Below are 72,089 nucleotides of genomic sequence, written 5' to 3' on the forward strand. Positions count from 1 at the left end.
TCTCTTCCAGCACACAGATAAACACATGCTTAGTCCCTAATATCCCATCATTAATGCCTTGATTATATTGCTGCTAGTCACTCAGTCACGTCGGACTCTTTGCAACATTATGAACTGTAGACTGCCAGACTCCTCTGTCCGTGAAATTCTGCAGGCAAGAATACTGGAATGGGTTGAGATTTCTTTCTGTAGGGGATCTTCCTGATCCAGGGATCAAACCTGTGTCTCCTGAATTGGCAGGCAGATTCTTTACCACTGAGCCACTTGGGAAGCCCTTGATTATGTTATTCTTATGTTTACTCCTGTCCCCTAATTTTAGGCACATGCCACCTGGCATCTGTAGCAGAAGTCAGACCCTACCCTTATCTGTAAACCACCACTTTGCTGCTGCTAAGTTGCTTCAGTCATGTCCAACTCTTTGTGACCCCATGGACTCTAGCCAGCAGGCTCCTCTGTCCATGGAATTCTCTAGGCAAGAACACTGGAGTGGGTTGCCATGCCCTTCTCTAGGCATTGAACCCTTCCTGACCCAGGATTGAACCTGAGTCTCCTGTGGCTCCTGTATCAAACACGGATTCTGAGCCACAGGGGAAGCCCAAACCAGCACTTTATACTCCTCCTAGTAGTAAAATTTATAGTTTTCTATAAAACGAATACCTTCAGCAAACTCTAAGCCACTATCCAACTGAACATAGGACTTCAAGAGAAATTTAACAGTTGGGCATTCATTTCATATTCCCCATTTTAGTTAATATGCCAGAGACAGCAAGCTGAAGAAAAATTTGTACAATATAGAAATGAATCATTCACGTATTAAGTTCCCATTTTCCCCAGAGTAATGGAAACCACAATCTCAAATGATTGTGTTCAGAACATTAATACACTTAGAAAAGAGTTGCCAAGATCACAGCCTGATTCTTTGCTGACTTTGCATAGCACCATTTCCTCAGAGCAAAGCTTCCTTTGTCTTTAATCTCAATCTGGGGACATTTGATAACACAGAGTTCTTGAAACTTTGCAAGTTCCTTGGTAATTTATTGGGGAAGATTACTACTTTTCTCTTTGTAATTAAAAGTGCATTGTGGGGAGATATTTTGAGACTATGAAGTGTGATGTTCCCTTTCAATCTTTCACACCCTAGTTTTAAGATCCATTGATGGTGCTTGCCTGATTCTATTACTCTGATGGTTGTAAAATGGAGATCTTCTAACTCCATCAAACTTTTGTTATTTGTTTCCAACTCCATCAAATTTTTGTAGTTTTGTCAGGAAGAACCCTTATTTCTTCTATATTCGTTCATTCATTCATTCATTTATATCATTATGGACTCATACATTCTAATTTTGTCTGAGTTATGATTCATTATCATCATTATTTCCTTTGATGCTCAATTTGTCCCTGGTTTGTCCAGTGCAACCCTCCTCACGCTGGATCTTATGACCTTTCAATATATCTACATTAGAGTTTGAGCACCTTATTATTTTCTGGCAAAACAATCCGGCTTATCCTGTTCTTTCCCAGCCCAAGCACTGGTTTTATGTGGAGACAAATGGTGTTTAAAACTGAAATATGAGTGTTAGGTGAAATGAGCTTTATTTAGTGTGATTCTGCAAGCAGCTGTTTAATGGGAGAACACTTGTCTCTGTAGTCATTTATGTTTGCTCTTTGAGGACGCCTTGTATGTGTAAGTGAGACTTGCTTTCTGCAAAGAGGCCAATGCTCTGTGTCCCAAACATGGTGGTTCCTTAGTGTTGTTTCTCACCATGTTTCACTTGCACACACAATAGTTTCCCAGTTCAATCAGTGACTAATGAGACCACAGAAAAGGAAGAGCCAGGCCTGGAGTGGGAGAAAAAACACCCTGAGACACTTGACCCCACAATTTGGTTGTAGATGCCATTCAGTCTGGCCTCCTCAAGGATATGACTCCTTCTCTCTCTTCCTCCTTCTTCACCCATCTTGCAATGACTGTGATTTGAGAATGAAGGTGGGCAAGAGTCTCACAAGATTCATGGGACCACGTTCCTCAAACACAAACAATAACATTTTATACAAGTTCTCATTTAGACTTCCTATATGTTGATATGAGATGATTCTCTCTGCTTTATACATGGGCAAACTGAGGCTTAAAGATGTTAAGAACTTACCTGAAATAGATGGTACAGATAGTAAGTGGTGAAGGAAAGAACTGAATTTAGACTGGCTGACTCTGGCGTTCACACTCCTGCCACTCGCTGCCTTCCAGAGGCTCAGTCTGCATGTGCAAGAAACTGTGATGCATGCATATGCACGTTGTGCCAAGTCCAAGGTCTTGCTGCCTCAGGGCTGGACTTGTCCACGCATTCCCTCTCACTTGTAACAATTTGCCAAAAAGAGATGTCAAGGAAGAGTGCCAAAGACTTTTCTCCTTATCCAATGCACTGATTTGATAGGGTCAGTAATACAAGCATATGTGAGACCTGCTGGACTATGGTGATACGGATTGTGAAGTCAAATATCCAGAAAATGTTTGAGGTTATAGTCTCAACCTTGGTTAGGTGATCTAACACATGCAGACAGCTTAATGCCTGGGCAGATACAGAAGGTGCTAGATAAATGCTGAACAAATCCTGAGTGAGATCTTAAAATGCTAAATTATGCAGTGTTTTGTTTTTAATTTTTTAAAAATAATTTTTCTTAAATTTGCAGAAGCAATGCTTGAGTGTTGTAAGAATACGTAAAAGTATCGGTAAGCAAAAGATTAAAAAATCTGTGATCCTACCACCAAGAGATAACTAGTTACTCTTAGGATTTGGGTGTTCATTCTTTCAGAAATTTGTGTTGTGTACCTATGATGACTTAAATTGGTTTGCAAAAACAACAAACACATATATATCCACAAACACAACAACAAATGTGGTCAAACGGTTTGATTTTATAACTTTTTTTTCTCATTCTGTAACACAATGTAAACAGCTCTCCATGTGACTAAATACATTTGAAAATCATGATTTTTAAAAATGGCTATACTCATTATATTAGGAGTTGTAAGATCAGTGGAATGATGTAAAATGTTTCTGTTGGCTGCACAGGACAACATTGTTTCCTTCTTTACAAAGAGTTTTTTTTTTTTTTTTTTTTAACAGTGATGTGTTCATCTGAGGATTCTAAATTTCCTTTTCTAAAATTCTAAGATCAGCTTTCTCTTTGACTCTTTCTCATGCGTGACATTTTGCACTTTCCTCCCACCACCTGAGTTCAGGTTTCCCTGGTCTCCAGCCCCATCCTTCTCCTACTCTCTTTACCAAAAGTCAGAATCAAGTTTGGAGATGTCAGCTCTCCCCTTTTGCTCACCATCAACTACAAACTCTGGTGCTAACCAGTTTCCACCCCAAATGTGATTCTAGCTTCTTTGAGGCTTCACCTTCCTAGTAGGGAGAAGACTCTCTGTCCTATACAGGTAAATGAAGAAGCAACCCTTTCTCTTCCTCCTTATTTGCCCCTACTTCACTCCAAGGAAGTGAATGGTTTACAGGACTGATCAGAAATTAGGAAAATTAACTTATAATGTGGTTCAGGGTGGCCCAGCCCCCTTTGTAAGGCCTTTCTCATTTCTAGTTAAGACATGCACATTCTCAGAATCTCTGTTCATCTCCTCCATCTGCAACCCTTCTCCTTTGTTGAGAACACCAACTGTTGTCCAGCTCAGTTTAGACCTGGATTCATAAATTTAGTCTCTGATGTGCAGTGAGGGAGTTATAAGGTCCTACTGTAGATGTACATCCAAGCTCGGTCTTCTAATTAACTTTATCAGGAATAAAACTGGCATTTTTTCGCCCCCTGACTTCTGTGTCTAACTTCTCAATTGATTCTCGAGTCAGAGAGGGAAGCAGGATTTAATGTACCACCATCATTAATCTACCCCAACTACATCTCACCCCTCTCTGCCATGTATGCAATGATTCAAGTCTCAATGTCATTTTCCATTTCCCAAATTTGCAATGCTTTTTTTTTCTTTCCCTCCATATGACTTTTAATATTTCCTTTTGTGGTTCTCTTTGCCCAGAACATCCTCCTGATTTTCTCTCTTGATTAAGTTCTACTTATCAGTCGAGACTAATAGAAATGCATTTCTAAAACCACATCATAAAGCAGATTGTGCATCTTCATGCATGTGTGTGAGGTAAGTTGCTTCAGTCATGTCTGACTCTGTGACCCCATGGACTGTAGCCTGCCAGTCTCCTCTGTCCATGGGATTCTCCAGGCAAGAATACAGGAATGGGTTGCCAAGCCCTCCTCCAGGGGATCTTCCCGACCCAGGGGTTGAACCCAAGTCTGTGTCTCCTGCATTGGCAGGTGGGTTCTTTACCACTAATGCCACCTGGGAAGCCTGTATTTCCATAATTACATGTAATGACTGGAAGTTGTTTTTGAATAAAGATCTGCTGCCAAACCAAATACACACTTTCAATAATACTCTATAAGTGATTTTTTTTCAATCTCATTTTATTTATTTATTTATTTTACAATATTGTATTGTTTTTGCCATACATCAACATGCATCCACCATGGGTGTACACGTGTTCCCCATCCTGAATCCCCCTCCCACCTCCCTCCCCATCCCATCCCTCTGGGTCATGCCAGTGCACCAGCCCGGAGCACCCTGTATCATGCATCAAAACTGGACTGGCGATTCATTTCACATGTGATAATTTACATGTTTCAATGCCATTCTCCCAAATCATCCTGCCCTCACCCTCCCCCACAGAGTCCAAAAGACTGTTCTATACATCTGTGTCTCTTTTGCTGTCTCGCATACAGGGTTATCATTACCATCTTTCTAAATTCCATATATATGCATTAGTATACTGTACTGGTGTTTTTCTTTCTGGCTTACTTCACTCTGTATAATAGGCTCCAGTTTCATCCACCTCATTAGAACTGATTCAAATGCAATTTTTAAGAGTAAATTATTTTCTGAGTTTTACAAGGTACACAAAAAGCTATTCCAAAGCTATTCTGTACTGATTTTACACAGAATCACAAAGGCAAATAAGTGAACATAGAAACCATGAAAAATAGAACCTTATAAAAATAATGACCAATTTAAACACATACTAGCAGTTTAATCACTAATAAAAATAATTTTTGCACCATTACCTTCCTTAGATGTTAAACATAATCCTTATTATTATTATTTGCTATTGCTTTTATGGTCCACAAAACATTAAAAAAGCTGGTCAGACAATCAAATGCATTTCTGTCTGCCTAGAAAAGGAGCTTATTATTCATTATTAGAGAAAAGAGGAGTCCTTGGACAATTGAAGGTTTAAAAAACTTTATGTAGGATTATGAAGCATGGTCTCTGAAATCTGCAAAGTTTGTTCATTTTATCCTTTAAACTGCATCCACACAACAGTTCCCTGGAAGGGGAAACATCATTCAAAATAGAGAAAAACACTGAGGGAGACTTTGTTATGCCCTTTTAAAAGGTGATTTTGGCAGGTGTGTCTGCCTTAATCACAGGGATATGAGAAAGTTGTCCCACAGCTTGGAATGGTTTCCCTACCTCCAGTCCCTGCCACCCCCCTCCTTAATCTCCAGTCACTTTTCTGTCAGCCAGCATTCTTAACTACAAACGGAACACTGATTCTGGTTAACTTCTTCCAAAAAAAGGGAGTTGTCAGGAAATGAGGTGGTTCACAGAAACTCACAGCAGTTTTTGGAGACAGGTAGCATCTAGGAGAAGCCAGGTGGTAGAAGCCCAGCCAAGTCACACCTCAGAACTGTCTGGTTAGGCTGAGCTGGCTGCTCCTGTTGGCCACCAACACCTGACATTTGTTACCGATTGACTGATTTTTGTCTTTTTTTGTGTGTGTGTGCCAAAAAAGAATATAAATTGTTTCTCTTTTTTGTGTCACAGAAAGAGCATGGGAATATCTGAGCTGAGCTCAGGTCTTATGTTCTCAAGATTTCACAGAAAAAGGCCAAGTTCTGACTCCATCCAAGGCTTACACAAGGGAGGGTTTCCAAATGCAGGAGTGCCAATGCTGGACAGTCACGAACAACTAGTTTCATCACTATTTACTTTTTGAGTTTTAAACCTGAATTTCACTTCCTCAGGGAGGACATCCCTGACCTTCCAGATTCAGGAGAGCACCACCACCCCCCCCCCCCCATTAAATGGTTTCATAGCAACCCATAACTTCTTTCTGGCACACTTACTGTATTTCCAATTAATTATTAAAGTTAATTAATTATTAGACTCAATTAGAAGCAGCTGTTTATTTTCTCCATCTAAATTACCTATTTGAAAGAAAAGGGACTACGTGTTTCCACTATTGCTTTACTTTTAGTGACAAACACAGGGTCTAGAATGTGGTAGATGTGCTCTATATATCTACATGTCTTATGTTTTATTTGTTGCTATTGCTACTGCTAAGTCACTTCAGTCGTGCCTGACTCTGTGCGACCCCATAGACACCAGCCCACCAGGCTCCCCCGTCCCTGGGATTCTCCAGGCAAGAACACTGGAGTGGGTTGCCATTTCCTTCTCCAATGCATGAAAGTGAAAAGTGAAAGTGAAGTCGCTCAGTCATGTCCGACTCTTAGCGACCCCATGGACTGCAGTGCACCAGGCTCCTCCATCCATGGGATTTTCCAGGCAAGAGTACTGGAGTGGGGTGCCATTGCCTTCTCCAATCTTTTATTTCTAAATGATAGCTATTCCCTCCTTCTCCCTAGTTGAGGCTGACTTCTGGATAATTTTTACTATCCAAGTTACTTACTTTTTCTTCACCTGTGTCTAACAGGCTGTTTAACATATTCAAAGGATTCCTCATTTCAACAATCATGTTTTATTTCTAAAAGCTCTGCTGGAGGGAATTCCCTGGTTGGAGAACTAAAATCCCACAAGCTGCACAGTGTAGTCAATAAATAAAGTTTAAAGTCTTTAAAAATATGTGATTTTTCCTTTATATGTTATACTTTCATTTTTTCCCCTTTGAATACATCAAATATATTTATTTTGTGTTCTGCCCCTGATAAACATAATAATTTTGCAGATCTGGCTCGATAGATTGTGATTTTTCATTTATGGTGATTATCAAGCTGGTGGCTTATTTTGTGTTTGTTTAGTAATTTTCACTAAGAGTTTATGATCCTTGGGTATTTATCATGGGAAATCCTTTGATATTTTGATTTAAATTGTTTTTTCCCAAGAAAGATTTTTTTTTTTTTGGTTATATATGTAATATGGATTTTCTGCCTAAAACAGAGGTGGTTAGAACTTTTCAGGGGATATTTTCTCTTTTTCTGTCCTTTTAGAGCCAAGGCCAGGACAGATACATATCTCTGCCCTCTTCCTATGTGAATTTTTTTCTTTCTCTAATTAAGCCATGGGAGATGTTTCCCTATGGGATCCAGTATTATGAGTCAATAATGACACCAAACTCCCAACCTGGCAACCCAATTAAACTCCAAATCTGGGCCACAGGGAATCGACTAGCTCCCCAAGGACAAACCCCAGGTCCAGTGCCTGTGCACCCCTTTGGATTATTCTCTTTGCTCTCACATGAATTCACTTAGTATCTGCCCCCTCAAATATCAACAAATAGATGACTTTTATATTTTATTCTGAATTCTTAGTTTGCCACAGTAGAGATTTTTCTGAATATAAAGTTTGCAAGATTGCTAGAAATAGCTAGTCTTAATAAAAATAAAAAAGTGAATACACTGACTTCTATTCTGATGAACAGAGATGATTCTTCCTTATTCGTTCATTGCTGAGCCATTGCCACATATCTGCAAAACTGTTATTTAAGAGGGAGAAATGCAGTGGGTAAGAAATTATGTACTAAAGAGAAATATCTATTTTCTTCATAAAAATAAACCTCAGAAACCTCATTTAAATATGGAACTGGAAAAAAGTTTCTCTGAGTAGTGAAGGGGAAACAGAATCCAGTCCTGCGAAACTGTCCTGGCAATTTCCCTTGAGTATGCATCCTGATGCAGCATGCGATCTCTAGATGGCTTCTGGGAAAAAAAAGTGAGCATTAGTTGCCCAGTCATGTCTGGCTCTTTGTGATCCCATGGATTGTAGCTGGCCAGGTTCCTTTGTTCATATAATTCTCCAGGCAAGAATACTGAAGTGAATAGTCTTTCCCTTCTCCAGGGGACCTTCTCAATTCAGGGGTTGAACCCAGGTCTCCCACACTGCGGGCAGATTCTTTACCATCTGAGCCACCAGGGAAGTCCAGAGGGCTTCTGCTCCTCCTTAGCATTGGATAAATGACCATAAACTTTCTGCTTTGTGGTTTATCTGGAGACAAAGCCAGATGGTCCAATGTAAGTGAGAGGCTGGGGATGACAAAAGAGGAATAAGAGTAAGGGGAGAGGAAGAGGGAAGGGGGAAGAAGGAAGAAGGACGGAGGAAGGAAGAAGGAGGAAGGAGAGAGAGGGACAGACAGTGAAGTGAAAGCTGTATTCTTCCATGGCTGAGTCACATAGCATCACTTCTGCCATATTCTTTGTCTGAGAAATCCCAAGTCCCTGCCTAGATGCAAGGGTAGAAAGCATAGACACCATCTCTTTATTGGAGGACAGCTTTCCTTCCATTGTATTAAGAGCATGTGGGATGTAAGATGTACGTATACGAGTGTGTGTGCACGTGTGCGCATGTGTGCATGTGCTAGAATGCCATCTTTGGAAAGAATAACCTGCCACTCATGCACACTGTATAGTTGTTATAAACCCAGTATTACATAGGAAACACCCAGCATAAGGCTAGGACTCTGAAGTTGCTTTATATGTATTAATTCTTTTTCTTCTTGATTTACTAAGCAAAATGGCTGTCTGGGGAGGCCTTACAAATAGATGTGAAAAGAAAAGAAGTGAAAAGCAAAGCAGAAAAGGAAAGATATAAGCATCTGAAGGCAGATTTCCAAAGAATAGCAAGAAGAGATAAGAAAGCCTTCCTCAGTGATCAATGCAAAGAAATAGAGGAAAACAACAGACTGGGAAAGACTAGAGATCTCTTCAAGAAAATTAGAGATACCAAGGCAACATTTCATGCAAAGATGGGCTCGATAAAGGACAGAAATGGTATGGACCTAATAGAAGCAGAAGATATTAAGAAGAGGTGGCAAGAATATACAGAACTGTACAAAAAAGATCTTCACGACCCAGATAATCACGATGGTGTGATCACTGACCTAGAGCCAGACATCCTGGAATGTGAGGTCAAGTAGGCCTTAGAAAGTATCACTATGAACAAAGCTAGTGGAGGTGATGGAATTCCAGTTGAGCTATTTCAAATCCTGAAAGAGGATGCTGTGAAAGTGCTGCACTCAATATGCCAGCAAATTTGGAGAACTCAGCAGTGGCCACAGGACTGGAAAAGGTCCGTTTTCATTCCAATCCCAAAGAAAGGCAATGCCAAAGAATGCTCAAACTACCACACAATTGCACTCTTCTCACACGCTAGTAAAGTAATGCTCAAAATTCTCCAAGCCAGGCTTCAGCAATATGTGAACCGTGAACTTCCTGATGTTCAAGCCGGTTTTAGAAAAGGCAGAGGAACCAGATATCAACTTGCCAACATCCGCTGGATCATCAAAAAAGCAAGAGAGTTCCAGAAAGGCATCTATTTCTGCTTTATTGACTATGCCAAAGCCTTTGACTGTGTGGATCACAATCAACTGTGGAAAATTCTGAAAGAGATGGGAATACCAGACCACCTGACCTGCCTCTTGAGAAACCTGTATGCAGGTCAGGAAGCAACAGTTAGAACTGGACATGGAACAACAGACTCGTTCCAAAATAGGAAAAGGAGTACAACAAGGCTGTATATTGTTACCCTGCTTATTTAACTTATATGCAGAGTACATCATGAGAAACGCTGGACTGGAAGAAGCACAGCTGGAATCGAGATTGCTGGGAGAAATATCAATTACCTCAGATATGCAGATGATACCACCCTTATGGCAGAAAGTGAAGAGGAACTCAAAAGCCTCTTGATGAAAGTGAAAATGGAGAGTGAAAAAGTTGGCTTAAAGCTCAACATTCAGAAAACAAAGATCATGGCACCCGTTCCCATCACTGCATGGGAAATAGTTGGGGAAACAATGGAAACAGTGTCAGACTTTATTTTTTTGGGCTCCAAAATCACTGCAGATGGTGACTGCAGCCATAAAATTAAAAGACGCTTACTCCCTGGAAGGAAAGTTATGACCAACCTAGATAGCATATTCAAAAGCAGAGACATTACTTTGCCAACAAAGGTCTGTCTAGTCAAGGCTATGGTTTTTCCTGTGGTCATGTATGGATGTGAGAGTTGGACTGTGAAGAAGGCTGAGGGCCAAAGAATTGATACTTTTGAACTGTGGTGTTGGAGAAGACTCTTGAGAGTCTCTTGGACTGCAAGGAGATCCAACCAGTCCATTCTGAAGGAGATCAGCCCTGGGATTACTTTGGAGGGAATGATGCTAAAGCTGAAACTCCAGTACTTTGGCCACCTCATGCGAAGAGTTGACTCATTGGAAAAGACTCTGATGCTGGGAGGGATTGGGGGCAGGAGGAGAAGGGGACAACAGAGGATGAGATGGCTTGATGGCATCACTGACTCGATGGACTTGAGTCTGGGTGAACTCTGGGAGTTGGTGATGGACAGGGAGGCCTGGTGTGCTGGGATTCGTGGGGTCACGAAGAGTCGGACACGACTGAGTGACTGAACTGAACTGATAGAAGATCAGTTTTCATGCTTTTGGACTTCATGTGAATCAAATCTTAAAGTATACACTCTTTTGTCTTGGCGTCTTTTGCTCCATAATTGGTTTGTGACATTTATTTAACTTTCATGAACATTCTTGGCATATTGTTAGGTATACATATACACTTTTTAAAATTTGGTATATATCTAAGTGTATAATTTCTGGGTAAAATATATGTTCAAATTTGTTAAATACTACTCATCAGTTTATTGCATCATGTATAGCAATATACAATGTTCTACTATTGTACCAATGATTATAATGTAGAATTCTGCCAATGTTTTATTCCTTGTTCCCAAATAATTCTTCACTCCCTGTTCCTCTTTCACCTATGTTAGGTGGGTAGGTGCAGTGTAAATTTATTTGCTTTAGGTTTTTTGGGCTAGGTATAAATTGGAACTAGCTTGCAGTTAATGCCCTTCCCATATTTAAGCCAAAATCTACTGACAAGAAGGTACTGGTTGGCCAGGAAGAGCAGGTTCAGTGAAAGAGAACTCTTAGGGTAAGAGAGAGCGAAAGACAGAGACTGTCTTAGTCAGAAAGTGGAGAGAAGTCAGTAGGAGACAGCAGGAGCAGGAGGATTTGAATAGTTGCTTATGCTCTTTTTAGTAGGGTGACCATATAATTTGTTACCCAAATCCAGACACTTTTAAGAGTGAGAAGGTTTGCTATTAATAATTATACAGGGATAATGGATGTAAATCAGGAATGTTCCAAGCAATCTAGGATTATTTTAGGCATCCTCAGTGGAAACTTACAAATGCAGTTGCTCACATATCTTTGAAAATTTCTTAGAATATTCATGTAGCAGATGACATGGAGAACAATTTTGCCATCTGAAAGATGACAGAATTAAAACCTTTAGGTACATCTCCTGTTAATACCTTGGCCTGCACACATCCATAGAGTAAGTTTGTGAAGGTGTGTGTGTGTGTATGCGGGTGTGAGCGCATGTGTGAGTGTTTCTTTGCATAAGTGGTACCTTAGTCTCATTTATAGTGAAAGCCAGTCTATAGCGCTTGGTAGAGCTGAGGGTAGGTGGTGTTTGTGACTGTGGTGCTGGTGGAATGTCTCCAGTGTTCTGAGCAGCTCATGGTGCTAGAAACATTTTGTCAGAGGTGCTTTTCATACCACCTACAAGTCTGACCTAACTTTTTTTTGGTCCTATTCTCAAATCTCCCTTTACAAATTTGGAAATAGTGGTTAAAATAAGTATCGGATCATCCTCCCTTAATGTCAAGTGTAAGTGCCAAGATTTAACAAAGGATAGAAAATCTGAGCCCCACCCCCCCACCTCAATTCAGCACTAAACATGAAATCCTCAGAGTTTAGGAGAAGTTTGAGTGAACACCTGAGTCCCAAGATGCTAGGTAAACATCATCATCCAGGTTGTAAACAAAGACAGTCCAATTTCTTCCCTGTAGGGACATAACTCTGAGAAATTACCTAGGGATTGAGACTGTATCTAATCAGATCCCTGAGATCAAGTAGCCCAAAGTTCTCCATGATATACCAGCTGGGGTTCTGGTGAAAATGAGGGTTGCTTTTTTTTTTTCTCCTAAAGTTGATATTTACCATCTGGGAAAATCCACCAACAGAAATCTTGGTCTATTCCTAGAGCACCTTGGAGACTGGGGTCTGTAAAAAGCTCTGATTCTCAGCACCTAGGGAATCAGAAGAGTTAAAACATGAAGCTGTCTGCTTTATGCACTAACACCATTTTATCCTTTGAGCTAATGGAAAGAGATTGCTTAATGCCCAGGACTGAAGGGCTGGGAGGAGGAAGGTGAATGTCTGACTCCCATTTTTCCTTATGGCTTTCTTTTAAATTCACAATCAAGGGGTCTGAGAAGTACTGATCCCTTCTTTACTCTTGAAACTGATTCTGGTGTCAAATTCAGTGAAGGGACTAAAAGGAGGAAGGCAGGAGGTGCAGAAAGAGGGGACAACTTTTGGCTTCCTCTCAGGTGGGGACCTCTTATGTGGTTGGGAGGGGGCGGCAGGGTGAAGGGAGACAGTATGGGAGAGGAGAGCCTGTCTCTCAGAGTCTGAGGCACAGTGGGTTCAGGTTGTACTCCTGGCTCTTGCAAGGTCTTTCTGAGAGTCGCTGGGCAGCCAGTTCAGGTGCTCCATCTCCTGATCTCCTGAGTGCAGACAGAATTCTTGCTGCCCATGCTAACAGACTCTAGCCTGGATTCATGATCAGCCCAGGGGAGCTAAGATGTAGTCACAGACACATTGTCAATAGCTTGGCAGGGCCGGGGTGGGGAGAGGGCATATAGATGAGAGAAGAAAGGCAAAAAGGAGGGCATTCATGCACTGGCTTATCTTCTAGACTTTTTTCCATCAGCTATGCTTGTGACTATAATCATTTGAAACATTTTGTCCCTTGTTTCTACAGACAGCTCCCCAGAAGAGAATGGCTCTGGTAAACAGCTCCTCGTTGACTGAGTTCATCCTCATGGGATTATCAGAACGATCAGAGCTTCAGCTCCCCCTCTTCCTCCTGTTTTTAGGGATCTATGTGTCCACGGTGGTGGGCAACTTGGGCTTGATCACCTTAATTGCGGTGAATTCTAGCCTTCACACTCCAATGTACTTTTTCCTCTTCAACTTGTCTTTTATAGATTTCTGTTATTCTTGTGTGTTTACCCCCAAAATGCTAGTTGATTTCATATCAGAAAATATAATTTCTTATGTGGGATGCATGACACAACTATTTTTCTTCTGTTTCTTTGTCAATTCTGAGTGCTATGTGTTGGTATCGATGGCTTATGATCGCTTTGTGGCTATTTGCCATCCTCTGCTGTACACGGTCACCATGTCCCCTCAGGTCTGTTCGCTGATGATGCTTGGTTCGTACATGATAGGGTTTGCTGGGGCCATGGCCCACACCGGAAGCATGCTGAGACTGAGCTTCTGTGATTCCAACATCGTCCACCACTATCTGTGTGAAGTTCTCCCCCTCTTGCAGCTCTCCTGCACCAGCACTCACATCAATGAGCTGGTGTTTTTTATTGTTGTTGGAGGGGTCATCACAATATCCAGTATCAGTATCTTCACCTCATATGCTCTGATTCTCTCCAGTATCCTCCGTATTCCTTCCGCTGAGGGCAGGTCCAAAGCCTTCAGCACATGTGGCTCCCATGTAGTTGCTGTGGCTCTGTTCTTTGGGTCGGGGGCATTCACCTATTTAACAACCTCTTTTCCTGGATCAAAGGACCAGGGTAAATTTGCCTCAGTCTTCTATACCAATGTGGTTCCCATGCTTAACCCTTTGATCTACAGTCTGAGGAATAAGGATGTTAAACTTGCTCTGAGAAAAACCCTGAAGACAGTTCTCTTCTGAAATGGTTCTGTTTGCATCAGTCACTTATTGGTAAGCATCATGCTCAAGAATATTGTATCTACATGTGGAGGACTCTTAGTCTTTCTTTTTTAAGTGAGGTCTTCTCTCTACTTAAAAAAATTGCAAATATCTTACTTGTACTCTTTTTGTTTATACTATTTCAACTGGTTCACTGCATGCAAGTTAGCATCTATTAGGTGCCTATTGTTTATTGGACTCTATATTAGGTCCAAGAGATGAGTAAGATGAGACTGTATGCCTTCCATCCTTTTCTTGGTAGGGTAAATGGGTTTGTTCAAGCAACTTTTCTGGCTGGGAGATGGGGAAGGTGGTTGTATAAAAATCCTGGAGAATGAATTTATTTTTCTTCAGTTATGAGAACAGGCTTACCAAAGATGAAAGGTAGCTATAACTTGGGTGATAAGTAAGATAGCCTTCCAACTCCTAGAAAGGTTTGCTTGGCTACTAGAAATGTAAATCATCTCTTTCATATACATCCACATCCATATAAGAGAAAGCCTCATCTAAGAGCTGTTTATATGGCCTGAAATGTAAGATAAATCAAACCTAAATCTTTCTTTTCAAAGTTTCAAAACTCTTAGGCCATGGATTAGTAACCATAGGGTAGGTGGTTTATAACTGGGCCAAATCCTTGGGCTCTGGGGTCTAAGTCTGAAAGCAAAATAATAAGAGAGAAATTCCATGGATGTACAACATGTTGTTAACTGCTAACCTCTACCCTGCCCTGGAGGTACTGTGCATATTATAGACATTTAGGACAATTCTTTTATTCTTTACAGTAGATTTAGATTATATTGCCTCTGAGGCTGTGTGTGTGTGTGTGTGTGTGTGTACATGTGTTACAGTTAATTACTAGAGAATCAGGAAGAAAGAGGAGATACATTACATTTTCCACTTGCAGGAGGACTTGAAAGGGACCCCAGTTTTGAGTGCCAAAGAGTGCTCTGTACTACTCTGTTGAAGACTCCCCTATTCTACAATGGATAGCTCAGATTGTGAAGAGTACAACCTCATGAAGTTTCTTGTGTGCTGGAATGAAGCTGAACTTAGGGTCAAACTAACCCATATGGGAGGCTGGAGGACCGAGACTTGTGGCAGGGTCAGAAGAATGGGATCCTCTCTGTGTAGTCTGGAACTTGGGGTGTCCATGAGGAGACTATCTGCAAAGAGCACTTAGTACTTTTGGAAGTGGGGAGCGTCATATAAAGTACTCAGTCTATATATTTTACTTTGCTCATAATTTTCCAACTCATCCATAAAACTGGATAGTTGCACAGTGTACAGCAGCATGAGAAATGAGTAAACAAAGAGAAATAAGACCTTCTTCACATTTACCTCTCTGCTGACATCTGCTCCAGTGGCAGCATCATACTAAGAGGAAAGGTAGTTCAAGTGTTCCAGGTCATGGCCAGAAGCAAGGCTCTGAGATGGAGCCAAGAACAGCAAAGAGAAGCATCTTCAGCATGAAACTAAGGAAGAGGTGTGAAATAAAACTTATTTTCTCCATGTCTGGGCACTGTTTAAGGTACTTTACACATATTGTGCACATGGAGATAACCAGATGGTCAATACCAAAATCAGATTGATTATATTCTCTGCAGCCAAAGATGGAGAAGCTACATACAGTCAGCAAGAACAGGACTGGGAGCTGACTGCAGCTCACATCATGAACTCCTTACTGCAATTATCCGACTTAAATTGAAGAAAGTAGGGAAAATCACAAGACTATTTAGGTATGACCTAAATCAAATCCCTTACCATTATACACTGGAAGAGACAAATAGATTCAAGGGATTAGATCTGATAGAAAGAGTGCCTGAAGAACTATGGATGGAGGTTTATGACATTGTATAGGAGGCAGTGATCAAGACCATCCCCAAGAAAAGAAATGCAAAAAGGCAAAATGGTTGTTTGAGGAAGCCTTACAAATAGCTGAGAGAAGAAGAGAAGCTAAAGGCAAAGGAGGAAAGGATAGATATACTCATTTGAATGCAGAGTTCCAAAGAATAGCAAGGAGAGATAAGAAAGCCTTCCTCAGCGATCAATGCAAAGAAATAGAGGAAAACAATAGAGTGGGAAAGACTAGAGATCTCTTTAAGAGAATTAGAGATACCAAGGGAACATTTCATGCAAAGATGGACACAACAAAGGACAAAATGGAATGGACCTAACAGAAGCAGAAGATATTAAGAAAAGGTGGCAAGAATACACAGAACTATACAAAAAAGATCTTCATGTCCCAGATAACCACAATGGTGTGATCATTCACCTAGGGCCAGACATCCTGGAATGTGAAGTCAAGTGGGCCTTAGAAAGCATCACTACAAACAAAGCTAGTGGAGGTGGTGGAATTCCAGTTGAGCTATTTCAAATCCTAAAAGATGATGCTGTGAAAGTGCTGCACTCAATATGTCAGCAAATTTGGAAAACTCAGCAGTGGCTGCAGGACTAGAAAAGGTCAGTCTTCATTCCAGTTCTAAAGAAAGGAAATGCCAAAGAATGTTCAAACTACCACACAATTGCACTCATTTCACACACTAGCAAAGTAATGCTCAAAATTTTCCAAGCCAGACTTCAATAGTATGTGAACTGTGAACTTCCAGATGTTCAAGCTAGATTTAGAAAAGGGAGAGGAACAAGAGATCAAATTGCCAACATCTGTTGGATCATCGAAAAAGCAAGAGAGTTCCAGAAAAAATATCTACTTCTGCTTTACTGACTATGCCAAAGCTTTTGACTGTGTGGATCACAACAAACTGGAAAATTCTTCAAGAGATGGGCATACCAGACCACCTGACCTGCCTCCTGAGAAATCTGTATGCAGTCAATAAGCAATAGTTAGAACTGGACATGGAACAACATACTGGTTCCAAATTGGGAAAGGAGTACATCAAGGCTGTATATTGTCATGCTGCTTATTTAAATTCTGTGCAGAGTACATCATGTGAAATGCTGGGTTGGAGGAAGCACAAGCTGGAATCAAGATTTCAGGAAGAAATATCAGTAAGATCAGATAGGCAGATGACACCACCCTTATGGCAGAAAGTGCAGAAGAACTAAAGAGCCTCTTGATGAAAGTGAAAGAGGAGAGTGAAAAAGTTGGCTTAAAATTCAACATTCAGAAAACTAAGATCATGGCATCCGGTCCCATAACTTCATGGCAAATAGATGGGGAAACAGTGAAAACAGTGACATAGTTTATTTTTTTTGGGCTCCAAAATCACTGCAGATGGTGACTGCAGCCATGAAATTAAAACGCTTGCTCCTTGGAAGAAAAGCTATGACAAACCTAGACAGCTTTAAGAAGCAGAGACATTACTTTGCCAACAAAAGTCCATTTAGTCAAAGCTATGGTTTTTCTAGTAGTCATGTATGGATGTGAGAGTTGGACCATAAAGAAAGCTTAGTGCCAAAGAATTGATGCTTTTGAACTGTGGTGTTGGAGAAGACTCTTGAGAGTCCCCTGGACTGCAAGGAGGTCCAACTAGTCCATCCTAAAGGAAATCAGTCTTGAATATTCACTGGAAGGACTGATGCTGAAGTTGAAACTCCAATACTTTGGCCACCTGATGCAAAGAACTGACTTATTTGTAAAGACCCTGATGCTGGGAAACATTGAAGGCAGGGGGATAAGGGGACAACAGAGGATGAGATAGTTGGATGGCATCACTGACTCAATGGACATGAGTTTGAGCAAGCTCTGGCAGTTGGCTATGGACAGTTAAGCCTGGCGTGCTGCAGTCCATGGTGTCACAAAGAGTCAGACGTTACTGAGCAACTGAACTGAACTGAACTAGTTGCTTAGTCACGTCCAACTCTTTGAGACCCCATGGACTGTAGCCCACCAGGATCCTGTGTCCATGGGGATTCTCCAGGACAAGATTACTGGAGTGGATTGCCATGCCCTCCTCCAGTGGATCTTCCTAACCCAGGGATTGAACACATGTCTCCTGCATTGCTGGCAGATTCTCTAGCATTGCAGGCAGATTCTTTACCATCTGAACCACCAGGAAAGCCCTCACACATATTACTACTGGAGAAACCACAGCTTTGACTATACAGACATTTGTTGGCAAAGTGATGTCTCTTTAATATGCTGTCTAGATTTGTCATAGCTTTCCTCCCAAGGAGAAAAAGTTTTAATTTCATGGCTGCAGTCACCATTTCAGTTATTTTGGAGCCCAAGAAAATAAAGTCTGTCACTGGTTCCAATTTTTCCTCTTCTATTTGCCATGGAGTGATGGGATCAGATGCCAGATCTTAGTTTTTTGAATGCTGAGTTTCAAGTCAGCTTTTTCATTCTCTTCTTTCACCCTTATCAAGAGATTTTTTAGTTCCTGTTTACTTTCTGTCAATAGGATGGTATCATCTGCATATCTGAGATTGTTGATATTTCTCCATGCAATCTTGATTCCAGCTTGAGCTTCATCCAGCCCAGCATTTCACATGATGTACTCTGCATATATGTTAAATAAGCAGGATGACAATGTACAGCCTTGATGTACTCCTTTTCCAATTTTGAGCCAGTTCCATGTTTGGTTCTAACCGTTGCTTCTTGCTCTGCATACAGGTTTCTAAGGAGACAGGTAAGGTGGTCTGGTACTCCCATCTTTTTAAGAATTGTCCATAGTTTGTTGTGATCCACACAGTCAAAGGCTTTAACAGAGTCAATGAAGCAGAAAAAGATGTTTTTCTGCAACTCCTTTCTCTATGACCTAACAAATATTGGCAATTTGATTTCTGCTTCCTCTGCCTTTTCTCAACCCAATTTTTACATCTGAAAGTTCTTGGTTCATGTACTACTCAAGCCTAGCTTGAAGGATTCTGAGCATAACTATGCTGTCATGTGAAATCCGCACAGTTGTAGAGTAGTTTGAACACTCTTTGGTATTGCTATTCTTTGGACTGTGAGGAGATCAAGACAGTCAGCCCTGACAGAAATCAACCCTAAATATTCATTGGAAGGATGATCACTGAAGCTCCAATTCTTTTGCCAACTGATTTGAAGAGCTGACTCACTGGAAAATATCCTGATGCTAGGAGAGATTGAAGGCAAAAGGAGAGGGTTGTGGCAGAGGATAAGATGCTTATATATCATCACCGAATCAATGGACATGAATTTGAACAAACTGGGAGATAGTGGAGGAAAGAGAAGCCTGGTGCACTTTAGTCCATGGGGTGGTAAAGAGTTGAACACGACTTAGTGATTGAACAACAACGTATATTAACTCACTGAAATTGTGTTAATGCTCAGGACTGACTTTTAGTCAGTCTTCTGGACTTAGCTGAGGACTGTCTACATCTAGGCATGTGGAGACCTGGGGATATATTAGTAAGAGTCAAGAATAAGGAAGGGTAAGAATAAATAAAATTTGATATGCATTAAGGAAAAAAATTACCATTGGTATAAATGAGTGGAAATAAGGAATGTATCAGAACTATAAAGATGTGAGTGGAAAGGGATATTTAGGAGATAAGTTCATTAAAGCCTAAGAATAATTTTCTTTACATGCATCCCATATTTGCACTGAGGTGACTGGAGGTGAAGGTATAAGTACTTAATGAGACACTGGCTTGGATTCCTTTGTCACTGAAGATCTGAAATGACAAAAAACTCAGAGGCACTTTTCCTGGTTTCTGTAACAGCCAGTAGGAGCAATTTTTGCTCCCCCAGAAAAGACAACATTTTATAAATTATGAAGATCTTCACCTCTGTCACAAGCTAAGGATAGGCCATCTTGCATACCCTTTTAGGCTGGTGATGAGGAAATGTTGGTTCTTAAATGGTCAACAAATAGGAACAAGCTTGGGGACTTGCATTTAAGAGTAAGTGAAAAATATGATGTGATGCTCTGACAGGTGTCCTAAACGATGTCCCTCTGCCACAATACCCAAATTCTGTCACCTCATGACATCATGCCAATTTGACTTTCAGCAAGTAAAAGTTTCTCTTTAGGAAACATTATTAAAGTCAGGATTCCTCTGGGTTCACTCTTTGGTCTACTCTTTTGGGTTCTTCCTTGAACATCTCTCCAGCTCCCATGGGTCCAACAATCACATGCTTGATCTTAAATCCATAACGCTGGTTTAGATATATGTTTATAACCTATAATTAATTGTAGTTGGCAATATAAAAGTATTGTCAGATACCAAACAGAATTAGGTAACAATTAGGTAGTGACTCTGCATTCAGATGCTTATATCTTTCCTTTTCTCCTTTGCTTTTTGCTTCTCTTCTTTTCACAGCTATTTGTAAGGCCTCCCCAGACAGCCATTTTGCTTTTTTGCGTTTCTTTTCCATGGGGATGGTCTTGATCCCTGTCTCCTGTACAATGTCATGAACCTCATTCCATAGTTCATCAGGCACTCTATCTATCGGATCTAGGCCCTTAAGTCTATTTCTCACTTTCACTGTATAATCATAAGGGATTTGATTTAGGTCATACCTGAATGGTCTAGTGGTTTTCCCTACTTTCTTCAATTTAAGTCTGAATTTGGCAATAAGGAGTTCGTAAGAGCCTGAGCCACAATCAGCTCCTGGTCTTGTTTTTGTTGACTGTATAGAGCTTCTCCATCTTTGGCTGCAAAAAATATAATCAATCTGATTTTGGTGTTGACCGTCTGGTGATGTCCATGTGTAGAGTCTTCTCTTGTGTTGTTGGAAGAGGGTGTTTGTTATGACCAGTGCATTTTCTTGGCAAAACTCTATTAGTCTTTGCCCTGCTTCATTCAGTATTCCAAAGCCAAATGTTCCTGTTACTCCAGGTGCTTCTTCACTTCCTACTTTCACATTCCAGTCCCCTATAATGAAAAGGACATCTTTTTTGGGTGTTGGTTCTAAAAGGTCTTGTAGGTCTTCATAAAACCATTCAACTTCAGCTCCTTCAGCATTAGTGGTTGGGGCATAGACTTGGATTACTGTGATATTGAATGGTTTGCCTTGCAAACAAACAGAGATCATTCTGTCGTTTTTGAGATTGCATCCAAGTACTGCATTTCGGACTCTTTTGTTGGCCATGATGGCTACTCCATTTCTTCTGAGGGATTTCTGCCCACAGTAGTAGATATAATGGTCATCTGAGTTAAATTCACCCATTCCAGTCCATTTTAGTTCGCTGATTCCTAGAATGTCGACATTCACTCTTGCCATCTCTTGTTTGACCACTTCCAATTTGCCTTGATTCATGGACCTGACACTCCAGGTTCCTATGCAATATTGCTCTTTACAGCACTGGACCTTGCTTCTATCACCAGTCACATCCACAGATGGGTATTGTTTTTGCTTTGGCTCTGTCCCTTCATTCTTTCTGGAGTTATTTCTCCACTCATCTCCAGTAGCATATTGGGCACCTACTGACCTGGGGAGTTCCTCTTTCAGTATCCTATCATTTTGCCTTTTCATACTGTTCATGAGTTCTCAAGGCAAGAATACTGAAGTGGTTTGCCATTCCCTTCTCCAGTGGACCACATTCTGTCAGATGCAAAAAGCAAATGAGAAAAGGAAAGATATAAGCATCTGAAGGCAGAGTTCCAAAGAATAGCAAGAAGAGATAAGAAAGCCTTCCTCAGCGATCAATGCAAAGAAATAGAGGAAAACAACAGAATGGGAAAGACTAGAGATCTCTTCAGGAAAATTAGAGATACCAAGGGAACATTTCATGCAAAGATGGACACAGTAAAGGACAGAAATGGTATGGACCTAACAGAAGCAGAAGATATTAAGAAGAGGTGGCAAGAATACACAGAACTGTACAAAAAAGATCTTCACGACCCAGATAATCACGATGGTGTGATCACTGACCTAGAACCAGACATCCTGGAATGTGAAGTCAAGTGGGCCTTAGAAAGTATCACTATGAACAAAGCTAGTGGAGGTGATGGAATTCCAGTTGAGCTATTTCAAATCCTGAAAGATGATGCTGTGAAAGTGCTGCACTCAATATGCCAGCAAATTTGGAGAACTCAGCAGTGGCCACAGGACTGGAAAAGGTCAGTTTTCATTCCAATCCCAAAGAAAGGCAATGCCAAAGAATGCTCAAACTACTGCACAATTGCACTCATCTCACACGCTAGTAAAGTAATGCTCAAAATTCTCCAAGCCAGGCTTCAGTAATATGTGAACCGTGAAATTCCTGATGTTCAAGCTGGTTTTAGAAAAGGCAGAGGAACCAGAGATCAAATTGCCAACATCCGCTGGATCATGGAAAAAGCAAGAGAGTTCCAGAAAGACATCTATTTCTGCTTTATTGACTATGCCAAAGCCTTTGACTGTGTGGATCACAATAAACTGTGGAAAATTCTGAAAGAGATGGGAATACCAGACTACCTGATCTGCCTCTTGAGAAATTTGTATGCAGGTCAGGAAGCAACAGTTAGAACTGGACATGGAACAACAGACTGGTTCCAAATAGGAAAAGGAGTTCGTCAAGGCTGTATATTGTCACCCTGCTTATTTAACTTATATGCAGAGTACATCATGAGAAATGCTGGACTGGAAGAAACACAAGCTGGAATCAAGATTGCCGGGAGAAATGTCAGTCACCTCAGATATGCTGATGACACCACCCTTATGGCAGAAAGTGAAGAGGAACTCAAAAGCCTCTTGATGAAAGTGAAAGTGGAGAGGGAAAAAGTTGGCCTAACACTCAACATTCAGAAAATGAAGATTATGGCACCTGGTCCCACAACTTCATGGGAAATAGATGGGGAAACAGTGGAAACAGTGTCAGCCTTTATTTTTTTTGGCTCCAAAATCACTGCAGATGGTGACTGCAGCCATGAAATTAAAAGACGCTTACTCCTTGGAAGGAAAATTGTGACCAACCTAGACAGCATATTCGGAGAAGGCAATGGCATCCCACTCCAGTACTTTTGCCTGGAAAATCCCATAGATGGAGGAGCCTGGTAGGCTGCAGTCCATGGGGTCACTAGAGTCGGACACGACTGAGCTACTTCACTTTCACTTTTCACTTTCATGCATTGGAGAAGGAAATGGCAACCCATTCCAGTGTTTTGCCTGGAGAATCCCAGGGATGGGGAAGCCTGGTGGGCTGCTATTGGGTTGCACAGAGTCGGACACGACTGAAGCGACTTAGCAGTAGCAGACAGCATATTAAAAAGCAGAGACATTACTTTGCCAACAAAGGTCCGTGTAGTCAAGGCTATGGTTTTTCCTGTGGTCATGTATGGATGTGAGAGTTGGACTGTGAAGAAGGCTGAGCGCCGTAGAATTGATGCTTTTGGACTGTGGTGTTGGAGAAGACTCTTGAGAGTCCCTTGGACTGACAGGAGATCCAACCAGTCCATTGTGAAGGAGATCAGCCCTGGGATTTCTTTGGAAGGAATGATGCTAAAGCTGAAACTCCAGTAGTTTGGCCACCTCATGGGAAGAGTTGACTCATTGGAAAAGACTCTGATGCTGGGAGGGATTGGGGGCAGGAGGAGAAGGGGATGACAGGATGGTATCATTGACTCCATGGATGTGAGTCTGGGTGAACTCTGGGAGTTGGTGATGGACAGGAAGCCCTGGTGTGCTGCGATTCATGGGGTTTCAAAGTGTCGGACACGACTGAGCGACTGAACTGAACTAACTGACTAGGTTGTGACAGTTCTGGAGAACAGAGAAGAATAAACTGTTCTTGATATCTACACATTCTCCTACATTCTAAACAGGTAGGAAAATACAGAGATGAGTGACAGACGCCAAGTCCAGGAAGAACTTTCAGGTGGAGATTGGGAATGAAAGGCACTGATCGACTCTGTGGGGCAGTGATGACAAGATAGTGCTAAGCCCCAGCCCATGTATTAGAAAAACATTGCCGTCTCTCCTCTCATATGTCTGTAAATGAAATCCATCATTTACTAACTGCTTCAGCTACTGATAACATGTCTGACTGCAGTGGTTTAAGCATATGAGGGTTTATTTTTCTCTAACATAAAAGGCATCTTGAAGTAGGCAGTCCAGGGCAGATAGGTGGAGTGAGTCCTCAAGGACTTAGTGTCTCTTTCTCTCTTCTCAGTAGTGACTTCATTCTAGTGGATACATCATGGTTTCCACATGGCTGCTAGCCTCATATGGTTTGTCCACAGCCCAAGCAGCAAGAAGACAAGGGGGCAAAGGAGGGCAAAAGGTGCTTTTACTGACATCTCACAAACCACACCTACTTACACGGGAAAATGGGAAACTTGGCATTCATTTCAGAAAATTGTCACCCAGGGAAAAAAATTAGGATTTTGTTATTAATTAAGAGAGAAAATGGCTGCTGGGTAGGCAGTCAGCAATCTCTACCACTTGCCAATACGGAGCAGGTCAGAAGTGAGCACTTTCCATTCCTATTATTGTTTCCTTACTTAGTTCACTCTATGAGAAAACGACAGATTAACTTGACAGATAAGACTGAAAAAGACTGGTGAGTTGGTCATTGATGGAACTGTACCCATTATCTCTTCATCACTGTCTTGTTTGTATTTAATTAAGGCAAATGCTTAGAAAGTACAAGCCAGATGTGTGATATTGCATTTCTACCTTCTTCTCCTGTCCTTTACTGGGTGAAGCTAGGGTCCAGGTTCTGAGAGGCAGGTGCAAGTCCTGACACTGATTTCCTTAATCAGTTTTGCTATTAATAAACATGTAATGGTATTTTGATCCTCCTTTGACTCCTTGTACTTGACCTCAATAGTAAGATTTCATATGGGAAGATATTGAGTTATTAATATTGCTAATCTCTTACATTATGATTATCTTTGTGCTTTTGGTATAAAGTGACCTCTGGTAACTGAAGCTCTTATTTTCTTACGCTCTGAGACACTCCCTCGTGACTTGCATGGTTATTAGAAACTGTAGGGGAGGAATATAAACTTTCTTCTATCCATCTCAAGTTCATTGACTAGCGCACTAAAATTAGAATGATGAAAGAGAGATTAACAAGAGAAAAATGAACAGAAATGAATTAACATGTGTGCTGGGCACACACACAGGGGTACTCGAGGATGAGTAACTGACTCCAAGGGGTGGTTAGAACTTGGGCTTAAATAGCATTTTCACAAAGAACAATAAATTTGTAGAGAAGTTACAAGGTAAAGGAAAAGGGCTTTGAGCTTCTGGGGTGGCAAACTGTGGGAAGGTACTGATAAATATATGAGGAAAACTAATGGAAGACCAGGTCTACTGAGTAATGTTTTTAATGTAGGTTCTTCTGGTGAGGTCTTTGGGCTTAGAAGAGTCTAGAGTTTTTGCCAGTGATTAACTTCTGTCTCTTCTGGGAAAGAAGGGAAAGGAACACATTTACACATTTATGTCCTGATTTTAGGTAAAGAGGGAAAGATTTTTTTACATCTACTTTTTCTCAATAGTCTTGTTTAAAATAATCCTTAATACCAGCATGGTATATTTGGGTAGGATATATTCTGCTGCCATTCAAATCCATACTAAGAACAAAGTTACTGAGAGTACATGAAAATGCAACTCAAATAGGGGCATGGTCAGAAGGACTCATTGACAGCTAATAGGGAAATATGACCAGTTTCCCTGGTAGCTCAGCTGGTAAAGAATCCACCTGCAATGCAAGAGGCCCCCGGTTCGATTCCTGGGTTGGGAAGATGCCCTGGAGGAGGGAACAGCTACCCACTCCAGTATTCTTGCTTGGAAAATCCCACGGATAGAGGAGCCTGGCAGGTATAGTCTATGGGGTCGCAAAGAGTTGGACACAACTAAGTGACCAAGCACAGCACAGGGAAATATGACAAGAAAAATTAGGCTAGGAAATCTGTAATTTCACAGAAAAGCAAGATGACTTGCTTACCTTTTAATATTCATCCAAACAGTTACAGGTTCAACATACATCCACTAAATTCTCACTAAGTTACAGGTGGAGAATTCAAGTTTCACTTGAATGGGATCATTAGGACTTGAAATGGTCTTTTTTCCCCCATTAATATGCACAACTGCATGCCCTAACTAATAAATAAGCTAAGGAGGGTTTGATTGATACTACTTTCTGAAAACTGAGAATCCTAATTAGAACATATCCCTAATTAGAACACTCTGACATCTCCTTGGAGGCAGGACAAGAGTACTTAACAAGCTGACAATCAGTAAAGAATAAATATATTTAATAGTGTAAAACAGACATTAAAGAATATTTATTTTTGGCTAAAACTTGATGGTGGAGAAAAAGGAGCAGAGGGAAAAAGAAGAGGAAATGTATTAGTTGCATCATTGATTATAATGGGGAATTAATAGACACAGTAAGGGAATTTTATAGTTATTATAAAAGCATGTATCATCACAAAAATACAAGCTTTTCTAAGTATCAGCATTTCATACATATAAGGAAGAAGGCAAATCATATAGTTAATGTAAATAAAAAATGAGGTATCATAACATAAAATATTATGACAAAACTAAAGCGAACATTACATAAATGTAATTGTCCTAACTTCTTTATTATTTAAAAAAGTATTAGGCTGGATCATAAAGTAAAATACAAATCCATGTTACATACAAAAACCTAGCTAAAACCAAGTGATTCAGAAAGATGAAAAATAAGACAGTGGCCAAAGATATATTAAGTCAATGCAAACAAATGAACAAATAGTGTGAGTATCAGTTAGAATGGAAGTTAGGCCAAAACTAGTAAGCACCCTTAATAATGTTAAGGGTAAAGTTTACAATGTATATGTGAGAGTTGTGACTCTCTATGTCCTAAGTAAAAAAACAGCAGGACTGCTGCTGCTGCTGCTAAGTCGCTTCAGTCGTGTCCGACTCTGTGCGACCCCATAGACGGCAGCCCACCAGGCGCCCCCGTCCCTGGGATTCTCCAGGCAAGAACACTGGAGTGGGTTGTCATTTCCTTCTCCAATGCATGAAAGTGAAAAGTGAAAGTGAAGTCGCTCAGTAGTGTCCGATTCCTAGCGACCCCATGGACTGCAGCCTACCAGACTCCTCCGTCCATGGGATTTAAAGAAATAAATACACTAATGGAGGAAAACTTTAAGTTACCTTTCTCAGTTCATGATAAAACAAACTTACTGAAAAACAGAAAAAAATTTGCATGATAAATATATAAAACATGTGTATGTGTACAGGTATACATGTAGTTCTGTTTCCAAGAAACTAGAACCACACCTTCTTATTAAGAAGTCAAGACAGCCACATAAATGAATAGGTGTTTGGTCACAAAAGCAAACCTCAATAAACGTTATGTGTTAGAAAGAGTCCAGATAACGTTCTCTAGTGAAGTGAAGGCACTCAGTTGTGTCCGACTCTTTCATGGACTGTAGCCTACAAGGTTCCTCCGTCCATGGGATTCTTCAGGCAAGAATACTGGAGTGGGTTGCCATTTCCTTCTCCAACTGTGTAATTAAACTTAATTACTTAAGTAATTAAGAAAACAAAGGTTCTCTATTACTTGAATATTAAAAGCTATCTGTATTTTTTTTTACTTTTTAATTTATTTTATTTTTTAACTTTACAATATTGTATTGGTTTTACCATATATCAAAAGGTACTTATAGGTAAGAGAAAAATGCAAAATGATAAAGCATCTAGAAAATGGATATGAAACTTTGCAACATTTCACAACTCATGGGATATGTGTACTGTTAAAACAGGAATATAAAGTGTAACTTTAAATACTGTATAATAAATGAAACAATGAAAATAAACTAAGCACTTAATCAGGAAAAATCATAAAATTAATAAAAATAGAGGGTAGGAAAATAGTTTAACATATTGAATTATTAATAGAAAATGAATCAATAAATAGTTTTTCTTTGCAAAACTGATACATTTATTACTATATTTTCTAAATTTAGAAAAAAAAGGGAGGGCAAATACTAAATTTAACAAATATTGGAGAAATAGAAATAGAGGAAATAAAAAAAAATCCAAACTATTTTGTTTTGTTCTATTCTTTTTTTAAAATTTTATTTTATTTTTAAACTTTACAAATTGTATTAGTTTGGCCAAATATCAAAATGAATCTGCCACAGGTATACATGTGTTCCCCATCCTGAACCCTTCTCCCTCCCCAAACCATCCCTCTGGGCCGTCCCAGTGCACCAGCCCCAAGCATCCAGCATCGTGCATCGAACCTGGACTGGCAACTTGTTTCATACATGATATTATACATGTTTCAATGCCATTCTCCCAAATCTTCCCACCCTCTCCCTCTGCAACAGAGTCCATAAGACTGTTCTATACATCAGTGTCTCTTTTGCTGTCTTGTACACAGGGTTATTGTTAGCATCTTTCTAAATTCCATATATATGTGTTAGTATACTGTATTGGTGTTTTTCTTTCTGGCTTACTTCACTCTGTATAATAGGCTCCAGTTTAATCCACCTCATTAGAACTGATTCAAATGTATTCTTTTTAATGGCTGAGTAATACTCCATTGTATATATGTACCACTGCTTTCTTATCCATTCATCTGCTGATGGACATCTAGGTTACTTTCATGTCCTGGCTATTATAAACAGTGCTGTGATGAACACTGGGGTACACGTGTCTCTTTCCCTTCTGGTTTCCTCAGTGTGTATGCCCAGCAGTGGGATTGCTGGATCATAAGGCAGTTCTATTTCCAGTTTTTTAAGGAATCTCCACACTGTTCTCCATAGCGGCTGGACTAGTTTGCATTCCCACCAACAGTGTAAGAGGGTTCCCTTTTCTCCACACCCTCTCCAGCATTTATTATTTGTAGACTTTTGGATCGCAGCCATTCTGACTGGTGTGAAATGGTACCTTATAGTGGTTTTGATTTGTATTTCTCTGATAATGAGTGATGTTGAGCATCTTTTCATGTGTTTGTTAGCTATCTGTATGTCTTCTTTGGAGAAATGTCTATTTAGTTCTTTGGCCCATTTTTTGATTGGGTCATTTATTTTTCTGGAGTTGAGCTGTAGGAGTTGCTTGTATATTTTTGAGATTAGTTGTTTGTCAGTTGCTTCATTTGCTATTATTTTCTCCCATTCTGAAGGCTGCCTTTTCACCTTGCTAATAGTTTCCTTTGATGTGCAGAAGCTTTTAAGTGTTTTGTTCTATTCAAATGGATTAAAAGGCTTGGCTAAAATAGTCCATTTTCTAGGAAAATAATGCTGGAACATATAGGAAACCTGGAGTCCAATTCCATAAAATAAACTTGTCAAGAGTTATATTACAAAAATTACCACTCACAAGTGGTTTCACAGGAGAATTCACCGAAGAACATATAATTCCAATACTATTTAAACTAATCTAAAGCCTAAAAAAAGAAGAAACACTTCAAAATTGTTTTTAAAAGTGTAACACCAATGCCAAAGATACAAAAGAGGACCAACCTCATTTTTGAATATGAATACAAGCATCCAAAATAAAATATTAGCAGATATTTCAGTAAGAGAAAAAACAGAGGTTCATAATATCTAAGCAGAGTTTTTTACATGGGTACATGGATGGTTCAGTATTAGGAAATCTACTCATATTTGTTAATAGAACTAAAGAGAAAACTCTTATGATCAACTCTGCAGATGCTGAGAAGATATCTATTAAAAAAATCATCATCATATAATGTTGACTAAAATCACCTCAAAAAATAGGTCTTTACAGGGACAATCTGAAGTTGGACCGCTCTCTGTCTCTCAGCTAGGACTAAGAACCTTATTGGGGTGTTCCACTTTTATTTCTAGCTATATATATGTGTGTGTGTGTGTATTATATATATATAATGTTCATCAAACTGTTTGCTCTCTTTGGAATAAATTCACAGAGACATTTCATATGTCAAATTTCTTTCTTGGCCCTGAGAATCTTATGCTATATTAGGCAAAATGTAACATTTCACTGTCTTATTGATTTGAATTTATAACTCTTTTTATTTTCTTTTTCCAAGTTCTGGACATACATTCTGGGTTCCATAATTTTAAAAGCAAGAATCATAGTGTATTGTTCAAGGACCAAAGAGCTACCTGCAGCATGAAATTTCTTTGTTTTCTTAATTGGGCAAAACAGCTCCCTGGTGCAAATGAAGATCTTTTATTCCTCTTTGAAAAATGAAAGAAATGTGGCAGAGAAGCTTCCTAACAGTGAACTGAATACTTTCCGTGCAACTTCCACTTGTTTTTAATCTTTTTCAAAGGTAGAAATAATGTGTATTCTCCTGGCTAAAACACATGAGTAAACTGAATTTCAGAGTTAAGAATCTGCTGAAGGTCACCAGAATGTAGCAGATCTTATTTTTAAACTCCACTTTACTTGGCTCCAACTCCTGTGCTTTTATGCACCAATAAACATGGCCTTCTAGAAAAGAATGTGAAAAAAAAAAAAAAGGAATATGAAATAGAGAAATATGAGAGGAACAGAGAGCGAACAATCTGGAGAAATGGTTCTAAGTCAGCATGAAAGAGAGGATAGAGTCAGTGTTGGTGCCCCAAATACAGTTTACTTTGGTTTAGATTCCAAAGTAGAAACTTGTACATGTTCTTAAAAAGTTCGCCTCCAGGGCTGGATGGAAAAAGTCAGCTACAAGAGAATATTTAACCTTGCTTTGTTTTCAAAAATAACTCTCTTGGAGGATGGGTCAACCTCATTCTGGTAATACATCAGAATCTTCAGGGACATTGTGTATAGTAAAAAAAAATTATTGTCACATGATATTGAATACTGAAAGTAAAATATATACAAATAATGTCATAATACAATTTAGTGATATAAAATATTCTGGTGAGAATACACAAAAGATAGAATTTATCCTCTTGACACCATTTATACTAAAAAATGGCAAATAAGGTTACTCCTTATAGTCTTCCCTGTAGCTCAGATGGTAAATAATCTGCCTGCTGTGCAGGAGGCCCAGGTTTGATCCCTGTGTTGGGAAGATCCCCTAGAGAAGGGAATGGCAACCCATTCCAATATTCTTGCCTGGAGAATTCTGTGGACAGTGGAGCCTGGACGGCTACAGTCCATGGGGTCTCAAAGAATCAGAAATGACTGAGTGACCAACACTTTCACTAAGAGGTATATATCAGTGTCTTGGGATTTGTAAAATTTAAATTTTTATCAAATGGTTTACACATACTGCTTTATAGAACATAAATTATATTGCTGAACATTTAAAACTAGTTTTTATGTTCATGACACTTTATACACAACTTTTTACTGTACTACTCTATTCCAGGTATTAGCAATAGAGCAGTAAACAAAAGAAAACAAAAAATACTTGGAGCTTAGATTCTAGATATTTATTACACTGGAATAATTAGTTAATATTTGTGTATGTTATTTACATTGTGATGATCATGTCTCACACATATCTTACACAACATAGTAAGTGTCCAGTAAGTTTTGCAAATTGAATATATTCAACCTGTTTAATTTAATTTTTCTCTAAAAACATCATTTAAAAAAGTTTTTGTTTTAATAATAAACTGAAAATTTTATATAAGAAGTTATGTAAAATCTCTGGTTATACATCCAGGGCCTAAGAAGATGCAGAATATAAATTTTAAGCAAAATTTACTTTTTTAAAAAACAACTTCACTGAGTCACCAGCACAACCTGGTGGTTGCTTAAATGAACTACTTCGTTCAGTGTTTAAAAGTTTTTCTTGTGAGTTGTGTCTCCATTCTTGCATTGATTTGGCTTTTTCTTTTTTTGTATTTAAAAACCACACTAAGAAATTTATGACAATTGTAATTAAAATTTATACAACTTTTTGTAAAACAAATGTAAATATTTTTTAATTTTTAATATAAATTTATTTATTTCAATTGGAGGCTACAATATTGTAGTGGTTTTGCCATAAAAATCCTGTACATATTGGTCCTCTAACAGCAATGTGCTTGGAATATCTGTCTCCTTTCCTAGTTAATTTATTTCTAAGGGCAAGAAGAGTGTTATGAATTTTTTTTTTAATTAGAATCCCTCTTCCTATAGGAACTTAATATTCTGCAAGTTAAAAGTAATTATTGTTTTACTACTTTGCAAAATTTTAAAGGGTTTGTGGATTTTGCAGGTGGTTTGCACTCATTTAATAGAGCCTGGGATTTTGTCACATTCGTGATATTTATAATCTGATTGGCTCTTCTTCCAAGTGACTGTGACTAGAAATAACTGGGAAGAAGCTGAATGACCATTTGCCAGAAATATCTTAAAAGGTATTTTACCATGAATGGGGCCAGTTGTACTAGACAACCTCTGATTCTAAGATTGCAAAACTAATAATGATTCATTAAAAGAGATCATTTTCATCTACTTGTACTTCCACTAGCTAATGCTGGAACTCAACTCCTGTGAAATTTCCACAAGAGCTTCAGGGAGTCTCTGGAAAGGTCTTGGTGAGCTCAGAAACCAGTGGTCTCACAGGCAGCGCACTACTCCTTCCTGCAACCTTCTCTCTGCTATCTTCTCTCACCAGAGCTCATAGACCAGCCTATGGGAGCACAGCCACATTCTCCAAGGCTGTTACCAGCTCCTGACACAGCATTCCACTTCCTCAGTACCTTGTTTCCCATCCCCCACACTCATCTGCTGCTCTGAATGGTGGCCACTTTAATTTTTTTTTCTTTTTTCACATATCTAACAAATTCTTCAATTTGTTGATGTGGTGTATCACACTGATTTGTGGACACTGAAAAATTCTTGCATCCCTGGGATGAATCCCATATCATCATGACGTATGATCTTTCTAATGTATTGTTGAATTCAGATTACTGGTATTTTGTTGAGGATTTTTGCATCTGTGTTCATCAGTGATATTGGCCTGCATCTTTTTTTGTGTGATGTCTCTGTCTGGTTTTGGTATCAGGGTGATGGTGGCCTTATAGAATGAGTTTGGAAGTTTTCCTTCCTCTGCAATTTTCTGGAACAGTTTCGAAATGATAGGGGTTAACTCTTCCCCAAAATGTTTGACAGAATTCACCTGTGAAGCCCTCAGGTCCTGGACTTGTTTGTTGGAAGCTTTTTAATTCATTTCAATTTCAGTGTTTGTAACTGGTCTGTTCATATTTTCTATTTCTTTCTGGTTCAGTCTTGGGAGACTGTACCTTTCTAAGAATTTGTCCATTTATTCCAGGGTGTCCATTTGCTTTCTTCGGCATTGCCTTTATTTATTTATTTATTTTTTTTGTGTACACATTTATTTTTATTGTAACAAAGCAACTTGTACACTTTTAACGTTTAAAACTGAGCATCATCTTTCCTTTCCAGTGAAACAAAAAGAAAAATTTTAAAATAAACAGGAACAAAATTACAATAGAGAATGTCAATTGCAAATAAGATCCTACAGGTTCTGCTGATTCTCCCATCGAGTGGCAGGGCTTAAGTCATCATTAGGAGAGAATTTTATTTTAAAAGTGTCATCTTAAACTGCAAGGATGTCCGTTAAACATCACAATTAAACATGCCAAAGAAGAAGCCATGTTGTCAAAATGCCCACTTAACCCACCCAAACATCTCAAACCCACCCTTTGCTGACCTTCTATAACCCCATTTTTTAAAGTTTTTTTTTTTCTTTTTTTAACAAGAGAAAGTAGACAGATACATGTTGGTAAATGCTAACTGTCCATATTCACATAGAGACACAGTGTAATCTCTGAGCCCAATATACAGAGAAAGGAGGAAAAAAGCTAGAATTCTATGCACTACTACACAGGGGCCTAGCACCCTCCAGCTTCCAGCAGAGCTAAGGGAGCAGAAGGTTTTTCTTTTTTTCCCACAGAGCATGGTGGTGTTGATTCCATAGTTTTTGTTGAGACAGGAAGGGATAAAAATGAATTTGGAACAGAAAGGGGTAGAGATTCTTGTCCCACTGAATTCTGCTCAAGGTATTTCCCCCCCAAATAAGTTGTGAACCATGGTATAAAGGAGAAAAGAGACCTCAAAAACAGGGCGACTGAGCACAAGAGGAGGAAAAAAAAAAAAAAAGACTGCAACTTGCTCCCAGGGACTGGAGAAAATTAAAAAAGGTTGGAATCCATCAGTGTTCCATTAGTCATCTTCTCCTTCATCTTCCTCTCCTTCCTCCCCCTCATCATCATCTTCGTCTTCTTCACCTTCATCCTCATCTCCTTCATCAATGTCTTCCAATCCTTCTTCCTCTTCGTCGTCGTCGTCATCCTCTTCTCCTTCCCCTTCCTCATCATCCATGTCAGGAACCAAGTAGTACTGTAATGGATTTGGCCAAATATCATCTTTGATGACCTCTCCTAACTCATCTGCACCTGCATCAGAATGATCAGTAAACCAGGTGAAGAAGCTTTCTGGTTCCTCATGCTGTCTCTTCCTGCTGGCTTTATTCTGTGTTTGACTTGATCGTTTCGTCAAATCCTTTCCAGATTTCCATTTGATTTCAGTGGACTTTGAAGATGGATCACCACTCTCATTCAGATGAAATTCTTTGGAGAGAATTTTATTTTCGAAGTAAGGGTTTTCATCAAAATAAAAATCTATTCTGTAACCTGATTTAATGTCTTCAAATTCTGTCACTTCAACTCTTGTCAAATAATGCAGCGCCTCTTCATCCTCCTCCCCAAGCAGTGCAGACACTTGTGGATGGTTAACAAATGTTGTTACCCAAAAAATTTGGGATTTTGGCGATCAATTCTGACCTCTTCTGAAAAAATGGTTGGCGGAGTTTGTTATATTTCTGTTCTACTTTCAAAATCTCCTCACTGGCTTGTTCATTAAGTCTGTCTATTTCATTTTGTACTTCATCAATATGTTCAATTGCTTCTTGCTGTTCTTTTTCTTCCTTCGGCAAGTTTGAAGAAGCAGATGCCTCGTCTGGCCTGGAGGCAGGAGTCGGCCTGGCCTTCTTCAGTTTCTTCGCTTGGGGTGGAAGAGAAGACTGGTGTTTGGGGGCCATGCTGGGGAAAAAAAGCCAAGAATCCTCCCAGGGGAAGAGAGAGGAACTGCGAGCTCAGAGAACTCCGGCATTGCCTTTAATTGCACTCATCTCGCACGCTAGTAAAGTAATGCTCAAAAGTCTCCAAGCTAGGCTTCAGCAATATGTGAACCGTGAACTTCCTGATGTTCAAGCTGGTTTTAGAACAGGCAGAGGAACCAGAGATCAAATTGCCAACATCTGCTGGATCATAGAAAAAGCAAGAGAGTTCCAGAAAAACATCTATTTCTGCTTTATTGACTATGCCAAAGCCTTTGACTGTGTGGATCACAATCAACTGTGGAAAATTCTGAAAGAGATGGGAATACCAGACCACCTGATCTGCCTCTTGAGAAATTTGTATGCAGGTCAGGAAGCAACAGTTAGAACTGAACATGGAACAACAGACTGGTTCCAAATAGGAAAAGGAGTTCGTCAAGGCTGTATATTGTCACCCTGCTTATTTAACTTATATGCAGAGTACATCATGAGAAATGCTGGACTGGAAGAAACACAAGCTGGAATCAAGATTGCCGGGAGAAATATCAATCACCTCAGATATGCAGATGACACCACCCTTATGACAGAAAGTGAAGAGGAACTCAAAAGCCTCTTGATGAAAGTGAAAGTGGAGAGTGAAAAAGTTGGCTTAACACTCAACATTCAGAAAACTAAGATCATGGCATCCGGTCCCACCACTTCATGGGAAATAGATGGGGAAACAGTGGAAACAGTGTCAGACTTTATTTTTCTGGGCTCCAAAATCACTACAGATGGTGACTGCAGCCATGAAATTAAAAGACGCTTACTCCTTGGAAGGAAAGTTATGACCAATCTAGATAGCATATTCAAAAGCAGAGACATTACTTTGCCAACAAAGGTTCGTCTAGTCAAGACTATGGTTTTTCCTGTGGTCATGTATGGATGTGAGAGTTGGACTGTGAAGAAGGCTGAGGGCCAAAGAATTGATACTTTTGAACTGTGGTGTTGGAGAAGACTCTTGAGAGTCCCTTGGACTGCAAGGAGATCCAAACAGTCCATTCTGAAGGAGATCAGCCCTGGGATTTCTTTGGAAGGAATGATGCTAAAGCTGAAACTCCAGTACTTTGGCCACCTCATGCGAAAAGTTGACTCATTGGAAAAGACTCTGTTGCTGGGAGGGATTGGGGGCAGGAGGAGAAGGGGACGACAGAGGATGAGATGGCTGGATGGCATCACTGACTCGATGGACGTGAGTCTGGGTGAACTCTGGGAGTTGGTGATGGACAGGGAGGCCTGGAGTGCTGCGATTCATGGGGTCGCAAAGAGTCGGACACGACTGAGCGACTGATCTGATCTGTCCATTTGCTTGGCATACAGTTGGTTGCAGTAGTCTCACGATCCTTTGTAATTCTGTGGTCATTTGTAACTTTTCTTTTTTCATTTCACATTTTATTGATTTGTATCTTCTCCCTTTTTTTCTTGATGAGTCTGGCTAAAGGTTTATTAATTTTATTTCTTTTCAAAAAACTAGCTTTTAGTTTCATTGATCTTTGAAATTATTTTTTGTCTCTTTCATTTATTTCTGCTCTGATCCTTATAATTTCTTTCCTTCTACTAACTTTAGGTTTTGTTATTCCTTCTTTCTCTTGTTTTATATGTAAGGTTAAGTTGTTTATTTGAGATTTTTCTTGTTTCTTGAGATAAGATTGTATTACTATAAACTTCCCACTTAGAACTGCTTTTGCTGCAACCAATAGGTTTTGGACCATTGCACTTTCCAACAACAACCAAAAAAACCCAGATAGGTATTTTCTGATTTCCTCTTTGATTACTTCAGTGATCCACTGGTTGTTTAGTAGCATACTGATTGGCTGCCACGTGTTTGTGTTTTTATAGTTTTTTTTTTTCTTATAGTTTATTTCTAATCTCATTGAGTTGTGATCAGAAAAGATGCTTGATATGATATCAAATTTCTTAAATTTACCAAGGCATGCCTGTGGCCCAGTATGTGGTCAATCCTGGAGAACGTTCCATGTGCACTTAAGAATGTGTAGTTTGCTACTTTTGGATGAGATGCTGTATAAGTATCAATTAAGTTCAACTTGCCTAAAGGGTCATTTAAGACCCGTGCTTCCTTATTAGTTATCTGTATGGATGATCTGTCCATTGATGAAGGTGGGGTGCCAAAGTCCCCCAATATTATTGTGTTACCATCAATTTGTCCCATTATGGTTGTATTTGCCTTACATATTGAGGTGCTCCTATGTCAGATGCATATATATTTACAACTGTTATGTCTTCTCTTGGATTGATCCCTTGATCATTATGTCGTGTTCTTTTTTTTTGTCTCTTATAATTGTCTTTGTTTTAAAGTCTATTTTGTCTGATATGAGTATTGCTATTTCAGCTTTCTTTTGATTTCCATTTGTGTGGAACAACTTCTTCCATCCCCATACTTTCAATCTGTGTATGTCCCTAGGTCTGAGGTGGGTCTCTTGTAGACAGCGCATATACAGGTCTTATTTTTGTACCAACCCAGCCAGTCTATGTCTTTTGGTTGGTGCATTTAATCCATTTACATTTAAGGTAATTATTAATATGTATGATCCTATTACCACTCTCTTAATTGTTTTGGGTTTGTTTTTGTAGATCTTTTCCTTCTCTTGTATTTCCTACCTATAGAAGTTCCTTTGGTATTTGTTGTAAAGCTCATTTGGCGAATTCTCTCAACTTTTGCTTGCCTGGAAAGCTTTTGATTTCTCCATCAAATTTGAATGAGAGCCTTGCTGGATAGAGTATTCTTGGTTGTAGGTTCTTCCTTTTCATCACTTTAAATATATATATATATATATATATCTTGCCACCTTCTGGTTTGTAGAATTTCTCCTGAGAAGTCAGCTGTTAACCTTATGGAGTTCCCTTGTATGTTATTTGCTATTTTTCCCTTGTTGCTTTTAATATTTTATCTTTGTCTTAAATTCTTGTCAATTTGATTATTATGTGTCTTGACATGTTCATCCTTGAGTTTATCTTGCCTGGGACTCTCTGTACTTCCTGGACTTGGTTGACTGTTTGCTTTCCCATGTTAGGGAAGGTTTCGGCTACTATTACTTCATATATTTTCTTGGATCATTTCTCTCTCTCTTCTTCCTCTGAGACCCCTATAATGTGAATGTTGGTCTGTTTAGTGTTTTCCCAGAGGTTTCTCAGGTTATTTTCAGTTCTTTTCATTGTTTTTCTTTTTTTTTAAATTTAAATTAATTTATTTTAATTGGAGGCTAATTACTTTACAATATTGTATTGGTTTTGCCGTACATCGACATGAATCCACCACGGGTATACACGTGTTCCCAATCCTGAACCCCCTCCCACCTCCTTCCCTGTACCATCCCTCTGGGTCATCCCAGTGCACCAGCCCAGAGCATCCTGTATCTTGCATCAAACCTGGACTGGTGATTCTTTTCTTATATGATATTATACATGCTTCAATGCCATTCTCCCAAATCATCCCACCCTCTCCCTCTCCCACAGAGTCCAAAAGACTGTTCTATACATCTGTGTCTCTTTTGCTGTCTCACATACAGCGTTATCATTACCATCTTTCTAAATTCCATATATATGCATTAGTATACTGTATTGGTGTTTTTCTTTCTGGCTTACTTCACTCTGTATAATCGGCTCCAGTTTCATCCACCTCATTAGAACGGATTCAAGTGTATTCTTTTTCCATTGTGTATATGTACCACTGCTTTCTTATCCATTCATCTGCTGATGGACATCTAGGTTGCTTCCATGTCCTGGCTATTATAAACAGTGCTGTGATGAACATTGGGGTACATGTGTCTCTTTCATTTCTGGTTTCCCCAATGTGTATGCCCAACAGTGGGATTGCTGGATCATAAGGCAGTTCTTGGAGAAGGCAATGGCACCCCACTTCAGTACTCTTGCCTGGAAAATCCCATGGACGGAGGAGCCTGGTAGGCTGCAGTCCATGGGGTCGCTAAGAGTCAGATATGACTGAGCGACTTCCCTTTCACTTTTCACTTTTACGCATTGGAGAAGTGAGAGGGTAACAGGCAGGAAGGCCAGGGGTCTCCAAATAGAGGAAATAGCCTGCAAATGTCAGACATTTTTATCTCTCTTAAGCGGCAGGAGGAAACAAACTAGCAATATTTTTTCCTTCTCTATACAAATTTAAAGGGAGGTTTCTCTTAAAATACTGTGTTGCCATAATGACACCCGGTTTCGCCTGAAGTTAGCTATTCTCGAGCCTAGAGATAACCAATGCCTTTTTCTTATGGAAATGTTTGTCTTAAGCTATGCTAATGTACTATGCCTTTACCCCAAACTCTGTCTCCAAGTCGGTTCCGCCTCTTGGCCCAGAACCTACTTGACAAACCAGTATGGATATTGTTCCCCTAATCTTTGTAAATGAAACTATTTGTATGGTGGTCTGCCCTTCTTCAAGATTCAAGTTAATCATTTTATGGCCCAGGATAAACCATTTGGTGCCAAGATTATTCCAAAATGCATCTTATGGGTGAGGGGCCTGGTGCCATTCTGAATTTTAAGACATTCCTTTCTTTCATTAACAGACTGCTTGTGACTATATAACATCCAGCTAAAGACTAGCAGGGGGGTACTCTTTCTGCCCCCTTCTGATGCCTATGTCAGAAGCTTTCTCTATCTCCTTTATACTTCAATAAAACTTTATTACACAAAAGCTCTGAGCGATCAAGCCTCGTCTCTGGCCCCGGATTGAATTCTTCTCCTCCGGGGGCCAAGAATCCTGGTGTATTCGTGTGATTCAACAACAACCTTTCAGAAGGAAATGGCAACCCACTTCATTGTTCTTGCCTGGAGAATCCCAAGGACGGGGGAGCCTCATGGGCTTCCATCTATGGGGTCACACAGAGTCAGACACGATTGAAGTGACTTAGCAGTAGCAGGAGTAAGGCAGTTCTATTTCCAGTTTTTTAAGGAATCTCCATACTGTTCTCCATAGTGGCTGTACTAGTTTGCATTCCCACCAACAGTGTCAGAGGGTTCCCTTTCCTCCACACCCTCTCCAGCATTTATTGCTTGTAGACTTTTGGATCGCAGCCATTCTGACTGGCATGAAATGGTACCTCATTGTGGTTTTGATTTGCATTTCTCTGATAATGAGTGATGTTGAGCATCTTTTCATGTGTTTGTTAGTCATCTGTATGTCTTCTTTGGAGAAATGTCTATTTAGTTCATTGGCCCATTTTTTGATTGGGTCGTTTATTTTTCTGGAATTGAGCTGCATGGGCTGCTGGTATATTTTTTATATTAGTTGTCAGTTGCTTCATTTGCTATTATTTTCTCCCATTCTGAAGGCTGTCTTTTCACCTTGCTTAGAGTTTCCTTTGTTGTGCAGAAGCTTTCAATTTTAATTAGGCCCTATTTGTTTATTTTTGCTTTTATTTCCAATATTCTGGGAGGTGGGTCATAGAAGATCCTGCTGTGATGTATGTCGGAAAGTGTTTTGGCTATGTTCTCCTCTAGGAGTTTTATAGTTTCTGGTCTTATGTTGATATCTTTAATCCATTTGGAGTTTATTTTTGTGTATGGCATTAGAAAGTGTTCTAGTTTCATTCTTCTACAAGTGGTTGACCAGTTTTCTCAGCACCACTTGTTAAAGAGATTGTCTTTTCTCCATTGTATATTCTTGCCTCCTTTGTCAAAGATAAGGTGTCCATAGGTGCGTGGATTTATCTCTGGGCTTTCTATTTTGTTCCATTGATCTATATTTCTGTCTTTGTGCCAGTACCATACTGTCTTGATGACTGTGGCTTTGTAGTAGAGCTTGAAGTCAGGCAGGTTGAATCCTCCAGTTCCATTCTTTCTCAAGATTGCTTTGGCTATTCAAGGTTTTTTGTATTTACATACAAATTTTGACATTATTTGTTCTAGCTCTGTGAAAAATACCATTGGTAGCTTGATAGGGATTGCATTGAATCTATAGATTGCTTTGGGTAGTATACTCATTTTCACTATATTGATTCTTCCAATCCATGAACATGATATATTTCTCCATCTATTAGTGTCCTCTTAGATTTCTTTCACCAGTATTTTATAGTTTTCTATATATAGGTCTTTAGTTTCTTTAGGTAGATATATTCCTAAGTATTTTATTCTTTTTGTTGTAATGGTGAATGGGATTGTTTCCTTAATTTCTCTATTTTCTCATTATTAGTGTATAGGAATGCAAGGGATTTCTGTATGTTGATTTTATATCCTGCAACTTTACTATATTCATTGATTAGCTCTAGTAATTTTCTGCTGGAGTCTTTAGGGTTTTCTATGTAGAGGATCATGTCATCTGCAAGTGTGAGAGTTTTACTTCTTCTTTTCCAATTTGGATTCCTTTTATTTCTTTTTCAGCTCTGATTGCTGTGGGCAAAACTTCCAAAACTATGTTGAATAGTAGTGGTGAAAGTTGGCACCCTTGTCTTGTTCCTGACTTTAGGGGAAATGCTTTCAATTTTTCACCAGTGAGGATAATGTTTGCTGAGTGTTTGTCATATATAGCTTTCATTATGTTGAGGTATGTTTCTTCTATGGCTCCTTTCTGGAGGGTTTTTATCATAAATGGATGTTGAATTTCATCAAAGGCTTTCTCTGCGCCTATTGAGATAATCATATGGCTTTTTTTTTTTTTTTTTCAATTTGTTAATGTGGTGTATTACATTGATTGATTTGTGGATATTGAAGAATCCTTGCATCCCTGGGATAAAGCCCACTTGGTCATGATCTTTTTAATGTGTTTTTGGATTCTGATTGCTAGAATTTTGTTAAGAATTTTTGCATCTATGTTCATCAGTGATATTGGCCTGTAGTTTTCTTTTTTTGTGGCATCTTTGTCAGGTTTTGGTATTAGGGTGATGGTGGCCTCATAGAATGAGTTTGGACGTTTACCTTCCTCTGCAATTTTCTGGAAGAGTTTGAGTAGGATAGGTGTTAGGTCTTCTCTAAATTTATGGTAGAATTCAGCTGTGAAGCTGTCTGGACCTGGGCTTTTGTTTGCTGGAAGATTTTTGATTACAGTTTCAATTTCCGTGCTTGTGATGGGTCTGTTAAGATTTTCTATATCTTCCTGGTTCAGTTTTGGAAAGTTGTACTTTTCTAAGAATTTGTCCATTTCTTCCTCGTTGTCCATTTTATTGGCATATAATTGCTGATAGTACTCTCTTATGATCCTTTGTATTTCTGTGTTGTCTGTTGTGATCTCTTCATTTTCATTTCTAATTTTATTGATTTGATTTTTCTCCCTTTGTTTCTTGATGAGTCTGGCTAATGGTTTGCAATTTTATTTATCCTTTCAAAGAACCAGCTTTTGGCTTTGTTGATTTTTGTTATGGTCTCTTTTGTTTCTTTTGCATTTATTTCTGCCCTAATTTTTAAGATTTCTTTCCTTCTACTAACCCTGGGGTTTTTCATTTTTTCCCTTTTCTAGTTGCTTTAGGTGTAGAGTTAGGTTATTTATTTGACTTTTTTCTTGTTCATTGTTTTTCTTTATTCTGTTCCATGGCAATAATTTCCACCATCCTGTATTCCAGGTCACTTATCCATTCTTTTTTCTCAATTATGCTTCTATTGATTCCTTCTGGTGTAGTTTTCAACTCAGTTATTGTATTGGTCATCTCTGTTTGTTTTGCTCTTTAGTTCTTCTAGAGCTTTATTAAATATTTCTTGCATGTTCTCAATCTTTGCCTCCATTCTTTTTCTGAAATCTTGGATCATCGTCATTATCGTTATTCTGAATTCTTTTCTGGAAGGTTGCCTATGTCCACTTCATTCAGTTGTTTTTCTGAGTTTTTATCTTGTTCCTTCATCTGAGACATAATCCTTTGCATTCTCATTTTGATTAACTTTCTGTGATTGTGGTTTTCATTCTGGCAGTGAGAGGATTGTAATTCTTGCTTCTATTGTCTGCCCTCTGGGGGATGAGGCTATGTAAGAGAAAATCTGATGTGGGTTTCAGGATCTTCACAATAGTGAGAAACTCCAGTGGTATTCTGTTCTCTAGTTTGTGGGCTACTGGACCCAGAAGGTACAGGATTTGATTTTATCATGATTGCATCCCTCCTCCTGTCTTGTTGCAGCTTCTCCTTTGTTGGTGGGTTCAAGTGTCTTCCTGTCAATGGTTGTTCAATAGTTGTGATTTTGGTGCTCAGCCATCTTCCCAGTGGGCCCATCTAGAATCTTCAGAATCCCCTGGTGTATTTGGGTAGCATTATTAGTGGGGAAATGTATTCAGATAGGAGCAACATGCACATAGGATGCTTAACAGTATGTGTGAAGAACAGAATAAAACTTAAGAAAGCTATTCAAGTATGTACAGTGTTGCCTGAGTGAAGTCAATGTTGCTCAGTCATGTCTGACTCTTTGTGACCTCACTGTAGTCTACTAGGCTCCTCTGTTCATGGAATTCTCCAGGCAAGTATACTGGAGTGGGTAGCTGTTCCCTTCTCCAGGGCATCTTCCAAACCCAGGGATCAAACTCAGGTCTTCCACATTGCAGGTAGATTCTTTACCATCTGAGTCACCAGGGAAGCCCCAAGAACACTGGCCTATACCTTCTCCAGGGGATTTTCCTGACTCAGGAATCAAACCAGGATCTCCTGAATTGCAGGCAGATTCTTTATCAGCTGAGCTACGAGGGGAGCCCTACAATATTGATTACATTGATATTGTTCATCTTGAGTTACATTCAAGATAATAAAAAAATTAATCTAAATGGGTGATATCTTAAGATTTTAGTTTCAAGGAGAATATAATTTAAAAAAATTCCCTTAAATGATTTAATTTCTATTTCTGAGATAAAACCCTGTATCTTTTAAAAAATTAAACCTTTTAAAATAGTAGATTCATATGCAGTTATTAAAGTAATACAGGGATGCTGTGTACCTTCTATTCAACTTCACCCAATGGTAACACCTTAAGACTATAATATAGCAGCACAACCAGAATATTGATACTGATACAATGCATTGACCTTATTCAGACTTCTCAGTCTTACTTTGATTCATTCATATATGTGTATATATATAGTTCTATACAAGTTTTGTCACATATATAGGTTTGTATGTTCAATACCTCAGTATTTCAATATACAGATTTATCACCACAAAGATCTCTTGTGATGTTCTTAATTTGTTATATTTATCTTCCTCCTTAAACTTCATTCCCAGCTTTTAACTCTAGTCCTTAAGCCACTAGTCTGCTGTCTATATTACTTTTCATTTAATTAATATCATTTAAATGGAACAATACAATATTTAACATTTTGAGACTGACTCTTTTCACTTAGTGTAATTCCCTTGAAATTCATCTCGACTATTACCTGTGTCAATAGTTCATCCATAATTCTGTGTGAAGATGTTTTCCTTGCTTTGGGGTGCATCCCCAAGGTTGTAACTGCTAGGTAGTCACATGTTCAGTTTTAGAAGGAACTAACAAATTGTTTTCCAGAGTGATTTTAACATTTTATATTCCTACCCTGAATTTATGATTGTTCTAGTTTTTCTGTATCACTGTCAACATTTGGTTCTGTCACTGTTTTTCATTTTAGAAATTCTGATAAATATGCAATGCTATTTCATTGTGGTTTTAATTGTATCATTGGAAGGACTGATGTTGAAGCTGAAACTCCAATACTTTGGGCACCTGATGTGAAGAGCTGATTCATTTGAAAAGACCCTGATGCTGGGAAAGATTGAGGGCAGGAGGAGAAGGGGACGACAGAGGATCAGATGGTTGGATGGCATCACTGACTCTATGGATATGGGTTTGGGTGGACTCTGGGAGTTGGTGATGGACAGGGAGGCCTGGCATGCTGTGGTTCATGGGGCCGCAAAGAGTCGGGCATGACTGAGTGGCTGAACTGAACTGAACTGATGATGCTCAACATCTTTAAGACCTTCCTCACCTTCAGTGAAATGTCTATTCATATCTTTTTCTCATTTTCTACTTCTTTACATTTTGAGTATTTTTAAAAAATATATAATCTTGATATTTTTGTGAGATTTTATGCTTGCAAATATTTTATCTTTATCTCCTCTTCTTTTTATCTTTTGAACAGGGTATTTGACTGAGCCAAATCATTTAATTTTGGTGAGTTCAAATTTGCAAGTTTTTCCTTTTATAGACTGTGCTTTTGATGCCAAGTCTTAAAAATCTATGCTTAGCCCTAAATCTTAAAGGTTTCCCCCTCATCTGTGTTCTTTAAGCCAGTTAAATGAGTTTAATATCATTGGGCTTTTGTCTTAACCTCCAACTCGCTATCTTAGTTAGAAGAGAAAGTTTCAAAAACAGGTGCTGTAAGATCAAAATCTTCCAAGCAGATTTTCTTGGTGATCTTAGCTAATAGTTTACTTTTCCTCTTCTATGGTTATTAGGAGACTATGAGTCAGAGAAAATCCCACCATGAACTCCATAGGGCAAACACCCATTATCATTAACTTTCATAATGAAATAAATTATTTGGTGCTTTTCATTTGTAATTCTGATGATATTTGGGAAAGATTAGGTGATACCAAAAACAACAACAACAACAAAAACCAAAAAAGCAAAAAAACAACCCAGAAAAACACAAAATCTTCTCTCCTTTAAAAAAGAAGCAATATTAATCACAAATGAAAAAGGGTCACTTTTATCTGAGTGAAACCAAATTGCTTCCTTCATGGACTGACTTTTCTTAATCATATTTTGATGTATTTTCTGTTTGATATAATTAGAGAAACAGGATATTTCATAACTACAATTCCTCATCATAGTGTGAGTTCATGAATGTAGGGAACTCTGTTTTGTTCTGTATTATATCTCACATGTAGCATCTACTATGATAGGTGTTCAAAAGTTTTTTGTAGAATGATTGAATTAATCAATCAATGAGTATTAGCACTAATTATTTAGGAGAGTCATCACTGCAAGAAAGATCAGAGCAGTGAATTCATTTAGTGTTCTGTTTCTAAATAATAGAGGTATAGTGAAAACAGCATGAGTTTTTTCAGGCTAGTAACCCTGGAGATGGAGAAGGCAATGGCACCCCACTCCAGTACTCTTGCCTGGAAAATCCCATGGACAGGGGAGCCTGGTAGGCTGTAGTCCATGGGGTCGCTAGGAGTCGGACAAGACTGAGCGACTTCACTTTCACTTTTCACTTTCATGCATTGGAGAAGGAAATGGCAACCCACTCCACTGTTCTTGCCTGGAGAATTCCAGGGACGGGGGAGCCTGATGGGCTGCCATCTATGGGGTCGCACAGAGTCAGACACGACTGAAGTGACTTAGCAGCAGCGACCCTGGAGAGGGAGGCATCTCTCCATGCTTTCCTGTAACACACAGTCTCAAGTTCTGAGGTTCGTGTTCTGCTGGTTCATCTATATTCATTTTGATAGCATTCTTTAGGCAGGTTGATAAGTAGTCCAAGGCCCTTAGGGAGGTATACATTCTGTAGCAGGCCTTGTCCAAGTTATAATATACCTTGCTCAAAGGCATGTTCTTTTCTCCTTAACAGGAATTTGTTCCTTTTGGTCAATCTTGTGCTGATGTTATCTCAAGATGTATGCCGTGGGAAATGGGTCTGGTAAAACTTTTACAACCTTGAAGCATTCTTTTAATCTATTGTTAGTAGCTGACTAGAAGGTATATAAAGCTCTGCTCAAGTTAACCATGACTGTGGCAGTGGGGGAGGGCGGTATTTTTTTACCCCCTTCTGATGTCTATGTCAGAAGTTTGTTTATCTATTTTCAATAAACTCTCCTTCCTCACTACAAGCCTTGAGTGGTCACTGCTAACTGTCCAGCTCTGTGAGGAAATTCCTCTTCCTCAATAGGGGCTGTGAGCTTGGGTATGACACATACCCTGACCTCATCTCATCCAGGTTGGTTTCAGCTTCTGAGCTGAAAGTAAACCAAAATGGGCAACATGGGTATTTACACCCATCAATCAGAGATATTTGCTCTATTCCTAAACTCAATATTCGGGGGGTTTATGTTAAATCTCTGAGTCTTCATCCTCTTTGGCCTGCTGCAATCTCCCCTAGCTTCTTCTATTGATGCCCAGCCTAAGTTTTGGACACCTGACTATATTACAGCTTCTGCTGCAACTGAGTAGATCCTTACCCTAAATTCTAGGCCACACCTTAGACATCATCCAAAATGAATTGCTGTTAACGTTTTATTATATTTCCTTTCAATCCTAATTTTTAATTGCCATATAAATTCCACTTCATGCTTATGCTCTCTCTGGAGTGCTTCATACTTTGTCATCTTCATGCTTTTCTTTCTTGAATGTGCTCTCCTTGTCCTGCTCCCACACTTTTCATCCAATAATACACACTTCTACTTTTGTTCAGTTAACTCATTTCCTTCTTCTAGTCTCTGTTTGAATGTTACTTTCTTCATTAAGTCTCCCAGCCTCTTAAGCCAATCTCATGCTTGGGTACCAATGTACCTATTATCCTGTGGCTATAAGTGTTTGTTAGGTTCCAGCACAGACTATCAGATCCTTTAGGGCAAGGGACATGTTTAAATTATTTGTCATTGTATCAAGATGTCAGGGGTGTTTTTGTTATGTATGCAACAAGTTTCTAACCTGGGAAATATACAGGAGAGAAGAGTGTGGAGCTGAGAGCCAATGAGCAATGAGTTCTTGCTGTTTTGTTGATTCTTTTCTATTCTAAATTTAATCCTAAATAAACATTGTGGGCTCCACAGTCCATGGTGAGTTAAGTCCACATTATGCTGAATTTCACTGAGCACCAAACTGCCACAGTGCTATCACCAAACATCCTGAGAATGGGATTTGAAAGTAGGTTAAATTAGACAATCCAGGTGAATTGTCTTTTTGATACTCATAGTTTTTAATATAAGCAACATTTGCATGTAACTCATCTCTAACAGTTTCTAGCGGCAAAACCCCCAAATTGTAGCAGATGAGGTTTATGTTACATGAAAAAGACTCATTATTGGGAAAGATGATATTATTACTTGCCAGAGAAGGAAGCTGGAAGTTTCTCTTTTGATAAGTGAGGTACAGAGGAGGTTATAAAAACTATCACTTTTGATTATTACTTATGAATCAGAACACCTTAAAGCCAGTTTTCACAATGTTTAATTTTTCATATACTGTACATACTTTTTGCCAGTTTTTCCATGATTTGGCATGTATGAATGCAGGAGAAAATACCATTCTCAGGGTTTATGTTGATAAGCAAGTGACCCTAGGAATTTATAAAAAGAACACTGAGGTTGTAGGCAGTCGGTGTGAGACTGTAAAACTACACTTGGAGAAAAGGCAGAACCAAGGCAACCCAGAGGCCAGGGGCAGGGCATATTTCAGCAGAAACAGTCTTGACACAATGCCACACCCCTGCTCTTTACAATTGACATGGGCCCTGGCTACTGCTGCAGCCACCAAAATAGTTCTCAACTGTCTCACTGCATTCACATCATTCCCATTCAGGTTAATTTCTCAGGTGGAAGCATGCAACTAGGTCAGTGTGTCTCTTTTCTGTGAGCCTAGAGATAGAGGGGAGGTGTTTTTCTCCTACATGGATTTGATAGTAGGAAGCTGGGCAGTGAATCTTTTCAACATGACAGTGAATGGAAGCTTATCCTCCAAGATACATGCCTACGCATTTGTTTTCTCATATTTATTGAAACAGTGAACTTATATTTTCAACTCGTTAGTGGTTTATTTACATAATATTCAATATGACATTTGGGAGTGGAACACTTCCTGTTTTTTCTTTGCATGTGATTAAACTGATGCCAAGAAAATTCAGGTCATTTTCCTTTAACTTGTTTCAATCTGTCTTCATATTTTCAAGATGCTTTTTATCTCTGGCAGGAGCATTGGATACTGGGGGAACCAAACAGTAAGCCAGCTGGCAAAGTAGAAAAATAATATCCAGAAGCTTAGCCCCAGCATCATGAAAAAAAGTATAGAAGGAGGTATTTGTACCAAGAAGCAATTTAACACACTAAAAGAAATATATTCCATTAGGGCAACTGGACAATAATCATTAAATAGTCATATATATATATGTGTGTGTGTGTATGTATTCTTAGGCTTAATAAATGCACTCTAAAATTTTTTTACACATGACTAACAATTTATGTATTGGTTTATTAATTTCAAATTTTCAGGTAATAACAAAAGACTTGGATTAACCTAGTTATCTATCAGAAAGAGACTGATCAAATACACTTTCGGGCATTTGTACAAAAATTTTTACATAGGTGTATTAAAAATTAATACTATATATTTGCTATATATTATCTTATTGATTTTACAGAGATGGTAGCATTCTTTTTTTTTAATATTATTATTTTTTTTAATTTTATTTTATTTTTAAACTTTACAATATTGTATTAGTTTTGCCAAATATCAAAATGAATCCGCCACAGGTATACCTGCGTTCCCCATCCTGAACCCACCTCCCTCCTCCCTCCCCTACCCTCCCTCTGGGTCGTCCCAGTGCACCAGCCCCAAGCATTCTATGTGCCCTCTGATTTAATCTGCCTTTTATCTTAGATGTACCATTTCCTGAGTCACAACTAGAAGATAAGTAAGCCTTAGGATTTAGGAAAGAGTAAATTAATTCACATGATGACAATGTGCAGTTAGCCTGCCTAAAAGCAAACATTTCAGACTGGAACAGTGGTATAGGAGGGTTTTCTCCACTTACCAATATATTCTGTGTTCCAAAAATGTCACAGTCGCTTTGAAGGCACAGCTAATTTATTTACTTGGTTTTATTATCTTCTACTAACTTAGGCATGGGGCTTTCCTGGTGGCTCAGTGGTAAAGAATCCGCCTGCCAATGCAGGAGACACGGTTCTATCCCTGTGTAGGGAAGATCCCCTAGAGAAGGAAATGGCAAACCATTCCAGCATTCTTGCCTGGGAAATCCCATGGACAGAGGAGCCTGGTGGGCTATGATGTGGTGACTAAACAACAACAGCTAATGTAGACATAGGTTACATTTTCGAGATAGGTTTTAAATTTCATATATATGATAAGAAGTAAACACATCCCTATTTTATCTTAAGTTTCTGAAGGTAAAATTGCATACTTTACCTAATTTATGTTGTAACCAAACCAAGCAGTTCTTTTTTCCAAAAGGAATCTAAATTCTTCAGGAGGAACATGTTACTTTCTAAATAGGAGTACTGGTTACTTGAAGCATTAGTTGTCAATTTGAAAGATACCTATGTTACAATAGACTCAGGAATAAGCAAAAGCTGAGGGATTCCATCATCACTAGACCTGCTTTATCAGAAATGCAACAGGCTGTACTTCAAACTGACAACAGAATGGCATTTTTTTTCTATTGTATCAAAATAGACCCTTTTTCAATTTTGAAGATTTACAGCCACAGATTTTAAGAAAACTCATTTCTGGAAAAAAAGGAAAGTTTTTACAAACATAAACTTTTAGTTTGTTTTGCACAGCATGAGGGATCTTTGTTCCCCAACCAGGGGTCAAACCTGCAGCCTCTGGAGTAGAAACACAGAATCTTGAGCACTGGACTGCCAGGGAAGTTCCTAGTTTGCTTTAGAGAAAACCTGTATCAAACAAGTTCAAGCTATTAATTTCATCAATATTTATTTTTGTCAGATTCTAGTCTAACCACGTGTAGGAGAAAGGAATAAACAGTAGATGGCCAAATTCTATTTGATGAGGTAGAGGTGTAACAGTGACTGAACATGCACAATACATGCATATATACACATATATCATATCCTCGATGCTATTACTGTTATAATAAGTCAGACTAAGTTAGCTTTAAAGTAACTACATTCATTTCTCTCAGCTCCTACTTGGTACTAACACATTTCATACTTAACCTTATAAGTGAATACTTGTGATCTCTGTTGACTAATCATAAATATTTCACAGATACCACTGAAGCTTTGCTGAGTCTGAAATGCAGTATAATAGAAAACATGACTAAAAGAGCTCTGAAATTCTAGAAAATTTATAACTTATACGGTAGAAATTCCTAAAATGGTTAAACATAGAAAGGTCCATATTAACATTGTTTTCAGGGAAAGCAAAGAGGGGTGGGCTCATCAGTCAACATTCCACATTCATGATGATATATGAAAAGGACATGGAAAGGCAAAGTGCAATGTGGTCTAAAAAAGAGGAGGAATCAAACTGAGCCCACTGATAAGGATAAAGCTCATTCAGTGAGTAAGCACAGATCTGAGAACAATCATGAGACTCAATAATATTTGTGTGTTTAAATGGCATGATTAGAGAGCAAAAAGGATCTCAGGCAAAAACCTTGTTCTGAAGAAAATTATGGAAAAACACATTCACACATACACAAAACATGGGCACACACACATCTGGTTCTGCTTAGTTTGCAACTCTCCTCAGGGTTTTGTTCACTGCAAGTCTGACATCCTTATTTCTTAGACTATAGATGAGGGGGTTCAACATGGGAACTATATTGGTATAAAATACTGATAAGAACTTCCGCTGGCCAATGGAACCATCTGAAGAGGTCTTGAGATGTGTGCACAACCCAGAACCATAGAAGAGGGCAATAGTTATTATGTGGGAGCCACAAGTACTGAAGGCTTTGGACCAACCCTGAGCTGATGAGATGTGGAGGATATTGGAGAGGATCAAAGCATAAGACACAAAAATGATGAAGCTAGATATTATTACAACTGTGCTCACAACAATGGAATCTACTAGCTCACTGGCATCAGTGCGGGTGCAGGACAGCTGGAGGAGGGGGAAGATGTCACACATGTAATGATTGATGATGCTGGAATCACAAAAGGACAATCTAACCATGTCTCCTGTGTGGACCATGGCACCAGCAAACCCCATTGCATATGAACCAAACATGAGCAGAGAACAGACCTGAGGGGACATAGTGACTGTGTACCAAAGGGGCTTACAGATGGCCACATAGCGATCATAGGCCATGGCTGTCAACACATAGCATTCAGAGTGGACAAAGAAACAGAAAAAAAACAGTTGAGCCATACATCCTTCAAAGGAGATGGTGTTCTCTGACACAAAGCTCATCAGCAGTTTAGGGGTAATGACCAAGGAGTGGCAGAGATCTATGAAGGACAGATTGAAGATGAAGAAATACATGGGAGTATGAAGATGAGCGTTCAGGTATATCAGATTAATTAAGCTCACATTCCCTACCACAGTGAGCATATAGTTCACGAAGAAGAGTAAGAAGAGGGGTAACTGCAGTTGAGTGAGGTCTGTAAATCCCACCAGGATGAACTCAGTTACTGAAGAATCATTTCCCACAACCATTATTGACAGTGGTGTGATCTGTGAGGAAATAAGAAAAGAACGTTACATCAGGGAGGGATTCAGATCCTTTGTTTCTAGGCTGAAGACTTGTTCCACCGGGGCTCAAGTGTGACTGTTGGGACAGCAAGCGATGACTCCCTATCTTTCAACTTTCTTCTCACAACTGTCTTTTCATGTTTTCAAATCTCAGCTGCAACTCCTCATCTCCTCTTGACTGACTAGCAGGGGCCTAAAGTAATGTTCACATTGGAGAGATAAAGAAACAATATTTTGAAGATATGACTAGGATGGCCAAACCCATACAGCAAGAAAGGAAAGGAGTCCAGACTCGTACTTGGGACGACTTCCTATGGAAATTCCTGAAGCCTGGACAAAGAAGTCAGTGTGATACCCACTGTGCTCACTGCTCAACTCACTCTCTCCTTCTTGTTATTTGTTTGTTTGTTGTTCAGCTGCCAAGTCGTCTCCGACTCTTCGCGACTTCACGGACCGCAGCACACTAGGCTCCTCTATTCAACACTATATCCCGGAGTTTGCTCAAATTCATCTCCAATGAGTTGGTGATATTATCTAACCATCTCATCCTCTGTCACCCCCTTCTCCTTTTGTCTTCAGTCTTTCCCAGCATCAGGGTCTCTCCCTCTTACCCTTTAGAAAGTCAGCACCAGACTTAGTTAACATGCTGAGACTGTCCCCATATGATTCTGCATTTCTCCTACCTATTCCCTTTATCCAATCTTACCTCAAAATCACAATGAATTGTTTAAGAAGGGCAGGTGGTTTCCCACACCTCTCCACTGCAGTAGTGGTGGGAATGAAAACATCAGAACAGAGAAGACTTGCTGTGCAATTTCCTTCTACCTGGAGGTCTCTTAGGCCATAAGTGTTCTTATCCTTTCCCTGGCCTGAAGGATACAAAGGTTCTGACCGTGGAGGAAGCAACACCCATCTATTTGTGGATTTACATATAATGTCTTCAGGACCAGGCAAATGCAACTGCTTTCTGTCTCCAAACCATCATCTGGCTGATAATGTGAATGCATCTCATTCTCTGTGGATCTCAGCAACCTGTTTGGAAGCTTGGAAAATGAGCCTCATTTAAGATTAAAGTTTGATCAGGCTCCTTAGGGAAAAAATTATTGAGCCTGTGTTTACATACTTCATCAATAAGTTGATATTGGTACCTTTGGGATTTAATGTTCCTCTCCAAGTATCACTTCACATTAAGAATTTATTGATGTATAATAAATTACCATAAATTGTAGTGACTTAAATAAATACCCAGTTATTCCATAAATTAAAGGTCTGGTATGGCATGGCTGGATTCTCTGCTCAGGCTAAAATCAGGGTGTGGGCAGGGCTTTGCATTTTCTTCTGGGGACTCTACAGAGAATTTTTTTCCAAACTCCTTCAGGTTGTTGGAAGAACTAAATTTCTGTGGTTTCAGAACTGAGAGCTTCATTTTCTTGTTGACTGTCAGCTGCAGGTCTCTCTCAGTTTGCATAGGCTGCCTGTATTTATCATCATGTAGCCCTCTTGTCTTCAATATGGCAGTAAATGGAACACTGAATCCTTTTTAAAAATTTTAATTGAGACATATTTAAATTTATTTAGATACATTTGAGAAACAGTATCACAGGAACATCTTGAAATTAATTTTTACTACTTTTACTCATGCCTTAATTATAAAGTAATATGTGCTTATTTTTGAAACCACAGATGATTGAGACATATATCAAGTAAAAAGTGCCTGGTCCTCTCCATCTTTTCCTCCAAAGATAAAGTATAGTTGACTAACAATGTTAGTTTCAGGTGTATTGCAGAGTGATTCAGTTATACATATACATGCATCTATTCTTTTTAGAATTCTTTTCCCATTCAGGTTATTACAGAGTAGTGAGCAGAGTTCCCTGTGCTATACAGTAGGTCCTTGTTTGTTATCTATTTTAAATGTAGCAGTGTGTAAATGTCAGCCCCAAGCTTCCAATCTGTCGCTCCCTCCAGCCCTTCCTTCCTGGTAACCATAAGTTCATTCTCTAAGTCTATGAGGTTCTTTCCATTTTGTGAGTAAGTTTGTATGTATCATTTGTTTTTATATTCTGCCTATAAGCAGTATTATATGATATCTGTCTTTCTCTGTCTGGCTTTACTTAATATGATGATCTTCAGGTCCATTGATGTTGCTGCAAATGGCATTATTTCATTCTTCTTTATGGCTGAGCAATATTTTATTGCATATATGTATCACATCTTCTTGATTAATTCCTCTGTCAATGGGCATTTAAGTTGCTTCCTTGTCTTGGCTACTGTAAGCTGTGCTGCAATGAACACTGCGGCATATGTATCATTTCAAAAACTATGTTTTTCTCTGGATATATGCCCAGGAGTGGGATTGTTGAATCATATGGTATATCTATGTTTAGTTTGTTATGGAACTTCCATATTGTTCTCCATAGTGGTTACACCAATTTACATTCCCTCCAACAGTGTAGGAGAGTTCTCTTCTCTCCACACCCTCTCTAGCATTTATTGTTTGTAGCCTTTTTGATGATGGCCATTCTGACTGGTGTGAGGTGATCTCACTGTAGTTTTGATTTGAAGTCAAGTGGGTCTTAGGAAGCATCACTACAAACAAAGCTAGTGGAGGTGATGAAATTCCAGCTGCTGCCAAGTCACTTCAGTCGTGTCCAACTCTGTGTGACCCCATAGACGGTAGCCCACCAGGCTCCCCCATCCCTGGGATTCTCCAGGCAAGAACACCAGAGTGGGCTGCCATTTCCTTCTCCAATGCATGAAAGTGAAAACTGAAAGTGAAGTCGCTCAGTCGTGTCCGACTCTTGGCGACCCCATGGACTACAGCCTACCAGGCTCCTCCATCCATGGGATTTTCCAGGCAAGAGTACTGGAGTGGGGTGCCATTGCCTTCTCCAGAAACTCCAGCTGAGCTATTTCAAATCCTAAAAGATGATGATGTTAAAGTGCTGCACTCAATATGAAAGCAAATTTTTAAAACTCAGCAGTGGCCACAGGACAGGAAAAGGTCAGTTTTCATTCCAATCCCAAAGAAAGGCAGAGCTGAAAGAATGTTCAAACTACCACACAACTGCACTAATTTCACATGCTAGCAAAGTGATGGTCAAAATTCTCCAAGCTAGGCTTCAAAAGTATGTGAACCAAAACTCCCAGAAGTTCAAGCTGGATTTAGAAAAGGCAGAGGAACCAGAGATCAATTGCCAAAGTCTGTTGGATCACAGAAAAAGCAAGAGAATATCAGAAAAACACCTACTTCTGCTTAATTGACTATGCTAAAGCCTCTGACTGTGTGGATCATAACAAACTATGGAAAATTCTTAAAGAGATGGGAATACCAGACCACCTCACCTGCCTCCTGAGAAAACTGCATGCAGGTCAAGAAGCAACAGTTAGAACCAGACATGGAACAACAGACTGGTTACAAACTGGGAAAGGAGTACATCAAGGGTGAATATTATCACCCTGCTTATTTAACTTCTATGCAGAGTACATCATGCTAAATGCTGGGCTGCATGAAGCACAAGCTGGAATCAAGGTAGCTGGGAAAAATATCAATAACCTCAGATATGTAGCTGATACCACACTTATGGCAGAAAGCAAAGAGGAACTAACGAGCCTCTTGATGAAGGTGAAAGAGAAGAGTAAAAAAGTTGGCTTAAAACTCAACATTCAAAAAAAGATCATGGCATCTGGTCCTATCACTTCTTTGCAAATAGATGGGGAAACAGTGTAAACAGTGACAGACTATTTTTGGGGGCTCTGAAATCACTGCAGATGGTGACTGAAGCCATGAAATTAAAAGATGCTTGCTCCTTGGAAGAAAAGCTATGACCAACCTAGACAGCATATTAAAAAGCAGAGACATTACTTTGCCAACAAAGATCTGTATAGTCAAAACTATGGTTTTTCTAGTAAGCATGTATGGATGTGAGAGTTGGACCATAAAGAAGGGTGAGCAATGAAGAATTGATGCTTTTGAACTGTGGTGTTGGAGAAGACTCATCAGAGTTCCTTGGACTACATGAATATCAAACCAGTCAATCCTAAAAGAAATCACTCCTGAATATTCATTGGAATGGCTGATGCTGAAGCTGAAGATCCAATACTTTGGCCACCTGATGTGAAGAACTGACTCATTACAAAAGACCCTGATGCTGGGCAAGATTGAAAGCAAGAGAAGGGGCCTACAGAGGACAAAATGGTTGGATGGCAGCACCGACTCAATTGGCATGAGTTTGAGCAAACTCCAGGAGTTGGTGATGGATAGGGAAGCCTGGCGCGCTGCAGTCCATCGGGTGGCAAAGAGTCGGACACGGCTGAGCAACTGAACAACAACAGAAATAATGAGTTGATGTTGAACATCCTTTCATGTGACTCTTGGCCTTCTGTATGTCTTCTTTGGAGAAATGTCCACTTAGGTCTTCTGTCCTTTGTTGACTGGGTTATTTGTTTTGGTGCTTTTATGCGTCATAAACTGTAAATTTTGGAGACTAATCCCTCATCAGTCGCATCATTTGCAAATATTTTCTCCCTATCTCTCTGTTGTCTTTTCATTTTTAAAAATTTTTTCCTCTACTGTGCAAAGGTTTTTGAGTTTAAGTAGGTCCCATTTGTTTATTTTGTTTTTATTTCCATGGCTCTGGGAGAGGGATTGAAGAAGAAACTGCAACAATTTATGTCAGACAGTGTTCTGTCTATATTTTCCACCATATACTCAGATCACATGAAACTATGTAGCTCTTATATAGGTACCTGCTTTGACAACTTCCCGTGTCAACATGTGGCAGGCATGAACATTATTGCCCTTTACCCAAGATTACCCAACAGGTATTTTGAGCTTTTAAAGTCCAAAATGAGGAGAAGAAATAAAGAGAAAGGAAAAGACTCATTATCTGCTGCTCACTATCCATAGTTTTAATTTTAGTATTCTGTTAAAAGAGATGCATCTTTCAAACATGACCAACACCAAGATAATGATCTCATCCTCAATTGCGTAATTCTGGGTGAGGTTTCAAGAGAGTATCGTTCTCACAAAGTGATTGGAGAGAGACCAACCCAGTGAAGAATCTCACTCCTTGCTTGATTTTGCTTCTTTTTCTTCTTTTCCTTGTTTCAATCTTTAAGATTTTTATTTTTAGGACCATTATAACATAGAGGTCTATGCTATGTTATGTGTGTTTTATTTCTTTACTCCACACACATTATTTTCACAATTTTAATTTTTTCTTCTCTTGAGGTACCAAGAGGTGACACTTCAGATTGCATATCCTTTCTATTCCCTTCCTGTATATCTTGCTGTGATCTCTCATGACGCATTTTTCTTTTCACATTTAGAAAAAAAAAGAAAAAGTGTGAACTTTTTCTTTCTGACTGTGGCTTTGGATCAAATTAAATCTATCACAACCAAAACGCTTTCATCTTCCCAACAGCTTTTTCCACCTGCTCTTGATCATTGGAAAAGCTTGAAGCTTCCATTGTAGAAGTGAGAGAAACCGTTACCTAGGATTTGCTTTTCCTTTCTTAATTTACAGTTATTTTGAAGTGTGAGCATTTTCTTTGTCTTTGGATTATGCTATGAATATTGTTTTTTATGGAGTTTTACTTGTTCTTATTGTTCTGTATTGCTTTTACCAGAATCATTGGGAGGTGCAGGTCTAGGCATTTGCTTTTTTTTTTTTGGTTTCCTGAAAGTCTTCTTAAAAATAATATTTTAAGATATTTGCATATTTTAAAAAAGTATATTGTATTGATTTAGAGATGTGGCAGCCTGGATTATAGGAGAGTTTGGGGGAGAATGGATACATGTCTTGGAGAAGGGAATGGCAATCCACTCCAGTATTCCTGCCTGGAGAATCCCATGGATAGAGGAGTCTGGTGGGCTACAGTTCATAGGGTTGCACAAAGTTGGATACAACTGAAGTGACTTAGTACGACATGGCGTGGCAGAGGTAGTTTACCTCTCAGTGAACTCAAAAATACTTTTTTTATTTTAGTTTGTTAAAAACACCATTCATGATTTAGATTTGTGTTACTTCAGAAAAAGTAAATATTCAGAAGATTACTAGATCTGTTACTGGAAATATCATGACTAGTTTATTCAAGCCAACCATCTTGTTGGAAATAACTATACTGTCATACAAAATACAGACTTTTTCCTTATAAAATTGAAAAGCTGAAAGAACGTAAAAAATTACTAGGTCAAAATAGATTATGTGAAAAATCGTTTATCTATTAAACAAATTGAATTAGTAAGTAATCCTTCACACACATGTGCTCACATCTTGTGCTCACAAGCCTAATGGCTTCACAGGTTAATTTTATCATACATGAAAAGAAGAAATAATACCAAGTGTATGCAAATTCTTTCAGAAAAGAGATAAAGAGAAAACATTTTTCAAATATATTTTATGAGGCAGCATAACCTGGATATCCAAATAAGACATAGAATTACAAGGAAAATATATACCAATATTCCTTATAAACATAAGTGCAAAAATCACTTATACAATATTACTAATCTAATATTGTGTTCTATAAAAATGATAATGCTTTATAATTAAGTGGGGTTGAGCAAAAGAAATCAAGGTTGGTTATACCTCTGAAAACCATTCAATATAATTCACAATATTAACAGAATAAAGGAGAAAACAGTATCATCAGATAAGTAGATACTGAAAAAGCATACAGTAAAAAATATCCATTTATCATAAAAATCTCAGAAAAACAGGAACAGAAAAGAATTCTCTCAATTTAGCAAAGGGAATTTATTAAAAAATCTAACATAATTAATGGTAAAAGTTGAAAGCTTTCCCTGTAAGATTGGAAACAAGCGAAGAATGTCCTCTTTTCTCTATATTTGGTGGAGCTTAGTTAGTGAAATTAGACATTAAAATAAAATAAAATGATATCAAGCTTAAAAAGAAGATAAATTAGCATTATTCTTAGAAAATATGATTATTAATGTAGAAAATCCACAAAATAAAAATATTAGAATAAGCAGATGTACCAAGATCTCAAGATATAAGGTCATTAAACATAAATTGACTGCATTTCTAAATGCTAGCAACAAATATTTGGAAAATGAAATTAATAAAAATACCATTTACAATAGCATAAAACTAAAATTACTTAGGAATAAATTTAATGACAGATGTACAAACCTCTAAACTGAAAACTTCAGAACCTTGATCTGAGAAATAAAAAGTTTACAAATAAAGAGAGATACACCATGTTTGTGGATTGGAAGATCTGATGTTGTTAACATTTCCATTTCCCCCAAAACCGATCTGACATTCAATGCATTCCAATTAAACACAGGGGTTCAATGGCTTCAAAATGCTGAGAAAAAGTTACATTTAAACTAGAATTTCATACCTTACTAAACTATGAAAAAAATAGGAAGCCAAAACTAAAGAAATTTCAGAAATGCAATGTCTCTAAAGTTTGCATTCCATGCACCCTTTCTAAGGAAATTAATGGAGCATTTGTGTTATCAAAAATGAGGAAAAACATCGACATAGTCAAGAGGAGTCTAAAAAGGCACACCAACTAAATGTAACGTAACTTTGATGAGATCCTGGAACTGAAAAAGGACATTAAGTAAATAGTAAGGAAATCTGTGTATAGTATGGACTTTAGCTAATGATAACATAACAACACTGGCTTGCTAATTGTAACAAACACATTGTAAGATGTTAATGTTAATAATTGGGGAAATAGTTGGCAGTATATGGGAATTCTTTGTATTATGCTCATTTTTTTTTCTATAAATCTAAAACTGTCCTAAAAAATAAAGTTCATTTAAAAAAATGAAGAAACCAAGAAACAGGAAAATATGGGATGCAGAAAACAGAGGATCTAAGATACATAAGAGGTGAAGAGAATCCTCAGAAAGAAGGTGAACAGGGATCTCGAGATGTTAGATTTTCACTAAAGTAAGAGGACAGTGTATCAACACTTGAGTGGATCATGAATTTCTCAGAAAGACTTCTTAAGGAAGGCAACATTTTAAGAACAGCAGCTAACATCATATAGCTACAGCTGAATATACTGAAAGGAGATCTGTACAAAAGGGATAAATCAGAGAAATCTATGGAATATTAAGCAAATGAAAGCACCTAAAAATATTCCCTTCAAGGAAAACAACAAATCAAATGAAAGCAATAATTATATTTGATGTACCTCTGTAAATAGTGTTTAAAATTGTCTTAATAATGTTAACTGCCAATGTTTACCTAAATTTTTAGTTATAACCATATTGCAATAAACAGAGTGTGGGTGTGTATGTGTGTATGGTGAGAGTGAGGTAAAAAAGATTCCATAGGAACTCACACTGGAAACTATCGCGTGTTTAGTTGTTCAGTCATGTCGTGTTTGACTCTTTGCGATCTCATGGACTGTAGCCCACCAGGCTCCTCTGTCCATGGGGACTCTCCAGGCAAGAATATTGGAATGGGTTGCCATTTCCTTCTCCAGGAGATATTCCCAGCCCAGGGATCAAACACAGGTCTCCCACTTTGCAGGCAGATTCTTTACCGTCTGAGCCACCAGGAAAACCCAAGAATACTGGAGTGGGTAGCCTATCCCTATTAGAGTAATTTAAACTTTAGACAAGAAGCTTATCAAATCAATGTACCTTAGAGGGTACACCAGGGTACCCTGAGACCAGGGTTTCAAAGAGATATGTTCTCTGAGACTGGAGGTTGGATAAAGTTGAGTGAGAAGAATATGTTTACATTTAGTTTATGAATTTAGCTTGTTGCCTAGGGGTGAAAAAAGCTTAATAATAATGAGAAAACAGAAAGAGAAATTAAGGAAACAATTCCATTCACCATTGCAACGGAAAGAATAAAATACTTAGGAATATATCTACCTAAAGAAACTAAATACCTATATATAGAAAACTATAAAACCCTGGTGAAAGAAATCAAAGAGGACACTAATAGATGGAGAAATATACCATGTTCATGGATTGGAAGAATCAATATAGTGAAAATGAGTATACTACCCAAAGCAATTTATGGATTCAATGCAATCCCTGTCAAGCTACCAACGGTATTCTTCACAGAGCTAGAACAAATAATTTCACAATTTGTATGGAAATACAAAAAACCTCTAATAGCCAAAGCTATCTTGAGAAAGAAGAATGGAACTGGAGGAATCAACCTACCTGACTTCAGGCTCTACTACAAAGCCACAGTCACCAAGACAGTACGGTACTGGCACAAAGACAGAAATATTGATCAATGGAACAAAAGAGAAAGCCCAGAGATAAATCCATGCACATATGGACACCTTATCTTTGACAAAGGAAGCAAGAATATACAATGGATTAAAGACAATCTCTTTAACAAGTGGTGCTGAGAAAACTGGTCAACCACTTGTAGAAGAATGAAACTAGAACACTTTCTAACACCATATACAAAATTAAACTCCAAATGGATTAAAGATCTCAACGTAAGACCAGAAACTATAAAACTCCTAGAGGAGAACATAGGCAAAACACTCTCCGACATACATCACAGCAGGATCCTCTATGACCCACCTCCCAGAATATTGGAAATAAAAGCAAAAATAAACAAATGGGACCTAATTAAAATTAAAAGCTTCTGCACAACAAAGGAAACTATTAGCAAGGTGAAAAGACAGCCTTCAGAATGGGAGAAAATAATAGCAAATGAAGCAACTGACAGACAACTAATCTCAAAAATATACAAGCAACTCCTACAGCTCAACTCCAGAAAAATAAATGACCCAATCAAAAAATGGGCCCAAAAACTAACTAGACATTTCTCCAAAGAAGACATACAGATGGCTAACAAACACATGAAAAGATGCCCAACATCACTCATTATCAGAGAAATGCAAATCAAAACCACAATGAGGTACCATTTCATGCCAGTCAGAATGGCTGCGATCCAAAAGTCTACAAGCAATAAATGCTGGAGAGGGTGTGGAGAAAAGGGAACCCTCTTACACTGTTGGTGGGAATGCAAACTAGTACAGCCACTATGGAGAACAGTGTGGAGATTCCTTAAAAAACTGGAAATAGAACTGCCTTATGATCCAGCAATCCCACTGCTGGGCATACACACTGAGGAAACCAGAAGGGAAAGAGACAGGTGTACCCCAATGTTCATCGCAGCACTGTTTATAATAGCCAGGACATGGAAGCAACCTAGATGTCCTATAGCAGATGAATGGATAAGAAAGCAGTGGTACATATCCACAATGGAGTATTACTCAGCCATTAAAAAGAATACATTTGAATCAGTTCTAATGAGGTGGATGAAACTGGAGCCTATTATCCAGAGTGAAGTAAGCCAGAAAGAAAAACACCAATACAGTATACTAACGCATATATATGGAATTTCGAAAGATGGTAACAATAACCCTGTGTATGAGACAGCAAAAGAGACACTGATGTATAGATCAGTCTTATGGACTCTGTGGGAGAGGGAGAGGGTGGGGATATTTGGGAGAATGGCATTGAAACATGTATATATCTTGTATGAAATGAGTCGCCAGTCCAGGTTTGATGCACGATACTGGATGCTTGGAGCTGGTGCACGGGATGACCCAGAGGGATGGTATGGGGAGGGAGGAGGGAGGAGGGTTCAGGATGGGGAACACAGGTATACCTGTGGTGGATTCATTTCCATATTTGGCAAAACTAATACAATATTGTAAAGTTTAAAAATAAAATAAATTAAAAAAAAAAAAAAGAAAATAATGACCAGTGGAGAAGCAGCATTGAGAATCACAAGTAAATGTTGAATACAGTTTGGGGCACTTTAACTTGAGGTACATAAATAGACATAAAACAGAATTGTTCAGGAGGCAAGTGGGGGACAGGTTCAGGTGATACATACTGGTGAACAGGAATGAGCAGAAGGAGAGCAAATACTTGTCAGACTCCTTCTATGATTCAGGCAGTGTTTCATTATTTTACATGTAATAAGTCATTTAATTCAAAGGACAATTACTCTCAAGTTACAGATGTGGATACCAAGGGTGAAAGAGGTCACATAAATTGTCTAAAATCTCACAATTAGAAAGTGGAGACTCAATCTGGATTTAAATTTCAGACCATCTGACTTGATAGTCTCTTCCTTTAAATGCTTTCCCACAAGTCTGAACTTCAGGGAGTAGAACCATTGACTCCCTTTGTTCTCCTGACAGTGAGGGCAAAACATATTCACAACTACATTACATGATATAACTGTGGCCAACTGCTCAGAACTGGGTGAACATCCTTTGTCAGTACCAGTACAGCTGCTATTCCTTTGGCTTGCCCCACTCTTGCAGAACCTCTGTCTACCAAGCTGGTGTCCACATCTGTAAGATGCTTTGTTCGCCAATCCTGGTTTTATAATCTCAAACCAATGATCTGAATTCCCATCTTCTTTTAATTAACTCTATTTAAAAGAGCTAGTAATTTTTTCTACTTTTATTGAGATATAGTTGACGTACAGCAGTGAATTAGAGTCACTTTCTACTGTTTATTCACATTAACTCGAATACAGTATTTTCTCCTCACATATGTAAGCCAAAGTATGAACTGACAAAACACTTAGCTGTCAAATGGGTTAAATTTGAAGTTAGAAATATGAATAAACTTTGCAAAATAAGATTTTAGGGAGTTTTAATTCTCAGTTAATCAATCACTGAAATTTGTGTAATCTTTGTACCTCACTTCTCAAATGAGAAGGCTCTAGTTTCTCCTTTGGCAAACAATGTCACTAGTGGTTTTCCCCAAAAGTTCTGTTTCATGTAACATAAATTCATTTGCAACAAATGAGTTTGGATTTTTCCACCCAAAATTGGATTTTTCCACCAAAAAATATCAGAAGTTTCAAATACAGTTCATATTTTTTGAAAACAATAGGTAAGTCAAATTAAAAGGACCTTCTTCAGCGGAATGTCCAGTTATAGCTGAGTGGGCAGGTCAGCAAATCTCCACGGCACATCTATAAACTTGGACAGAATTGGCAAACACAATGATTCCAACATTCTGGAAATCAACCAATGCACACAACAATATGAGAAATATTGATGTTTCAAAAAGTGTTTAAGTTCACGTAAGAATAAAGGGAGTCTGTGATATTTTACAAAGGACTCCTCCCAGTGCGAAATTTTGACTGGATATTTTAAGGTTAAAGATAAAAAGAATTGTGTTTAGATGCTGTACTCTAGTTGCTGAATTCATTTCTCACAGTGTTTGCAATTCTGAAACCTTATTCCATAGGTACTGGGATTGACGGAGCAATAATAAATGATAGATAATAAAAATCTTGTATTCAAATGCCTTTTCCAGACTGATTAGCTTATGATGAATAATATTGCGGGAAGTAAGGGACACATGCTCCATCTGCTCGACTCCACCCACCAGTCACCACCGCTGCTTCAGTTTTAGGCTTGCCTGCAGCTCAACAGGCGTGAGAGCCAAGGGGGCTCCATCACAACCTCCCAAAGCTCAAGAGGCAGTCCCAAGGCCCTACCGCAGCCTCCCCCGGAGACCTGTATCTTAGCATAGGGGCAGCCTCACTCTTATTGTCCTTGGAGAGTCTCCGAAGACTTGGACGGTGCAGGAAGCAGCTGGAGGCCTGGCTCAGTCCTGAGTGAGAGCTCCCCGGTCTCTGGCATGGGCTGGGCCCTAAGGGAAGCAGCCTGAGGGCTCCGGGTGGCCGGCTGGACAGGAGTGACCCCCAAGAAGACTTCCAAAGGAGACGAGTAGGGGTTCGCGGGCTATGGGCACGTGTGGCCTGGGCCACCACCGAGGCCTTGTACGGTAGCAATTGCGAGATGGACGGCACAGAAGCCACTCAGGCAGATCAGTGGCCAGCGCCATCTGCCATGGCCTACAGCAGCCTCAAGCTAGGCCGCCCACCAGCTGCTGGCAGCCTGGCCCCTGACGTGTCCCACAAGGACAAAGGTGCATCTTTTTGCTTTGGAGCCTGGGGGTCCCAGGCCAGCTGAGCTGCCCATGGCTGGGAGGACCCTTATGTGGTGTCGAGTGGAGCATGCGCACAAGAAGACTGCTCACAGCCATCTGGGAGAGTCTGCAAAATGGAGGCGCAAGGCCCCGGCCGGCCAGAGGATGTGGCTGAGGAGGACACGGGGGCCCATCAGGTGAGTGAGTTCACAGGCAAGATCCTGGAAGCCGCTGAGCATAGCCAGACCGCGGCTCCCCTTGGGGCCCACCCAGTGGATGCCCTGCCCTTGACCTTGGCCTCCCTGGTCTCCGGGGTCTGGGCCCTCACTGTCCCAGGCCTTTCTTCCCCAACTCTGGTCTCTTCTCACACCCCAGTATCTGGGCTCTCAGCCTCTTGTTCTCACACGTGTGCCTCCACCATGTCTTTGGGCTTCAGGCCCCTTTTGGGCCATCTTTTGCTTCAGGGTCCCATCTCTTTGTGCCTCAGTCCACCATTTTGTAGGGGTCACCTTTCTGTACTTCAGTTCCCCCATTTTCTTAAGGCCTCCTCTCTTGAGTTTTCTGTGTTCTCAGGATTTCCCTGTGCTCATAATTTCCTGGCTCTACAGCTTCTTCACTCTTTGCATCTTTGCTGTCTCTAGCAGCCACCATCCTCTGTATTGGGACTTCCCACCTCCTCAGGCCCTTTCTCTCCCACTTGCATTTTAGGCAGATGGAGACTCACTTCCTGTCATGCTTGTGTTCCCATTTCCACATTGCCTACCCGCCTGCCTGCAGGCACCTTTCTTGCTTGTTGTTCAGTCGCCAAGTTGTGTGTCTGACTCTTCTGTGACCCCATGGACTGCAGGTGGCAAGGCCTCACTGTCCCCCAGCATCTCCCAGAGTTTGCCCAAGTTCACGTCCATTGCATCAGTGATGCCAACCAACCATCTCATCCTCTGTTGCCCATTTCTCCTCCTGCCTTCAATTTTTCCCAGCATTAGGGTTTTTTCAAGTGAGTTTGCTTTTTGCATCAGGTGGCCAAAGTATTGGTTTCAGCATCAGGCCTTCCAGTGAGTAGTCAGGGTTGATTTCCTTTAAGATTGATTGGTTTTATCTCCTTGTTATTCAAGGGACTCTCAGTGAGAATGTTCTCTAGTACCACAGTTGGAAAGCATCAATTCTTGGGCCCTCTGCCTTCTTTGTGGTCAGGCTCTCAAAATCGTTCATGACTTCTGTAAAGACCATAGCCTTGACTATACAGAACTTTGTTGGCAAAATGATGTCTTTGCTTTTTAACACACTGTCTAGGTTTGTCATAGTGTTCCTTCCTAGAAGCAGTTGTTTTTAATTTCCTTTCCTGATGGCTTATCCTTTTGCTATGAGGAAGCAGAGCTTGTTTCAGGCAGTTTTTGAGGGAGGGGTGGAGCCAGATTAAAAAATGCCTTTCTTGGGAAGTACAATAGGACTGGTCATTGACAAGGGGGCAGGGGCTCCTTAAGGGGTTGCCCTGTCCAGGTCAAATGAAGAAACCTGGCTGACTCCTACCCCAAGGCTCTGGCCAGCATGTCGTGAGGAGTAGATACATTAGGTTTTGCACACAATCAAACCTGGTCTAGATAGATGACGTCCCTGCCCATGAATAGTCCCTGGCATGCCCCACAGGCACACAGATACCATTCCCAGCCATGCCTGGAAAGGGGCTGAATGTGGAGCGCTTGTTGTTGAATAGGTGAAGGCAAGAATGATAGCTGCTGAGCCCCAGGACACTACTAGGAGGGTCCTCATGGGCACCTCATGGGCACCGCATGAGGTGGCAGTGGTCCCTGCTTTTACAGGTGCCTGGAAGACCCCAACTCCATCCTGTTTTTGGAGCCTTTCCTCTTTGTAACCAAACTGCAAAATATGTCCTCTTACCTTTCTTGTTTTTTTTTTCAGCTCTAGAGGATAACTTTGATTTGGAATGATACCTTTGGTACCAAATGTTTAGAAAGTGCCCCCTTCCCCACACACACCCTAGCCATGTAGGTGCTAGTACTGTGAAAATACTGTTTCTGCTATTTCATTATGAATAGACTTTTGTTTTTAATTTTAGTTATAAGAAATTTCAGGAAAAAAAAATTAAGATACAAGGCCACTGAGCCAAAGTCACAGTTCTGTCTCCCAGCATGAAGAAAGGAGGGTGGTGGGGCTTGGGGGCACTTTTGCTCTCTGAAAGCTCCTTGTTCAACAATGCCACTGCTCACTTGGTGGGAGTGGTGACAGCAGGGAGTTTTGTTCAGGTGGAAAAGGTCAGTGGGTGCTAGATGAACTTGAGTGTTTTTTGACCTTAATGTGTTTGCTGCCAAAATGTTTTCATGTAGCCTGGTGTGTCACTGTTTTGAGATGACCATTCCAGACCTGTTGCTAAAGGAGAACTGTAACAGGCAGTGGAGCATTCTGCCCATGGAGAGGCCATTTACTGGGAGCCCAGTCCAGATCTTGAGAGCCTCTTGTCCTCATCTTCCCACATCTTGCAGCGTAAGACATCTCCTAAAGTGTGATTATGCACATTTTATTGTTAAGATAGTGTACAAACACACAAGTGATGATGTGCATTTTCACAGAAAGTTAATAGTGGGGCATATCCCGTCTTTAAATAATTATAAGACCAACTCAAATTCTGGCCCAGCTCTGCAGGCCTGGGGAAAACCACAGACTTGAGCATGCAGCACCACCCTAGGGAAAGCACAAAGGAGGCTATTAGCAACTGACCTAGCTTTGCAAGGTTGAAAGAAAGCATATAAGTATAAGAGTTCTGCTATAAATTGAAATGAGGAAATGTAGAGCAGGTATCATGTAAAAAAGATCTGAGAAAGCTTCAGACTTACTAGCAGGACTGCCAGAAGATGATTCTCTCCTGAAGCTAGTCAGAAGGACCAGAGGCATGTGACTGATCAGTTTTGAAGATATTAAAACAATATTAAAGGAATTTGAAAAATCAGTGTAACATGACATCAACAAAGGTCACAGTAATTTTCTAGAGACAGAGTCCAAGGAAATGGAGATATGTGATTTGTCTGATGAAGAATTCAAAATAGCTGTATTAAGGAAGTCCAGTGAGCTACAGGAAAACAGAGAAAGACGGTACAGTGAAATCATGAAAACAGAAAACAAAATGATAAGCTTAATAAAGAGATACTGATAGAAATCATAAGAAAGAAAAAGAAATCTTGGAGCTTAATAATGCAGTGAATGAAGTGAAAAAATGTGATAAGAGCAGCAGCGGATTAGATCAAGCAGAAGGACGAGTCTGTGAGGTAGAAGATAGGACATTTGAAATTATACAGTAAGTAGAGAGCAAAGGGAAAAAATGAAAAAGAGTGAAGAAAATTTATGTGAAACGTGGGATGCCATCAAGAGGAATATTGTAGACAGTATTAGAGTCCCAGAGGAAGAAGAATGGAGAATGGAAAGCATTCTTAAAGGAATAATGGCTAAGAACTTCCCAAATATGGGGAGATATTTGGACATCCAAATTATAAAGTTAATAGGTCACCCCAATATTTCAACTCAAAATGATCTTCTCTAAGACACATAATTAAGCACTCTGAAATAAAAGAATTTAAGAAAAATCCAGAGGAAAAACAAAGGAGCTCTCATTAGACTGCCAGGAGATTGAATAGAATGAGACAATATACTCAAAGTGCTGAAAGAAAAAACTGCCCTGCCAATCAAGAATACTTTACCCAGCAAAGTTATCTTTCAAAAATGAAGGTGAGATAAAGATTTTCCCAAAGAACATCTGAGAGAATTAATTAGCACTTGACTTTATAAGAGTTACTGAAAGGAGTTCTTCAAGCTGAAACAAGAGGACACTAATTAGTAACATGAAACATAAGAAAGTATGCAACATATTGGCAAATATAAATATAAAGTCAAATTCAGAATACACACTGTAAGATGGTGACGTGTTAACCAGCCAACTCTAGTAAATGTTAAAGGACAGAACTATTTAAAAATAGCTAAAACTACAGTAACTTGCTAATGGGTACACAATATAAAAAGAGGTAAATTGTGACATAAAAACATAAAATGTGGGAAAGGAGTAACTTCATAGTGTTTTTGTGTGTTATCAAAGTGTTATCACCTTAAGAGTTATATCTGTAGGATATCTTATGTAAGTCTCATGGTAATCACAAAACAAAAGACTATATTAATACAAAAGAATAAAGAGAAGGGAATAGAAACATACCATTATAGAAAATCATGAAGTCATAAAAGAAGACAGCAAGAGAGAAAGAAAAGAACAAGGGAGTTACAAAACAGCCAGAGAACAATTCAGATCAGATCATATCAGATCAGTAGCTCAGTCGTGTCCGACTCTTTGCGACCCTATAAATCGCAGCACGTCAGGCCTCCCTGTCCATCACCAACTCCTGGAGTTCACTCAGACTCATGTCCATCGAGTCAGTGATGCCATCCAGCCATCTCATCCTCTGTCGTCCCCTTCTCCTCTTGCTCCTAATCCCTCCCAGCATCAGAGTCTTTTCCACAGAGTCAACTCTTCGCAGGAGGTGGCCACACTACTGGAGTTTCAGCTTTAGCATCATTCCTTCCAGAGAAATCCCAGGGCTGATCTCCTTCAGAATGGGCTGGTTGGAGCTCCTTGCAGTCCAAGGGACTCTCAAGAGTCTTCTCCAACACCACAGTTCAAAAGCATCAATTCTTCGGTGCTTAGCCTTCTTCACAGTCCAACTCTCACATCCATACATGACCACAGGAAAAACCATAGCCTTGACCAGACGAACCTTTGTTGGCAAAGTAATGTCTCTGCTTTTGAACATGCTATCTAGGTTGGTCATAACTTTCCTTCCAAGGAGTAAGCATCTTTTAATTTCATGGCTGCAGTCACCATCTGCAGTGATTTTGAAGCCCAGAAAAATAAAGTCTGACACTGTTTCCACTGTTTCCCCATCTATTTCCACGAAGTCATGCGACCGGATGCCATGATCTTCGTTTTCTGAATGTTGAGCTTTAAGCCAACTTTTTCACTCTCCACTTTCACTTTCATCAAGAGGCTTTTGAGTTCCTCTTCACTTTCTGCCATAAGGGTGGTGTCATCTGCATATCTGAGGTGATTGAGATTTCTCCTGGCAATCTTGATTCCAGCTTGTGTTTCTTCCAGTCCAGCGTTTCTCATGATGTACTCTTCATATAAGTTAAATAAACAGGGTGACAATATACAACCTTGACGTACTCCTTTTCCTATTTGGAACCAGTCTGTTGTTCCATGTCCAGTTCTAACTGTTGCTTCCTGACCTGCATACAAATTTCTCAAGAGGCAGATCAGGTGGTCTGGTATTCCCATCTCTTTCAGAATTTTCCACAGTTTATTGTGATCCACACAAGAGAACAATTAGGTGGGCTTTATTCCTTACTTGTCAATCATTATTTTAATAGTAAGTGACTTAAATTCTGCAATCAAAAGAAGTAGAATTGCTGGATGGATTAAACAAAACAAAAAAAAACAGACTCAATTATGTGCTTCCCACAAGAGACTTACTTCAGCTTTAAGGACACACACAGACTGAAAGTGAGGGGATGAGAAACGGTGTTCTATGCAAGTGGAAACCAGAAAACAACAGCAGTAACCATACTTATATCAGACAAAATAAACTTTAGCTCAACAATTGTAATGAGACAGAGATGGTAATGATACCATGATGAAGAGGAAACATTACAGCGGATACCACAATAATACAAAGGATCAGATTATTATGAACAGTTATACTCAAACAAATTGAATAGCCTAGAAGACATGGATAAATTCTTAGAAACAAGTCTACCAAGACTGAATTACGAAGAAACAGAAAAAATCTAAACAGATCAATGACAAGTAAGGAGATTGAATCAATAATCAGAAACCTCCCAACAAAGAAAACCCCAGGACCAGAAAATAGATGGTATTACTGGTGAAACACTATGAAGTTACTCCTTTCCCACCTGTCAAATGTTTAAATAAGAATAAATGCTAAAACTTCTCAAACTTTTCCCAAGTGGAAGAAAGAGAACACTCTCAAAACTATTTTACAACCAGAATTATCCTCTCACCAACATCAGGTAAAGACACTATAAGAAAAGAAAACTACAAGCCGATGTCTCTGATGAATATAGATGCAAAAATTCTCAACAGAATTCTGACAGACCAGTTCAATAGCACGTTAAAAAATCATGTCCTGTAATCAAGTGGGATTTAACCATGGAATGCAAGAGTGGTTCAACATACACTAATCAGTAAATGTGCTATACCAGATTAATAGAATGAAAGATAAAAATCATATAATATTTCAGTAGCTGCAGGAAAAACATTTGAGAACTTTCAATGTTCTTTCATGATTAAAAATGACAGGGGTGGATTGTTAATGAGGATAAGGAAACTTTAGGGGGTGATGGAAATGCTCTAGATCTTGACCATGGTGGTCTTCAATGTAACTGTATTCTTTTGAAAGTTGTTGAACTGTATTCTTAAAATGAGAGCTGTTATTGTATCTAAATTATGCCATCATAAAACTTATTTAAAAAAGAATATTATAAGAAGAACCAGTCTGAACATCTTATATCCCCTGCCCCTGAAACACTTTCCATAAATAAAACAGATTTAGCTTTGCATTAAACAAGAACCTAGTAATTTTTAACTTACTACAGAAGTTTGAATAAATGTGGGTTGTATAAAATGGAATACCACTCAGCAATAAAAGGGCAAGCTGTTGATACAACTAGGATGGACTTAAGAGCATCATGCTTAGGGGAAAATGCCAATATCAGAAGTTATATATTGTATAGTTTCATTTGTTGTCTTAACAACCCACCTA

The 72,089-nt window shown here is 39.2% G+C and overlaps 3 protein-coding genes across 3 annotated transcripts; 1 reads left to right on the plus strand and 2 right to left on the minus strand.

Annotated features, from left to right (window-relative positions):
- Positions 1–13,164: 13,164 nt before the first annotated feature.
- LOC113886376 (olfactory receptor 8B4-like) lies at positions 13,165–14,097 on the plus strand. Its single transcript, XM_027532542.1, has one exon. It carries the CDS (start codon positions 13,168–13,170, stop codon positions 14,095–14,097), a length of 930 nt encoding a protein of 309 aa, XP_027388343.1. The 5' UTR covers positions 13,165–13,167.
- A 19,323-nt stretch (positions 14,098–33,420) lies between these two features.
- Positions 33,421–34,973, minus strand: LOC113886188 (protein SET-like). The gene is given in 2 exon segments (XM_027532190.1): positions 33,421–34,672; positions 34,674–34,973. Coding segments are annotated over 2 exon segments (876 nt in total). The 5' UTR covers positions 34,959–34,973; the 3' UTR covers positions 33,421–34,081.
- Positions 34,974–51,359: 16,386 nt separating this feature from the next.
- Positions 51,360–52,292, minus strand: LOC113886189 (olfactory receptor 143-like). Its single transcript, XM_027532192.1, has one exon. The coding sequence runs from the start codon at positions 52,287–52,289 to the stop codon at positions 51,360–51,362; it is 930 nt and encodes a 309-aa protein (XP_027387993.1). The 5' UTR covers positions 52,290–52,292.
- Positions 52,293–72,089: the final 19,797 nt, after the last annotated feature.

The sequence above is a fragment of the Bos indicus x Bos taurus genome, chromosome 29 (assembly GCF_003369695.1).
Source record: "Bos indicus x Bos taurus breed Angus x Brahman F1 hybrid chromosome 29, Bos_hybrid_MaternalHap_v2.0, whole genome shotgun sequence".
Taxonomy (NCBI): Eukaryota; Metazoa; Chordata; class Mammalia; order Artiodactyla; family Bovidae; genus Bos; species Bos indicus x Bos taurus.

What these genes read in the sequence shown, in the direction of transcription:
- LOC113886376 (XM_027532542.1), top strand. Translation starts at nt 13,168, where the DNA reads ATGGCTCTGGTAAACAGCTCCTCGTTGACTGAGTTCATCCTCATGGGA.
- LOC113886189 (XM_027532192.1), bottom strand. Translation starts at nt 52,289, where the DNA reads ATGGTTGTGGGAAATGATTCTTCAGTAACTGAGTTCATCCTGGTGGGA.